We start from the raw sequence: 69,890 nt of genomic DNA, 5'->3' as shown, positions 1-69,890 counted from the left end.
TGACCGGACGCTGGGGTCCTATGTCCGGTCGATATGATCGGAGCGTCCGGTCACCCCGTGTTGTGCCCAGTCAAGGGGTACAACGGCTCTATTTCGTGGGGGCTTCTATTTAAGCCCCATGGCCGGCTCAAGCTCATTCTCTTAGCCATTTTGCATTGACATAGCAACCTTGTGAGCTTAGCCAAAGCCCTTCCACTCATCTCCATTATTGATTCATCATCTTTGTGAGATTGGGAGGGAATCCAACTGCATTGCTTGAGTGTTTGCATCTAGAGACACTTGGTGTTTGTGTTTCGCTATGGGATTCGCTTGTTACTCTTGGTGGTTGCCGCCACCTAGATGGCTTGGAGCAGCGAGGATCGTCAAGCGAAGGTTGGTGATTGTCTCCGGCTCCCTATCATGGTGATTGTGAGGGGTTCTTGACCTTTCCCCAGCGGAGAGCCAAAAGGTACTCTAGTGAATTGCTCGTGGCTTGTGTGATCCTCATCTTATGTTAGTTGTGCGGCACCCTATTGAGGGTTTGGCGTGTGATGCCAATTAGTGTGTGAACCTCTAAGTGAGTGAATCGCCACAACGAGGACTAGCTTGTCGGCAAGCAAGTGAACCTCGGTAAAAATCATTGTGTTCATCATTTGATTTCGAGGTGATTGGTATTCATTGGTATTCATTCTTGTGATTGATTGGTTCACTCCTTGACATGGCGGTATAAACATCTTGCTCACTCTCTTTACGTTACCGCAAACTAGTTATCAAGCTCTTTAGTGTAGCTAGTTGTGAGAGCTTGTTAGTTTGGTTAGTGTGGCTCTTTAGTTAGCCTTTGAGAGCACACTAACTTAGTATAGTGACATAGCTATTGTGTGGATAGAAACTATACAAACTAGAATTGTGGTAGGTGGCTTACAATTTTAGTAGGCTAGCGCAACACTTGCTTCGCCTCATAATTGTCTAACTAGTTTGCTAAGTGTTGTTGTAGAATTTTTTAATAGGCTATTCACCCCCCTCTAGCCATTAGGACCTTTCAGCCATGCTGGACCTACTGCTCCTCGACGCGCCAGAGCCATAGCACCCCGCCATCGTCCACGTCAGGCTACCCCTGCTGCTGATGCCACCATGGGGCTCCGCCTCCACGACCCACCCCGGCCGGAGGTCCGCCGGTGATGGCTTCCCCACTGCGCTTTGCCCGCTGTGATGTCCCTGGCCATGCGCTGTCACCGTGTGTTCTGCGCGGACCTCGCGCGTCTCTCCATCGTCCCTCATCGATCATCGCGAGCGCACCGGAGCCACCGATGCCCTCATGCGCCGCCTAAAAGGATCTAACAATGCCTAGAGGGGGTGAATAGGCGTATCTAAAAATTAACTACAAATGCTAAGTTCAAATTTGTCAGTTAATGTCGGAAGTCTCGGCGTTTGGGTCGGAACTCCCGATGTCGTCAGAAGTTCTGGCACAAACGTCAGCAGTCCCGACGCCTACGTGAACTACAAAAGCAGTGCCAAATTTAACTTTGCGGATAAATAATCTTACAACCCCACTTCCTTGTGGTTTGGTGAAGAGGTTGGGTCACTCCCTTGACGTCGTAATGCCTCCAAACCGTAGATCGAGTCCAAACCCTAAAATAAAGTTCAAGAGAGAGAGACAAACAAATACAAGTAATCTCTAGCAATCACAACAACAAGCACACAGGACACAAGGATTTATCCCGAGGTTCAGCAACCCCACAAAGAAGCTCCTACGTCCTTGTTGTTGAGGTGACCACAATGGTCGGAGTCTATTCCACCGCCTTGCCTCTCTCAAAGCGACCACAAAGGTCACCTGAGCTTTCCACTAAGAAATCAAAGGGTAATACAAACTTCCCAAGGCTCTTCCACAAGATGAAAGCTCTTGAGCAACGCCTAGCCAGCTAGGGGCAAAGCCCTAAGAGTAATTGATGAAAAACCAACCGGCTTGATGAAGAAATTAAGTGCTTAAGCTTGCCAAAGTGATTCTCTCATTTAATCCACTCTCCTTTCACTCAAAACCCTAAGGGAATCGAAGATTGGAGCAAAGGAGGGAGGAGAGGGGTGCCTTTGTTGCTTGGGAACTATTAGGATGAAGTTGGGTGAGCTGTGAATGAGTCCGTAACGGTTAGAAATGAAGAGAGTGCTATTTATACTCTTAGTAAAAATCTAACCATTTAGATCTACGTCGGAAGTTTCGACGCAGATCTCAGGACTTTCGATGTTAACACAAAACACTGTTCATACAGGGTCAGAAGTCCGCATGTGCAAGTCAATCTCAGAACTCCTAACAAACGTCGGGACTTCCGACGGTCGAGACTCCCGACGTACGTTGGGACTTCCGACATGCGCAGTTAGACAACCAGCATAGCCCCAGGTGTCGGGACTCCTAACATGGGTCGGGACTTCCGGCTGTCGGGAGTTTCGACGTACGTCGGGACTTCTGGCTTAGGTTAGGACTTCTGACTATCAAGAGTCCGACTCATGTTGGGACTTTTGACGTCCACAATCACCGTGCAGGCTATGTGACTGGGAGTCAGGACTTCCAGCATGAGTCGTGACTTCCGACGGTCGGGAGTTCCGACTTACGTCGGGACTTCCGACACCGACAGTCACTGAAAAATATTCTACGTGCTCATGGAGTGCTAGAGTGTCTCTCTTCTGATTTTATTTTTATGATTGAGCACTCTATCTTCCTCAGACCAACTAAGTTTGCATCCCTCTTTATAGTGCGGCGGATCCTAAACTCAAAAAACAAAAATAAAACCTTTGGAGAGCATTTTGAGTTCGTCCGCCTTTACAACTTCAAGATTTGAGGGATACCATTTCATCTTTATCAACTCTTTGAATCTTTCATAGGACTAATAGCTGCGACATATCTCATTAAGATCACATTAGTCCCTAATTTGGATGTCATCAATACACCAAAACCCACATAGGGGGCAAATGCACTTTCAATCTCTCCCTTTTTGGTAATTGATGACAACCAACTTAGGCTTTTATAAGAATGAAAGAATTTAAAGCTTTTGAAATCCAAAATTTATGAAGAGCTCCCCCTTGATGTACGCATGAATTTGAATTTCAATTAGAATCATCTATACATGATTTGCATATATCAAGACAAAAGCTCCCCTTAAATTTGGTAATCCGTGGGTTGCAACAAGTGTGTATGAACAAGTATATATACGTGAAAAGAAATGCAATATGACATGTTATTTCACATAACAAGTAAAAGAGAATATGATGGCCAAGATTTCAAAGTAAAAACTTGAAGCAACACATGGCCATCCAAAATACATCCACCATCACAAGTATAGACAAGTACAAGCGAATAAGGTAGATAAATAACCATTACATGTCCTACAATCATTCATCACAAACATATATATAAAGTTGTCCATCACATACTAGCCACCATACGGAATAGTTCACACAAGCTAAAGGTTTTTAAGTCTCGAAACATAATGACTAACTAACTTATTACAAGATATCAAAGCCTAACACTCCCCCTTTGTCAACAAGTGCCAAAAGGGGTAGGCCGCATGAAAAACTGACTACTCATCCTTGTAGTCATCATCCTCATCTTGGTCACCATCATCATCACCATCGTCGTCTTCATCATCCTCCGCCTCCATGTATTCCTCATCCTCTTCAGTAGCCTTGTCCTTGCCATTAGGGCGAAAAGCCGCATCATCTTCATATGTCACACAAGCCTCATCATATAAAAGCCAACGGATCACGGGGAGGCACAAATGGCAACGCAGGAGATGACACAATACCTGCGTGCTGTTCCAACCGATAGAGCCTCTCTTGCATATCGTGCTCATGTTGAGCACTAGCACAACACTGTCCAAACATGTATGTCATGAGGAACTTGAACTTGTTGGGCTTCTTACTAGAGGAGGAAGAAGAGAGGGGCTCGGCACTAGCAGCAGTAGCAGCAGGTGGTGAAGCACCACAACGAGAGCAAGAACCCAAAACACCTTTGCCTTTGCCTTTGGCTGCATCACCCTTCATCTTTAGTTCTTTTGCAGCAGTGATGGATGTCCTATTGGAGATCTTTAGGAGATTGTGCTGAGTGTCTATGGGGAACTGGATGTCAGACACTTGCTCAATCACATGCAAAATGTAGGGGGCATACGGAAGATGCTTCACCGGATCTTCAGTAGCATCATGTATCTTGTTCCAAATGTATCGGCTGATGGAAAATTTCTGAAAATCATCTCCAAAACGCTGAAGCACCTTCTGAGAATCATCATGAAGGAAGGTGGAGTCACCTCGCTTCGGATACAAGATCTGTCTCAGAATGTTATTGAGGACATAGTAATAGGGCTTCAGATATATTGTCTACCCATCAAGATACATATGTTGGTACTCCTCCAAAGCCACATCCTCATACTCAGTCAATTCAGGTGCAGTGCGGTCGACTTGACTTAAACCAAGAAGGCGAGAGAAAGTAATGAAGTCCACCTTATAGTGCTTACCTTTAGTGGTCCAATGAACAATGTCAATAGCACTGGTAGGGTCTCGGGCCACCCCTGGCCATGCCGCCAGCGCCCACGGGATCGGCAGGCACCCCACTGCCCCTACGCACCGCCTTCATCGTCGCCAGCCACCCACCGTGCTGAATTGGTTGCCGGTCAGTTTCCTCCACCGCGTGCTCTGTTCTAGAGGAGGTGAGGACGTAGAAATGTAAATACGAGGTTTTCCAAGGGGCTAGGTGTGAAAGTTGTGACTCAGATGAATAGTAGAAACGGTAGCATACTAAATAGATAGAAACATGGGGACATTTTTGCAAAATCGTCAGCGCACCCTAGGCCTGCCCAGCTGGGCTAGATGGCATTACGCCTGGGTCACCGGCCGCGCGCCCTATCTGGGTTGGCCTTGTGCCGCTGGGCCGCGCCTCGCCAGTAGGCCACGCGCGCCTGTGGGCCGTGCCGCGCTGCCAGGACTACCGCCGCGCGCTGGGCCGGTCTACTGCCGCCGTGCCTAGGCTGCGTGTGCGCGAGCTCCCACCTTAGGCCACGGGGCCGAATAGGTGGCCGCTGGCCCCTTTAGTTTTCGAAGCAATTGTTAATTTAGTTTCAGAAATAAAATTGTAAAATCAATATAAATTTGTGTAGTTGTCCAAAAATTATAAAACTAATTTTATTAAGTTTCTAAAATCATGATCTATCTAATAGTATATTTTGTTTGCATAGGTTCGGTATGTTTTTAGGATTTCTCTAATTATTTTAACATACTTAATATTATTAAAATGTGAACTTGTAGGAATTTTTGAGATAAATCGGTGATAGTGTTGACTCTAAAAATTTTATAGTAAATTACTAATATTATTAGCTGCTCACTGTAATTTTTGTAGCTCTAGAATAATTAGTTTGCTAGATAGATAATGATGTCCTATTTTGAATATAGTAAATCGAATAAATGAAATAAGAAAACATCTTAAAATTTTATAACTAAAACACTTGTTGGGAAATGACACCTTTCTTGATGATGTTGATACGTAGATTAGTACGCTAGTCATTAGAGTTAGCTTGTTAGTTCATAGTATGTACTCTGTTTTAAGCGTTATGATTGCCTTGTTAATTATCTGTTGCATCATCTACATCAATGCATATCATATAGGTACGATGATGGATCAATGGATCAATTGAAGGATGATTGGGAATCTGAAGATGGTGTAATGGTATTCTCTCCAGGAGATGATACAATGGGCTTTCTATTCAGTTGATGGTGGATGATCTGAAGATACATATACTAACTTTTTAGTATATATCTTACCTAGTCAAGCCCCGGTGCATAACACCTACTTTTCTGCACTTTAAATTATATTTGTGCATTAAGTTTTAAGGAGTTGAATGAAACCCACTTGCATATATATCTTTATCCTATGAGTCTTACTAGTATGATAGGATCATGTAGATTGCTATGCTACAGGACTCCGATAGAAGTTGAGTGATTGTCTGTCACTCGCGAGAGATAGGAAATATATTACTATATTATTATCACTTAGAAAATATATAAACGGTGAAAGGAAAAATAGAGACCGGGCAGGGATATGGTTTGGGTATTGGTGGGTGTAAGAGGTTGTGTCCTACGGCCAACGAGGCATAGCTTGGTTACACTGTTTCCCTGTCTATGTTGGTTAAGGACCGACCGTTGCATTGGGTTCTAGGCAGATCACAGACTTATTATCCCGAGCACATACTTGGGTATGGAAGTAGGGAAGACTTGTTACTCTCTTGTTATGGGTTCCGACTCTTTCCAGACCGACTGTCAGGGTGGTTTTTGGGTGGAGGTCCTTGCACTGCACTGAGTCTGGGACTCAGGGGGTGAGGGCTTGGAGTCCCAGTTTGGATGGGGACCTAGACCCCATGACAGGAGGGTAGTGGGTTGGTCCTGCTTGTGCCCGAGGTACAAGTGGGGCGTGTGTTTTAGGGTACCCAACTGGGCACATTGATTCATGAATCACCAGGCAATTCGGTATGACTTGTCTACAGTCTAGCAACGTAGTAAGAACTGGAAGATGAAAGATGGAAAAATAATTCTAATTGCTTACCACCTGCTTGAAAGTAGCATAGGTGCTTACATAGAATGGTTAATTAATGAACTAATAATGACTGCTAATAAAATCGAATATAAGGACGCACGTTTAGTAATGCTTCCTATAGATGCAATAAACCCACAAGCCAGATAGCCTTACATATCCTTGGAGTCTTTTCTTTCCTCCTGTCGGGTAAGTCTTGCTGAGTACAATTGAGTACTAAGGGTTTTATTTCCCTCTGTTGCAGGTGACAGGTGAATCCTAGAGCTGACCTTTATGTTTGGATTCCTCCTAGTGGGTTCAGAGAGGATTTTCTTTACGCTGCGCTCATAGTTTTTATATATAACTCTCCCTAAATGTTTTTATAAATGAAAGTTTTATAATCTGTTGTTATAGCTTATATACTAATGCTTCATTATGTCATGAATAGATATTTAATTCCATCGTAACTCTGATCACATGTTTATATTCCGCTGTTTAATTAAATTGTTCATAACTCTGATAACATGATTATATTCCGCTGTTACAACAGTAAATATTATACTCTGATGTTGCATAAAAAGTAATGTAAGAAATGGCTAAATGTTGTAAGCTTTATTCTCTTATTTGTGATCCTGATAGAAAAATATGGATTTTTGGGTTCTCCTTTGGGGTGTGCTCGATGAGACCGCGTAATTTGGTGTCCTCCATTAGGTACTTAGTGTCTAATGGAAGACAAGTACTCCTAGGAGGAATTAGATTAGACGGTTCTACCACAAGCACCCTCACGCCTGTGTGGCTTGTGTAGGAGTGCTTGGATGCCCTCTAACTCACTTGTGCTTGCAAGAGTGCGAATCGATTGCGAGTGAGCGTGATTCTAGTGCGTTGCAGTGTGAGATTGCATCGAGTGGCACTAGGTATTCAAGTTGCAAGCTGGTGGTGCTTGTTACTCTTGAAGGTTGTCACCTCCTAGACGGCTTGGTGGTGGTCTCTGTTGAAGTACGCAAAGAAGATTGTGCGGTGCTCCGGAGAAGTGATTGTGAGGGGGATTGTGCTCACCTCGCGGGAGCCGCGAAGAGCAGCTCTAGTAGAGCGAGACGCGAAGGGCAACAAGTGGTCCGGCCAGGTCTAGTGCTAGAGCTTGTGGTAAGCACTCCACATGGGAGAGTGTGACTTGTGGATCACCACTAGCAAGAGAACCGACGACAACCTTGAAGCTTGTCTCAACGGGGACTAGCGTGTTGCCAAGCACGTGAACCTTAGGATAAAAATCATCGTGTCATCCTTGTATTCCTGTTGTTTGTATCCTCCTTACACAAGCTTGGAATTACTTTCATATACATTGTGCTTGTGTAGTTGCTCTTGTAATTAGTTAGCTTGTGTAGCTCACTAGTTACCTTCTTGCTTGTGTAGCATAGAAGTAGCTCCCTTGCGTGGCTAATTTGGTTTGTGTAACCTTGTTAGTCACATTGCTTAGTTTGTGTAGCTAAGTATTTACGCTCTCTAATTTGGCATTGATTGCCTTGTTATTGAGCATTGCTAGTGAGCTTAGGAGCTTTGTGCTTTTGCTTACTAGAATTATGTAGGAGCTCCCCGGTGTGCAAAATACTAGTGGCATAGGTTTGTGTGACCTTGCTCCTAGAATTGGATAGGTGAGCTCTAGCTAGCTTGGCACCTTAGTTGCTTAATTATGATCTTTGCAAGGTGCTAGAGAACATAGATAGAGGGGTGTAGTCTTGGCTAGACCAATAGTTTTAATTCCACACTTGTTTCGGTTAGCCGGCGTGATTAAGTTTTAAAAAGGACTATTCACCCCCCTCTAGTCTGCCATCTCGACCCTACAACCGTGGCCAATGGCAGCCGAGTGGCCTGCCAGGGCTTCGCACATGACATTGCCATCTACCTTGGAGCGAAGCTGTTCTCCATCGACTGTTACTCGGTTCCACTCGACGCCTATGACATGGTCCTCGGTGCCACCTTCCTCCGCATGCTGGGGACAATTCTATGGGACTTTGATGATTCATGCATGGCCTTCTGGCATGGGGGCCGCTATGTTCTTTGGCAGGGCCTAGGGTCGCCATGCTCCAACATTCCTACGCCTGGCTACCTCCACGCAGTTCGTGGCGCCGCACTAGCAATACTAGATTGCCTCAACATGGGTGGGCTACGCGATCTCGCCACGTAGAAGATGGCTCGCACTACAACATGTTCCTAGGGACCCCTTCATGATCTTCGAGGTCCTCCATCGTGATAGCCTGAACACCGCCAACCTCCAAACCCTACGTGACCTATTCGTCACTAACAGTGGAGAGCCACCGAGCGTCATGGATGACCTCATCCGCCACGACGTCCATGTGTTTGGCCCTATCTCTTTAGTGGCATTGGCCACAACTAGCGAGGACGGCCTCTAGAAGGCACGATAGGGACTTCGCACGACTTACTTCCTCGACGATGATAGGCAACTCGCCCATGAGTTTGCTAGCTCTGGTGTTACATGTGAGCACAACAAGTCAAAGGCCCTCCACCCTAATGGACTCCTGCAACCGATCAATGTTCGATCTCAGCCGGCATAGTTCCCCACGCTTAGTCACCCCATGCCATTCATCGTGGACCATGACACACCACACATTGGTTTTGATGGGACGGTCATGGTTGAGTACCGGCTCAGCCACCTCCACACTATGGTGGAGGATCTATCTCACCGCAGCAACGATGAGCTATTGGCGGCCACTCATGGCGGGCCCATCTTCTGGATGTCCGCCGAGCTACACCTAGAGCTTGTAGCCACTACTAACCTCTGCATCCTCTACGACGACATCGGCGTCGGCCATCTTGGCACATCGTGGCTCGTCAGCAATGGCCTCATCCTCTCCAACAACCATGACTTTGTGCCAAACTCGTCGGCCCTTCTTCTCGAGGTCCTCAAGCTGGCACACATTGCAAACCATGAGGATGTCCGCAACACGCTCCAGCGACCCCGCGCTGACTTGGCCATCAACTAGGACCAGGACATGTTCCTTGCCAAGCGGTGCCCTCGTCTTCTCTAAGACCACGACGACGCCAGGCACCGCTCTGACGCACACCATGATGAATGGGTATTGGAGCAATGGTTGGCTTGCACGTGTAATCCATTTACTAAACCATCATTGACTAGTGCATGGCACTCGGAAAACTAGGAATAAAATCTAGACTTCTATTTCCTAGGACCAAACCCTAAAGGTTAAAGGTAACCCTTCTCTAACTAGTTGCTCTAGCGCTTCTTCTACGTCTAATGGAAAGTTGAGTACCAAAGAGAGTTTTTGGAGGAAAACAATAAAACATGACAACTTTGTGAACACTAACATGGGGCGGGGGTTATAGGATAACCTAAGTGAGGAGTTGTCTTTTGCAATCGCCCTATGCATAGTACGTTACAACGGTAGAATAGACAAAGGCGGTAGCTATCCTAATCTTTCGTTTCCGAAGATAGCCCTTATCCCTTATCTTGTCTGGAAATTTTGGCAGAGTCTCCCCTGTATCTTGGCCTTATCTCCCCATCACAGGACAAGCAGACAAGTATGTATATATGCCATAGACATGGTTTACCAATATGACATGAAAGTTTCATCAAGTTCTCTACAGTTCAACCACGACCATTGTAGCAACTAGGTCACCTCGATGGATGACCACACAACCGATCAAGTATTAAGAGTACCAAAACAAGTATCATGCCCGATGTGGCTGGGCGACAAGCAAACTTCAAATGACCGACATCAAAGTTCTGAACCATCATGAGAGGACAACTAGGACACCATGATGATGCTTCACTGTTGTGGTGGCGATGGCTGCTACTGCTACTGTGAGGAGTGTGGCGGCGGAGGCATTTGCTGATGTGCCTGAGGAAAGGTGGCAGTGGTAGGCATGGTCGGCGACACTCCTACAGCGACAAGGAAGCAAGTGTTAGGACTAAGTTCTCTTGGTTAGGAATAGGCAACTCAAAAAAATCTAGGAAGGCAAAGAAAAACCTAAGTCAATACCGGTCGGAGCTGAGCCTGATGTAGCGTACCCCTAAGAGTATGATGTTGGATAGGACGCCGAAGCTACACCTGCAAGAAAGGCGAGGTTTGAGTTAGAAAAGCGTAATAAGGAAATTTAAGGTGTGAAACGTGCAAGGGACACAACTTGAGCAATAAATAACAAAGGAATACCTGGAATAGCCAGCTGGAAGATCTGGTAGAGGTGTGCGGCAAGGCTGACTTGTGATTGCCTGATCTACTCAATGTTCCAAGCATTGGCCACCACGTCACTACGGACTCACTGCAATTCTTCCCTGGTGGCAAGCGAGCCCATCCTCTCGGTCAAGGTGCTCACTGAATTCTACAGCGAATTGATGATGCTCTCTTGCAAGAATCTCCGCTCATGCTTGAATCGCTGGTCAAAGTTTCCCACCAGTGATGCTATTGTCTCTTAGACCTGAGCACGGATGCCTTCGAAGAACAGCTCGAAGTAACCAACTGGAGGCGCCCAACCCTAAACAACAACATCTACATTTCTCCTATGATCGCGAGCACCACCTCGAGCTAAAGAATCATCTCCCTCGGCTGCCGAAGCCTAGGGTTGAGGCATGTCCTCAGTGGAGAAGTCTGGGTCGTTGGAGTGAGAACTGAAGGACTTGTGCCTGACTCCGTCAATACCCTCTAGAGCTACCAAGTGCTTAACCAACACCATGATGTAGGGCTGGTAACCCAAGGAACGCTTAACCTCATGCTTGCACCACATCAGCTCCCCAGCAAGGAAATCAACCCAGTTCACCTTGGTACCGTCCAAAATGCTTTTGATGGCCACGTAGTACTTCTCCCGGATAGCATCGGTGTTACCTATCTTGGGCAGCAAGGTACAGCGAAGCAAGCTGTTCAACACCCTTGGTTCTCATGCTAGATACTTGGACTTGCCATATGTTGGTATATTTAACGCACATAGATAAATCTGTAAGCACACAGATACCGATGTAGCTTTCACACAGAAGTATTCCAAGTATCGTATCCACAGGGAAACGTGTGAGAGTAACTACGTCTAACTTAACCCGAAGTAGCAACAAGACTTACGATAATAGGAGTATAGAGGAGATCACAAATGTCTTCTAGTTTTAACTTCGGTAAGCTATGTCTTCTATTGTTCAACTAGGGATATTACTAAGGGAAGCATATGCAGAGTATATTTTCTATAGTAACTAAATCCTGCTAGGTCTACAAACGGGAGGTGGACTACAGAGGATTTAACGAGGCTATAAGAGTCACCCTCGCGAGCTACCACCAATCCGGAATGTGGGGTACTTCCATAAGTAACCTGGTCTAAGCACCACGCTTACACCTACAATTACTACTTTAACCTAGAGCGTCCTATAGATTAAAGCGCTCAAAGAGTTATGACCCTGATTGTAACACCCCTGGTGTTAAATACCTGATTAGCAATAGGTTGAAGATAATAAAACTTGATTAGTAAGTTCATGGTGCCAGTCAACGCATTCCACGCGGCGCACCCTTCTCTTCAGCTCGAGGACGAGCTGTTCGTCGAGGAGGGGAGAAGTGTTATGGTCAGCAATGATTATCAACGGAGGAAGTGGAGCTGTGGCTGAGATACGGACCATGCAGCGACGCGCTAGAGCGCGGTCACCAGGAGTCCTCCGGGGCATGCATTTTCAGTTAGTGAGATCCGATTGATTAGGAGTTGTTAGTCCGTGAGAGTTATTCCTTTTAGTTAGCAAAAGTTGTTAGGATTTGGCTATAAGTACTCGACACTTTGGTTTAATGAAAGTCAGCTGGAGATTTTGATCAATCTCTCCCGCGCCCCTGCTCGTGGGCGACGCCGAGGACGGCGTCGCTGCCTCGCCGACGCTCCACCTCTCGCTCACCAGTCTCTCTCTCGAATCTCCTACCCAATACGCCTAGCCGCCACAACATGAACAGTGTACTTTTGCTGTGATCTAGATAAAGAGGATCTCTATCATCAAATTTGTGGCAGATTTCAGTTGGAGAATTGATTGAGATTAGGGATGGACCCAGCAGCAAACTTTTGGGTGGGGTGGGGGGGATCTGTCACTGAGATGTATTCTGATAATGCAATTGCTCACATGTAAAACACTTGTATCAGGGTAATACATTGGTCTGATATTTTTGTCATCATACTATATCATGCATCATTATCTGAAGGAATCATGTAACTATCCCTGATCATCTTTTTTTTTAAGAAAAAGATTATTCAATTAACAATTTGTATTAAGATATATGCTCAGAGTCTGGAGTGCAGCGAAATACGGCTAATACAGCCATGTAGTTTGTACAAAATCATGAAGTGTTTGGACCTCAGCACTCCATGAGGTTAAACAGTTTTTTTATATGATTAAGAGGTTAAACAGTTGGAATACACCCGTCATTTGTGCTTTCGATTTTCCTGTTCGATTCTCCTATAATTCGTACTTTTCAGTTTATTTTTTCAGCTGGAATAATATTTTTCTCTCATAACAAATCAGTCAGAACAGTGTTTCGGCTTGTTTTGTCAGCGAAGCGAACGGGGCCTTTGTGCTCCTTTTCAGGGTAGAGTATAGAAATACCTCGTGGCAGCCATGCTTGCATGTTTTAGTGATTGTTACCTCTAGATAGGATAGAGTTGGGAGACGACCGCACTGTATCTTGCTTAGTTTATCACTGTGCAAACAAAACACCTCCCTGTTTCAAAACAGTTTTGGATCTCATAATCAAATGTCGTAAAAGGCTCGTGCTTTGAGCCGAGTTTGTTGCATCCAGATTGAATTATAAGACCTGGAGCCGCAATGTGGTCCTCCTCTGCTGTGCTGCGTGGGATGTGTGTCTTGTCTTCACGGGGACCCGTTTTCACGTGCACGCCTCGGGCATTGGCCGTTGCACGGGGATCCGATTACGAAATCAGGAATCCGTAATCGGGTCAGAAAGGTTCTTGCTTTCTGCTCCTCCAACTCGGCGTGAACCGCACCAGAATCAGGAACAGAGCAATTTTGAGGCCTAGTACTCGTCTCCTGGTTTGTCAGATTGGATGTGCTCTTCAATCTTTTCGTGCAAAAATGTCTCTGTATCTTGTCGTATTGTTCGTTGGACTTATAAACCATACTTTTTCAGCCAACGTACAATACTTTTAACTATGGCTTATTAGCCAAACAAACAGAGCGATGTGTCGTGCAATTTGGATGCTTCGTTTAAAGAGGTCAAAAAAAGGTCTACGGATGAGATGAGGAGCTCACACAGTGTTTCTCATTAAACATGATACGAAGATTCCATGAGTTCAAATCCGCACTTGCATCACAGTTACTATCACACATTCATATGTGATTTACATACTAGTACCTGCTTGCGACTCCGCATGGACAAGAGCCAATATATTTTTCAGAAATTGGCACGGATGCTCGCTGTCCGCATTATACTGATTGCCACTCTGTTGTCTGTTCTTCGACTTACAAATATCATTACTAGGGGAATCCAAGTTTTTTTTTTCATTGCGTTGCATTCCAAGTATTGTGATGATTGATGCTGAATTTTGATTCCTCAGCGTACAGAACAGCATCACACTATTGGCCGTATGGACGAAATGCAGCCCTTTTCCCCTTCCCTTGATTCATTACCTACCATTTAAAACGTGCCAAAGGGCTGATCTAACTGATAATTTCCTTTGTGTACTGTTATACTTTTCTACTAAAAGAGAGGTATCATTGTTTTTTTCATGTGTCTAGTGGAGTCCTGATCTCGTCAGTCTTATCATCTTGCATTCCATTTTTCTGTTGGTAGAGGCAACAGCCATGGGAATCTGAAATTAACAATATGCCATCCACCAAAATAGCTGGTATAATAGCCAAACGTGATGGTCACATGTAACATGGTTAGCTCCATCGAACTTCTGTTAGTTTAAAAGCAATCTATTGTAATGGTAGGGAATAGGAGAATAAAAGCTGATTAGTTGCGTCGTAGACGGTTGTATTTTGGTGAGTGAATTCACATGTTAGCCACATAGCATGTGAATTCACTCACCAAAATAGTGGCATAGGCATACATAGGATGCGCTACTATGCATGAACTCATGCCGCTTCTAACCTACGCCACACCCAATCATCATCCAAAGGTAAATCAAGACATATAATCAAATTATAGACCAAACTTGGTAATTCTGAAAGTATCGTGTAATGTCTACACATTATGATGTTAGATTGATCTCCTGACCAATAAGCCCAACGGCCTATTGGGCCTTGGTCTCGCGCCCTGATCGGGGGCGCCCAACCCTACATGGTTGGTGGGCCCCCGTCGCACTGCGCTATATAAAGAGGTGGGGGCCGGCGGCTCAAAGGACGAGGTTCGCCGTGAGCCGCAAACCCACCGACAAAACCCTAGACCGATCTCGAGAGGGCGCGCAGCCAGCGACGGGAAGCTCCACTGATCCTCGCCGTCGCCACTGCTACGCCCGACCGCACTGCATCGACGTCCGTGCAACCTCTACTCCACCCGTCGCTGCCCGTGTGCTGCCTCCATCACCGAACCAGCGATGGCTGGCACAACCGTGACATCATCTGGAGGCTCAGGTTCATCACCAGCCCTCTCTCCCCTATCTCCCTCTCGGTGTAGTATTCTAGGTCTAAATGTGCATGTGTTTCATGGTTCTATGAGTTCATCCGTCTAGATCTACTCTAATCGATTCACAGAATTTCAACAATGGTACCAGAGCCTACTAGCACGTAGATCTAGAACGGGTACCGATTAGAAAAGAAAAAAGACGAAGAGATCCAGTGCGGATCTAAGCAGAAAAGGGTCACCCGACGTTCGGTTGAACCCTAACTCGATCCGTCGGATCTGAGAAAAGAAGAAGGGCTCGGTTTTCATGCAAAGAACGAACCCTAAAACCCGAAGGTGATTCGGGAAAAAGAAAACAGCGTCGTGACTAACCCTAACCCTAACCCTAATCGGGAAAATAGTGCAAAAATACGAATCAAAGAAACCGAAAGGGGAAGAGGGTAGCATACCTCGCGTTTGCGCGGTACTGCAGTCACGACGGGATCCGGCGCCCGCTCGGTGACTGACTGAGAAAGGAGAAGAACCGATTTCAAATCGGAAAAGCAAAACAAAACCCTAAAAGGAAGCCTACCTGGGCTCTTACCCACCGCCGGCGGCATCGCCACCGCGCGGATAGGAGACCGCGGCGTCGCTCCCGAACGGCGCGCGGGACAGGGCTGAGATCCGCGCTGCTCCCGGCCAAGCGGTCACGGCAACAGGGCACCACCATGCGGCCCCTCGACGGCGGCGTGCTCAGCCTCGGGCGAGCACGCACGCCGGCGAGAGGGCGCTGGACGGTGCCGCCTTTCTTCTCCCTCGGCCACTGAGGACGGCTGCTGCTGTGGGTTTCTCCGAGCTGCGCTGCGGGGTGAGAGAGAAGGAGAGGAAGAGAATGAACCTAGGGTTCAGGGAGAAGCGCCGGCCGGGGGGTTTTGTTCGGGCGAAACGGCCGGACAGCCGTCCGATCCGATCCAGCGATTAGGATTTGCCGGACCGGCTTTAGGCCCAGGCGGGAATGGATGCGCGGCCGAATTCCCGGCCCAGGCCCAGGTTGCGGCCTGGGCGCGGGGGAGCGCTGGAGCGCGCGGCTGGGCCGCAAGCCGCTGGGCCGCGCGTGTGCTGGCTGGGCCGAAATGGCCAAGTAAACAGTAAAGTAACAGTTTTTGTTTTCTTATTTTCCAGAAAACAGTTTGATCGATTTGAATTGATTTTTATGATAATTTTCTGTACAAAATTTATCCAACGATATTTTTTGTTCAGTAAACAGTAAATTTGCTTCTGGAAAATAGGAAAAAGATTATTAAATGCTAAAGTTTCCGCTGCGTATTTAAAGTTGTAATTTTCGTTATTAAATTCGAACCAACGGGAGAATTTAATTTTGAAAATGGATATGTTTTAAATAGATTATAATATTGTTGTTATTCTGACCAACGTTGATTAATGGCAATATTATAATGTTTTTGTTATACATTAATTCTATTTCTGCCCAACGGTGATGTAGAATTAGTGTAGAAAATAATTGTATGTTTTAATTTTGACCAACGTTAAACTAAGGCATGCAATTATTGTTGTCATTTCTGTTCTCACCCTATTTGAATTATGTTTTCAGGAGGATACAACTTAATGAGTTGTATCAAAGAGATCCCCACTCTAAAAGGTGATAACTATATTGAGTGGAAGAAAAAGATAGACCTGGCCTTTATCCTCGCTGAGGTGGACTGGGTTGTCACCACACCGTGCCCCAATGAACCTGTGGCACCGGTGAGGGAGACAGATGAGACTGATACTGCATGGCAGAACAGAGAGCGGGATTTTGCTCCCGTAAAGATGTCCTATGACCTTGAGCATAAGAAATGGGTCACTGCCAACAAGAAGTGTCTGACAGTGATAAAGAACACGATTGAGCCTGCTATTGTGGGCTCAATTCCAGACTGTGACACGGTCACAGAGTACCTGGATAGAATAAAGAGTCAGTTCACTGGCTCTTCAAAGACGTATGCAACCCAGCTGATCAAGCAGCTGGTGACAGAAAGGTACTCTGGTGGCGGCAGTGGCATTAGAGAGCACATACTGAGAATGAGCAATCTGGCATCTAAGCTCAAACCAATGGATTTGGCACTCAAGGATGAGTTCCTTATTCATTTGTTTTTTGCTTCTTTGCCCAAAGAATTTGACACATTTGTTGTTAATTACAACATACAGCCTGAAAAATGGGATTTAGAAAAGCTCATTGCCATGTGTGTGCAGGAGGAGGAAAGAATAAAAGTTTCACAAGGTGGTTCTGTCAACTACCTAAAAGATAAGAAAAAGAACTATAATAACAGCTCTTCCTCCAAATCATCTGGAAAAGGTCCCATGCAACAGTCTCAGAACCAGCAATTCCCAGTGGCTAAAGACCAGTGTCTCCACTGCAAGAAGACAGGGCATTATAAAAAGAATTGTCCTGATTTCTTAAAGATGATTATGAAGAATAAAGGTGAGAACATTATTACGTTCGTAAATGAATCCTTGTATGTAAAGTTTTCAAAATCTACTTGGTGGATTGATTTAGGTGCAACTATTCATGTTGCTAATTCATTACAGGGATTCCGTTCGATGAGAACTTTGCAAAGAAGCGAAAGTTTCATTAAAGTAGCAAATGGAGAACAAGCAGATGTTGAGGCCGTTGGTGATCTTCCGTTAGAGCTTGCTGATGGCTTCATAATTATTCTTAGAGATGTTCTTTATGTACCTTCTTTGCAAAGAAATTTGATTAGTGTTTCAAAGTTGGACCATGATGGTTATGATTGCCATTTTGGAAATGGCAAATGTCAGATATTGTTTAATAATAAATGTATTGGTCTTGCCTTCCGACAAGACGAGCTTTATTTGTTATCACTTCGTGAAAATGTTAATTCTGTATGTGATGTGAATGAAAATGTATCCTCATCGAACAATGGAAACAGAAAACGAAAGAGAGCTCAAGATGCGTTGTCGAAATTATGGCACTATCGTTTAGGCCATATTTCGAGGGGGAGAATAGAAAGACTAGTTAAGAATGACATTCTTCCTCCATTAGAGCTCTCAGAGTTAGAACAATGTAGAGATTGCATAAAAGGAAAGTATGTAAAGAAAATTAAGAAAGATGCCAAACGAAGCGCAGGAATTCTACAGATTATTCATACAGACATATGTGGTCCTTTTTCTGTGAAAAGTGTGGATGGTTATGATTCATTCATAACATTCACAGACGATTACTCTCGTTTTGGCTACATTTATCCAATTAAAGAAAGATCAGAAGCGTTGGATAAATTTAAAATTTTTAAAGCAGAAGTTGAAAATCAGCATGATTTAAAGATTAAGATAGTCAGGTCTGACCGTGGAGGAGAGTACTACGGTCGGCATACCCCATATGGACAAGTTCCTAGACCTTTTGCAAGGTTCTTACAGGAGAATGGTATAGTCGCCCAGTATTCAACACCGGGCGAACCTCAGTAGAATGGAGTAGCTGAAAGGCGTAACCGTACCCTGATGGATATGGTGCGTAGTATGATAAGTTGCTCCACTTTACCCATGAGTCTGTGGATGGAGGCGTTAAAAACCGCCATTCATATTCTCAATAGAGTACCAAGTAAGTCGGTGCCCAAAACACCATATGAGTTGTGGACAGGAAGAGTACCCTCACTTAATCACTTACGTGTGTGGGGGAGCCCTGCTGAGGCTAAAGTTTTTAACCTAAACATTGGGAAGCTAGATCCTAAAATAGTGAGTTGCCATTTCATTGGCTACCCAGAAAAGTCAAAAGGTTTTCGTTTCTACTGTCCTAACAGACATACAAAGTTTGTGGAAACGAGACATGCTGTCTTCCTAGAGGATGAAATGATTAGGGGGAGCATGGTAGCTCGAGAAATTGACCTTGAAGAGAAGCGGGTGTATGCACCCACTCCGATCATTCATGAGCCATTTTTCTCACTACCTGCTGTTGCTGCACCAACAGTACAAGACACTGTGGTGCCAGCACCTGTTGTTATCCCGCCTGTGGCAACAATGAATGATGATGAGGAACCTGTGGCTCAGGATCCTATAGAACCTATTGCCACACATGAGGGGGAGCAACAACAGCCTCAAACAGAAAATGTGCCAATTGAGGAGGCCCCTAGAAGGTCTCAAAGAGTTAGAAAATCAGCTATTCCTGCTGATTATGAAGTGTACAATACTGAAGAATTTCAAATGAAGGATGATCCCACCTCATTTGAAGAAGCCATGAAAAGTGACCATTCATCAAAGTGGCTTGAGGCCATGGAAGATGAGATGAGATCAATGAATGCAAATAAAGTTTGAGATTTGGAGATAATTCCTAAAGGAGCCAAAACAGTAGGCTGTAAATGGGTCTACAAAATAAAACTTGACTCTCAAGGGAATATAGAGAGATATAAAGCCCGACTTGTGGCAAAAGGCTTTACACAAAGAGAAGGGATTGATTACAATGAGACCTTTTCTCCAGTCTCATGTAAGGATTCCTTCAGAATCATAATGGCATTAGTGGCACATTACGATTTGGAATTACATCAGATGGATGTAAAGACGGCATTTCTCAACGGAGACTTAGAGGAAAATGTTTACATGGCACAACCGAAAGGTTTTGTCATGGAAGGAAAAGAACGTTTGGGATGCCGCCTAAAGAAATCTATTTATGGATTAAAACAAGCTTCAAGACAGTGGTACTTGAAGTTTGATCAGACAATAAAGAATTTTGGGTTTAAAGATAATGTTGAGGACAATTGTGTCTACGCAAAGTTTAAGAATGGGAAGTTTATCTTCCTTGTCCTGTATGTGGATGATATCTTACTTGCTAGTAGTGATGTCAGTCTACTACTGGAAACAAAGAAGTTTTTGTCCTCAAAGTTTGATATGAAAGATCTTGGTGAAGCTTCGTTCGTTCTAGGGATTGAGATTCACCGAGATAGAAGTAAAGAGGTATTAGGACTGTCACAAAAGGCATACATAGAAAAAGTCTTAAAGAAATTCAGTATGCACAAATGTAGTCCCTCACCTGCTCCTATAGTCAAGGGCGACAGATATGGGGATTTTCAATGCCCTAGGAACCAATATGAGATCGATCAAATGAAAGTGGTTCCATATGCTTCAGCTGTCGGAAGCTTGCAATATGCTCAAGTGTGTACGCGCCCTGACTTGGCATTTGTTACCGGGTTACTTGGCAGATTCCAGAGCAATCCTGGAATAGAACACTGGAAATTGGTAAAGAAAGTCTTGCGTTATTTGCAAGGAACGAAAGGCCTCATGATGACGTATAGAAGATCTGATTCACTCCATATAGTGGGATATTCAGATTCTGACTATGCGGGAGATAATAGAAAATCCACGTCTGGATATGTGTTTACTCTCGCAGGGGGAGCTATTTCATGGAAAAGCTCAAAGCAAACCGTCACTACATCGTCCACAATGTATGCCGAGTTTGTAGCATGTTATGAGGCAACGGGGCAGGTGAACTGGCTAAAGAAGTTCATACCCGATTTGAAGGTGGTTGACGACATCAATAGACCACTGAAATTATACTGCGATAATAATCCAGCAGTACAGTATGCTCACAACAATAGGTCAAGTGGTGCTGCCAAACACATTGACATAAAGTATTATGTTGTGAAGGATAAAGTCCGGGATCAAATGATAAGTCTTGAGCATATAAGTACCGAAAAGATGCTCGCGGATCCGCTTACAAAAGGCTTACCACCCAACGTGTTCAGAGAACATATAGCCGGCATGGGTTTAAGGGAAAGCCTATGATTCCTGAACTATAAAGGGCCCAAAAGTTAAAGTAACTATTTCAGATCAGAGACGTGCATTGTAGCTGTTAAATCTATCGGCGATTGACCGTGACGATGAGACATGCTCTATACATCATATGTGAAGAAATGAGTAAGGATAAAAGGATTGAAGTTTTAAAGTTTAAAGATAAAAGTAATAGTGAGATCAAGGGGGAGAATGTTAGATTGATCTCCTGACCAATAAGCCCAACGGCCTATTGGGCCTTGGTCTCGCGCCCTGATCGGGGGCGCCCAACCCTACATGGTTGGTGGACCCCCGTCGCACTGCGCTATATAAAGAGGTGGGGGCCGGCGGCTCAAAGGACGAGGTTCGCCGTGAGCCGCAAACCCACCAACAAAACCCTAGACCGATCTCGAGAGGGCGCGCAGCCAGCGACGGGAAGCTCCACTGATCCTCGCCGTCGCCACTGCTACGCCCGACCGCACTGCATCGACGTCCGTGCAACCTCTACTCCACCCGTCGCTGCCCGTGTGCTGTCTCCATCACCGAACCCGCGATGGCTGGCACAACCGTGACATCATCTGGAGGCTCAGGTTCATCACCAGCCCTCTCTCCCCTATCTCCCTCTCGTGTAGTGTTCTAGGTCTAAATGTGCATGTGTTTCATGGTTCTATGAGTTCATCCGTCTAGATCTACTCTAATCGATTCACAGAATTTCAACCCTACTCCTAGTAAAATAAAGCACTCATAAGCCAGAAACTAAACAATGTTCTCCTCTTTCTTATAGAAGCCCGGGGCCGGGGCAAGTAAAGCTGTTATCCTCTTGCTCGTAGAAGCCCTAGACCCGGGGCAAGTAAAACAATGTAGTAAAGTTCAATCGTGATTCAAGTCCTGAGACCACCATGAGTCTCTAGCGAAAATGGAACAATGTTGAAACGGTGAAAATTCATCTAAAACATATCCTGAAGTTTTAAAACATTAAAACATGGGACATATATAATTCATGTTATGTATTTTGTTGCAAATGTTGAGATTGAAGCTCGCTCTAGACTAATCCATGGTGTGTGTGTTTTATGTTTATGTCAAATCTAGTAGTAAGGTAGGCTTAAGCCAAATCTAGTACAGGATAGCGCCTCTGTTTCGTTAAAATTTGGCTTATGCGGATGCTTATTCTGATTCGTCGTGAGAGAAAAACACTGTTGGTTCGCTGAAAAGTACTCGTGAAGTTTAGCTGTCGACGCTGAAACTGTCGAAGGCACCACCGCCGTGTAGCCGCCGACGGGCGGCACGGCCTCCGACTTCCGGCAGAGCCCGTACAGGCGGTACTCGCGGAGCCGCCGACGGCCGGTCTCGTCGAGCTCATGTTAAGGGGGTGTTTGGTTCCTTAGTTCATATTTTAGTCCCTGTCCCATCGAATGTTTGGACACATGCATGGAGTATTAAATATAGATTAAAAAAATAACTAATTACACAGATTGCGACTAATTTGCGAGACGAATTTTTTAAGCTTATTTAGTCCATGATTTGATAATGTTGTGCTACAGTGAATATGTGCTAATAATGGCTTAATTAGGCTTAATAGATTCATCTCGTAAATTAGTCTACTCCTATGTAATTAGTTTTTTAATTAACTCATATTTAATTCTCCTAATTAGCATCAATGAAACCAAACAGCCCATGCCCCCCGCCCCAGGCGCGGAAAACGACCGTAGTAAAGCCAAGGAACAGTGGCGCGCGCGAAGTCGCGGACGGATACGGGGATCCTGACGCCCTGATCCCACGCGGGCCCCGGCCTCCACTGCACCCCTCCCTCACGCGGTCACGCCCCCACAGGCACGAGGCCGCGACCCAGGTCCTCCTCTGGCCCGCCCCCCGCCACATCACATATCATCCCGCGCCTGTGACTTTTGTGACGACGCATTCCGCTTTACCCGACGCATAACGAGAGGAAAACAAATCAGAGGAATTCGACGAGGGCACCACCCACCAGCACCACACCATGGCGGCCGCCGCCACCGCCACCGCCACCTCGCCCTCAGCCTCCTTCCCCGCGGCCTCCCTACGCCGCGACGCGCGCAGGCCCTCCTGCGTAGCCGCCGCCGCGGCGGCGACGACGGCCGCTGAGGCGGGGCTCGCGGCCGTCCCGGCGCCGCCGCCGACGCCGATGGTGCGGGTGGCGCCGGAGTCGCTGCAGCGGGAGAGCGGGTGCCTCGTGGCGGGCTTTCGGGAGCGCGGCGCGGGCGCGGTGGATGCGGAGGGGTTCGGGGACGCCGCGGGGGGAGGAGGAGGCCCTGGCGCGATGGAGTACCTCACCAGCGTGCTGTCGTCCAAGGTGTATGACGTCGCAATCGAGTCGCCGCTGCAGCTCGCCACCAAGCTCTCCGACCGTCTCGGGGTCAACCTCTGGATCAAGCGCGAGGACCTGCAGCCGGTAATCGACGACGATGCGCAGCCCTTCGTTTGCTTACCCCGCCACCTTTTTTTGGTTGGCTTGCGTTCATGGACGTGGATATTTGCGTACTTTTATTCCCAGAAAACAGCATCATTTCTTGGAAATGCTGGGGTTGGATGTTTCAGCTGCTACTTGTGTTTGTGGGATAGATTTGCACTCGCCTGTGACCTTGTTCGGTGTCATCTGTTGGGTATTTGGGGGTTTACCTTGGTACTGTCGTGTTATGCTGTTAATCGGGTTCCAACGGGATGCTTGGATTCACAGAATCACGGGGATAGGTACTCAGACATTCCCTTTAATTCTCCACTTTGGCTTTGATACGTTCTTGTCACGCTTTCTCCAAGGAGAATAGACGTTGCAGGATATTTTGCACTTTTGACTTGTTATTTATTATCGCTGATACTGGGAGTGCTGAAACCTTGAGGTGTACGTTTTTTTGGTAGCTTACAGAGTCTGTGAAACTTGATTCCACAAGTCTATAGGAGCTTTAGTTTCTTTAGGATCTCAAAGCTCAACAGGCTAGACTTGTGAACTGTGCAGCATGATTCAGGGTCTTGAGAATTTGTACCTATATATATATGTGCTATTCCAAATTCATTGAAAACTGCTATTCTAGTTTTATGTTTTCTTTACTTTCCTCATATTTTGTTTGCTTGTTGTACAGGTGTTCTCATTCAAATTGCGGGGAGCATACAACATGATGGCAAAGCTCCCCCGTGAGCAGTTAGAGAGGGGCGTCATATGCTCCTCTGCTGGAAACCATGCCCAGGGTGTTGCTCTTTCCGCTCAGAGACTGGGATGCGATGCTGTCATCGTCATGCCCGTGACAACACCAGAAATCAAGGTTTCTGATCTTTAGATGCTGAACTTAAGACACCCCTTTACATGATTCAGTTTACTTTAGTGCTCACTTTATAATGCAACACCTTAATTCCAGTGGAAATCAGTGGAGAGGTTGGGTGCAACGGTGGTCCTTGAGGGGGACTCTTATGATGAAGCTCAGTCATACGCAAAATTACGATGTCAGCAGGAAGGCCGCACATTCATACCTCCCTTTGATCATCCTGATGTCATCACTGGACAAGGAACTGTCGGCATGGAAATTGTTCGGCAGCTGCAAGGTCCACTGCATGCAATATTTGTACCTGTTGGAGGTGGTGGATTAATTGCTGGAATTGCTGCCTATGTAAAACGGGTTCGCCCAGAGGTTTGCTTTCCATCTTACCATTTCTTTTTTCTTTTAAAAATCCTATGCTGAAGACAACAAAGTTTCTTTACACGCCTTCATGGAGACTGGCGTGTCCCTGATATATTAAGTTCATTTTTAAGTTGAATCGTTTCATATTGGATCAATCTTGTTAATGTAATTTCTTTCTGGATCTTACATTGGTTTCTAGTCAGGCTGATATTTTTTGGAATGTTTTTGAAACATTTTTCTTTGTACAGGTGAAAATAATTGGGGTGGAACCCTCAGATGCAAATGCAATGGCATTATCCTTGTGTCATGGTAAGAGGGTCATGTTGGAGCATGTTGGTGGGTTTGCTGATGGTGTAGCTGTCAAAACTGTTGGGGAGGAAACATTTCGCCTGTGCAGAGAGCTAGTAGATGGCATTGTTATGGTCAGTCGAGATGCTATTTGTGCTTCGATAAAGGTGAGAACTATACATATGGGTGTTTTACTGAACACTGTTAAAAAATTTATAGTCTGAACTCACTTCGAGCTCAGTATACAATGTTCAAGAAAAGGAAGATAGTAATTTTGTTGCACCAGTATTCTCTGCTGCAGTGGTCTGTCAATATAAACCATCCAGTCATGAGTTTTTTTTTAAGTTACATGTTCAAAACACTATCTAGGTGGAATGTTGTATAATGTTATGTCATTAACTCTGTAATCTAGCATCAATTCCTGTGATTTGTAGAGTGTTGTATAATTTAGTGAGGTGTTTGGGGTTTTATGGATACACATATAGGAATATAGGATGCATAAATATTATGCAATGTCTATTGCATTCCAATCTTACATTCATACTCCTATCATCCTTCTTCACCAATGCTGCATCTGCATTGTACATGGCATTTTGATCCTTCTATATTCTTGGTGCTGAAATATGTCTTTTCATGTGTGCAGGATATGTTTGAGGAGAAAAGAAGTATCCTTGAACCTGCTGGTGCCCTTGCATTGGCTGGGGCTGAAGCCTACTGCAAATACTATAACTTGAAAGGAGAAAATGTGGTTGCAATAACTAGTGGGGCAAATATGAACTTTGATCGACTTAGACTAGTAACTGAGCTAGCTGATGTTGGCCGAAAACGGGAAGCATTGTTAGCTACATTTCTGCCAGAGGAGCAGGGAAGCTTCAAAAAATTCACAGAATTGGTATGCCTTATGAGGTAGTTCTGCCAACATATAAGTTTAAGATCCATTTCCTGTCTTATGATTTCTCATTCTGCAGGTTGGCAGAATGAATATTACTGAATTCAAATACAGATACGATTCTAATGCAAAAGATGCCCTTGTTCTTTACAGGTACATATCAAAGTTTGTCGTTTTTCTTTTTAATTATGTATCCATATCAAACTACCAAAATTCTTTACCTTGACAAAGATATATATTTTTAGTTTATTTATCTGAGATTTTTATTTATTAGTATGTACAGCAACGGTTAGCTTAGATGCTTACGTTATTATCTGTAACAGTGTTGGCATCTACACTGACGACGAGCTTGGAGCAATGGTGGATCACATGGAATCTGCGAAACTGAGGACTGTTAACCTTACTGACAATGATTTGGCAAAGGACCACCTTAGATACTTTGTAAGTTGCATCTTTCACACTCTGTTAGCAAATTATTTTGTCAAAGAGATCAATTGTAATTTTAGTTCATTTCAGTGTTAATATGACAATAGTTAACTGGATTTGCATTGTGTGACATAGGACCTATCAAAATTGTTTTACTTACCTTGCGTCCATTTTTGTGCAAATTTCTGCTATCTTGTTCGTGATTTCACATTATCAATTTTTCAGATTGGAGGCAGATCAGAAATAAAAGATGAACTGGTTTACAGGTTCATTTTTCCAGAAAGGCCTGGGGCCCTTATGAAATTTTTGGACACGTTCAGCCCTCGTTGGAACATCAGCCTTTTCCATTACCGTGCACAGGTACATGATGAGTTTTGTCTGTAGCCTTCTTATAATAGTGTCTATTATGCAATCTCATAATTTGAGACGATGATCGTTTTTCACTTCTTTGAAAGCCGGAACCTGAAGAGAAAAAACATCTCTGCTCTTCAAATGATCATATGCCCCTTTCCATTTCAAACATGAGAAAAAAAACGTATGCCTTGCTGAAGTTGTTCTGGGACGTGTATATTGCTTGTATTGATGATACTAAACAATGGAGAGAACCAACAAGGGTTGCAATTATATAATTTCATCATCTGATCTAATTCTCTTGTGCAGGGTGAAACTGGAGCAAATGTATTAGTTGGTATACAAGTGCCGCCAGCAGAGTTTGATGAATTCAAGAGTCATGCTGAGAATCTCGGGTACGAGTACATGTCAGAGCACAACAATGAGATATACCGGTTGCTGTTGCGTGACCCAAATGTCTAATGTCATATGGCTTTGCTCCCATAAGTTGGTGACACTTTTCAAGGAAGATTCTGCTGCAAGGTAGAAGGTGCAAGTTTCTTCTAAAGTTGAAATGAAGCCTGTCACCAAATGTAGCTTCAGTGTGCAATCTGTTTATCCAGATCATGTAGTGTATCAGTTGTGTATCTTTGTTGTTGTGCTTCGTGATCTCAATTTATCGGTTTGTGGCACCTAGAGTTTGTCAAATAATGATAACCAATATGTTATCTAAATATCTGATAATAATTATGTAATTGTGATTTGGACTGCATCACTGCTGTAAAGTGTAAACCCTTGTCTCTTTGCAATATTGAGTTATCAACAAATTTGAGTAAGATCTGAATGTTCTTTCTTTTTTGTGTATGACAAGAATTGTAACTGAAGCATAGATGAAGGCATATTAAACCTCCTTTGTGCCATGTAAAGTAAACTGTGTCCGTGAAAGTGCCAAGCTTTATTTTACAGAATGCGTATCATGTGACAAGAAATTGAGAATTTGTGTGGTGTAATGTTCTGTTACATTGGTGCTGTTTGTTTTCGTGGTGGTAACGGAATGGAAAGGAAGCAAGGCATCGGCTTCCGTCTTGGAGCATGCGCCATAAAAAATGCGGAGCGGAGGATGCCTCGTGTGCAGAAGATGCGAATCGGCGAAGAGAACACACAGGTGACGATTCACGCTCTTGTGAAAGGGGTAACAAATTTCTACGGGCGGGAATCAAATTGCGGCGTGATCGAATCACCCATGGACTGAAACAAACAGGATCACACGTTATCTGTTACCGGCATAGTAGCCGAATTACAGTTGGACTGACACAAACAAACAGGATCACACGTTATCTGTTATCGGATTACGTTACAACTACGGGAACCAAACAGTGGTGTCAATGTCATGGTGAGAGCGCGATACCGTGTCAGTCGTATGGTCGATTTGATGCTGTGTACTTGTGTTGCCATTACTCAGAGTTGCAGCGAGGAAACGGTGGGGCGACTGTTAGTTGTAACGTCGATTGGTGGTTAAGATCGACTACTGGAGTCACTTGTCACGGACAGTAACATTTCTTGGAATGTATCAATAACCTAGACCTGGAGGACTTATTTTCCTTTATCTTACATATTGACATGCTGTCCCTGCTTAGACAATGTCAGCATCCCGTCCTGGTGTCCTAAATTAGCATAAATCACGAAATAAAATTACAATTTCACTGCAAATCAAGCTTTGTCACCACCGCATCACCGCTCCAGCCTAGCTGTTGCTGAAGCGTCAGTTTCAGCCTTTCAGGCTCACGAACCATGGCACCACTGCACCAGCAACCATGAGGGTCCACGCCAAGTGTCATGTTCGCTTGGCTGATAAGACATGACTGAAAATACTGTTGACTGCTTTGTAGTGAGAGAAAAATATTATTCGTTGGTCGAAAAAGTACTGCTTATGAACGAGTAAAGGCTGCTGATATCCGACAGTTCCCGATCCATAGCCCCGCTCCATTCGAGGCCACCCCCCGCACGTCCTCTACGCGTTCAAATGTCCATACGATCCATACCAACTGGACGGCCGGCCCCACCTCGGAGTCTTTCAAACAAATTCTCTCACTGCTGTCACGGCCCACAGTTTTATTGTCCCCATCTGCAGAGACTCAGCTTACCAGCACCGGCGCTCGAACGCCGCGTCCAGGCAACCCATCCTTCCGATCCCGACCGTCGGCACCTTGCAAGCAAAACTACAAGCTCGCTTTTAAAATCTGTCGCTGCAATTCTCTCATCTGTTTCCCACTAGTTAGATCCCACCGCCGCCCGCCGCTCGCCGCCGACGAGCACCGCAGCCTTACACAGAGCCGCGGGCGAACCTTCGCGTGCGGCCTCGCCCGGGATGGCGACTATGGGGAGCCTGATCGGGCTGGTGAACCGGATCCAGCGCGCGTGCACCGTCCTCGGCGACCACGGCGGCGGCGGCGGCGAGGGCTCCCTCTGGGAGGCGCTCCCCTCCGTCGCTGTCGTTGGCGGGCAGGTACGCTCCGCCCACCACCTTCAGATCCGCCGTGCTCAGGAGCCAGGCCCCAGATCTGGCCAGCGCGCTAACCGCTATCGTTTGGCTGCGTGTTTCTCTTCTGATGATGCTTCCAGAGTTCCGGGAAGTCGTCGGTGCTCGAGAGCATAGTGGGGAGGGACTTCCTGCCCCGTGGATCTGGTAATGCTGCCGCTAGATCATGCGCGTGCCGTTCGATTTGGGTCCGCTCGGGTGCTTAAGGATTCAGTTTGCGTTTGATTAGGTATTGTCACGAGGCGGCCTCTAGTGCTGCAGCTCCACAAGACAGATGGTGGGCACGAGTATGCTGAGTTCCTCCACGCCCCGCGGAAGCGGCTCACCGACTTTGGTAAGACGAACGTTTTGCATTATTCATCTCAGCAATTTACTTGTTGTCTTCAATTCTGTTAGGGCAGTCTACTAAGATTACGGTCTGCTTGTTGGGAAGCTTATGGTTGGACTTAAATAAAACAGATACACATGGAACATTGTGCATCATCCGTCTTCCCAAAGATTGGATGAAATCTATGTACTTAAATGACTTCGTATTCTATGAGTTATGATATTAATGTATGGTGCTATTACTATTACATGCTTCCAGTAATAGCTAGCATGGCATAATATTTAAGAGCAACAGGGCATATTAGGAGTTGCCCTTCAAATTGCACTTACAACCAGTGAGATGTAAAAAATATCGCACAACACATTCAAGAAATATTTGCACTGCATATAGCCTTACTCTACCTTAGTTGCTTTGTTTTTTCATAAATGGACGAAATGCAGTGGTTTTATCTTATTGTGCGCTGTAGATCAGATGCCACAAAAAAAAAAACTATTCACTGTATTTAAAAAAGAATGAGAAATGTCATGTGAGATAGCTGGTAGGAACTAATTGTGACTAGTTCATGAAAGAAATATCTGTGTACTAGTTCATTGATGGAGCTTTGATAGTTATTTACGTTTCCATTTATGTCTATGTTTTACTAATGAGATGCCAGAGTATTTGTTAATTGTTATTGAATTCCTCTTTCCATTTTTGTATATTTGCTGGATATGTTTAGTTAAACTATTGTTATATCCATATAATTGCAGCTGCTGTGAGGAAAGAGATTGCCGATGAGACAGATCGCATAACTGGGAAAACTAAAGCTATTTCAAATGTTCCCATCCATTTGAGTATATATTCGCCACATGGTAAGTGTTGATTCTTGTTCTGAATTTCTGATTTCTGAAGTGTGCTTGGTTGATTTATTCCAAGCTTCAACGAATATGAGATTAGGCATTAGGATTTAGGACACCTTATTTGATGTGACCAAAGATAATACAAGTAATGCATGAAGGGATCAAAGATAATATCAAATAATGTATGGTAGGTGTGGTGGACCTAGAGTTTCCAACATTAGTTTTAGAATCAACAGATTTCTTATTTGAAGATTTCATTGATTTTGCTCCTCCAGTAAAACCTATAGATATTGTAGGTGTTCATGGAATTGGCATAGGCAATGCTCTGAAATAGTTTAGTTTGTGTTTGTTGATTTTCTGGGTACACAGAGGTCTGGTCAGAATAATGGTGTGAGATAGTACCAGTCATCTGTGCACTAAAACTTTTAAGATTAACTTTACTCAGGATTGAGTGATGGCAAAACCTCTTATATCTTCTATGCATTATGATATCGAATTGAACGATTCTGGTTTGGTGGGTCTAGATTGTCCAAAAATATTGTGTCCTGTTTTCTATTCAAGGTGTATGTATGCCTCAAAGTAATAGCCACATATGTAGACTCATGGTTCTTTCTGATTCCTGTTCCTGAAGCACAATTACCAAAAAGAAAAAAGAACTATAGCTTGTTATGTTAGCTTTATTATGTCACTTGAAGTTTTATATGCAGTGAGTACATTTATGTTCCGTATCCCTTGAACTGTCTGTAGATTAATGTCACATTTCTGTTTGCAGTTGTTAACTTGACACTTATTGACCTTCCTGGACTGACAAAGGTCGCTGTAGGTAATGACTCAGTTGATGAATTAGTTGCTTTGGTTTTGGTAACCATACCTTCTATTATTTAACTTTTGGTACCTGCACCATTTTACTACAGAGGGGCAACCAGAATCTATTGTTCAAGATATTGAAAACATGGTTCGATCTTACGTTGACAAGGTAAAGGAAATCATCTCTGTTGGTTGCTATTAGTTATAGTGTGATGCATTGTTTTTGAGGCGCCGCGGCGAGGCGCCGCGCCCGACCCCCTTCACAACGCCTAGGCGTTTGTGGCGGACGCCTAGGCGACGCCATACACACATTGTAAGGCGTTGTAAGCTAGAATTTTATATACTAGTGCAGCACATACATACCTCGTTTGTTGCCAATTCTTGAGCCCATGTTCCTTTCTTTCCTTTCCAAAAGCTCTTCTCCCATGTAGCATCCATCCCCCTTGAAGGAAACTGCATGACAATTACAGAATTCAGCAATCAAACAGGTTATCAGTTGCTGAGAATTAAATAGGAAACAATACACAAGAGGCAAGATAACAAATTAGCAAGCATTAGTGCATGCATGAGCATGACAAATGACATCATAGTCTGTCTCAAATAGTCCACAAAAGAATTGCCATTGCTAGGTCTTGAAGCCTTGAATTGATAGGTAGCATGCCTTCTCTTGGCGGCTGTCCCAGAACTTGGTTTTTTCGCAGCCGGTTTTGGTGTTGCACCCCCATCTGCTCCTGCTTGTACATTTGCTGCTGCCACATCCACAACTTCATGTTCCCCATCTTCCTCAATACCATCCAAGAACAAAGGCCTTCTTCTCTTCTTTTGCAAGTAAGCTTCCATCTCTTTCCTGATTTCAGTGGTAACTTTTGGACAAAGGACAATATCTCCATATCCACCAGCCAAATGTTGCTTGAACCTCTTTATGCCTCCTGGAGCCTCATTTCCACACAGGATACATGTCACCCAGTCTCTCCTAGCAGGGTCCTGCCAGTAGGCATATTTCCAGCCTGGATCATTGGACTTCGCTTTCCTTGCTGGACCAGTCTTGGGATCATAATCAGGTGCTTCACTTGAGCTTGCCATGTTGCTGGATGCTACATAAAAGAAAGCAAGAGCATTACTAATAAGTAACTAATCAAAGCAAGAGCCTTATGTTTTTTTGTTCTGTACAACAGTAAACTAAAGAAAGAACACAAGTGAATGGAACTATGGCAGTGGCAGACATTATACTAATCAAAGAAAGATCCTTGTGCTTTGTGTTGTAGCAGGGTGTGTGACAGCCCAAGCACAAGCAGCCATTTGTATATGTGAGTGACAACCCATATAATATAAAAAGCAGGCATAAGCAGTTCATCTTACAATATTCAGAGGCTCAGAGCAGAGTACATACAGGCACACACCATGAGCAAAAGCAGAGCAGAGTGCAGAATAAATATTCAGAGCAAGGGAGGAGGCAGGGACAGGCATGCAGCATGGGCATACAATATTCAGATCAATAGCAGAGTACGAGGCATACAATATTCAGATCAAAAGCAGAGCAGCAGAGCACGAGGCATACTATATTCAGAGCAAAAGCAGAGCACGAAGAGCAGATAACACTACAAGAGTACACGCCTGGGAGTTGGCCTTTGGGAGACCAGAGACAGAGAGGAGGCAGGGGACATACCAGGCGGAGGCGCAGACACGAGGCGGACGGACAAGTGCGGTGCGGATGGACCTGCGGACGGCGACTCGAAGCGGATGGACAGGTGAGGTGCGGATGGACCTGCGGATGGCGATGGCGACTCGAAGCAGAGAGGAGGCAGGGAGCGACCAGGCCTAGGCTGACGACAGACGGTCGACGGAGGCGGGCGAGCAGGTGCGGACCGCTAGTGGACTTGCGCAGCTAGGCGGAGATGCAGGGGCGGCCTCGTGGGAGATGCGGGCAGCCGCTGGACTCGAGCAGACGAGCAGCAAGCGGAGATGCAGGGCCGCCGCCGCTGCCGCCAAGAGTTCCCGCCCTCGGCCTTCTCTTTTCCTCTCCCTCTCTCCCTGTGAAGCTGCCCGCACCCGCAGTAAATGCCACCGAGCGGGAAATTTCCCGCGCAAGAGCATATATGCGCTCACTTCCCGCCGCGGGTCTTCTGGCGTAGACGCGCGCTCGATTTCCCGGCCACCCGTGGTCGATTTCCCATCCATTCCCTGCAAAATCGCATTCGGCGTCCCCTGCGGCGCTGTAGGCGTCCGCTCGACGCCATTCGCGCCTAGGCGACGCCTAATCCTATGAGGCGGACGCCATACCCGCGGAGGTCGTGGCGACCCCGACACCCAGCACCTCTACCACGCCTTGTCGCCTAGGCGACGCCTCATAAACCATGGTGTGAAGCTTACTTGAGTTACTTGTACTCCTTGAATTTTCTGTGGCATATGTAGCCCATTTCCGGTATTATCCTTTTTTTAGCTTACATTGACTTGTGAGCACTATTTTCCCTGATCTGGGCACTATGAATTTACAGATAGACTTGTGTATTTCACTCTAGTCACATAACTAGATCAGAAAATCATGAGCTGTATATTATGTTTCGCCACATATTTTTAAAACCTAATATTTTCTTTTACTTCTGTTCTTTTTTTCTGGAAACTTCAGCCAAATTGCATCATCTTGGCTATCTCCCCAGCTAACCAAGATATAGCAACATCAGACGCTATCAAGCTTGCTAGGGATGTTGATCCTTCAGGTGCAGTTTTGATTTTTTTTTTCTCCCTACAGAATTTGAAATCACACTTTCCATTAGACAGGATTACCGATAAACCATTTTGTTGGCGTACCTAATAGTCAGTGCAGTCCCAATCATATATATTAACATTTTTTTCTCTTAACATCTTAAGGTGACAGGACTTTTGGAGTCTTAACAAAGCTTGATTTGATGGACAAGGGTACCAATGCCGTTGATGTATGGCACTTTTCAATTCTTGTTTCCTCATCCTCCATGTATGTAGTACTAAAAGTTTCTCTCTCCATGGAATCCTAGGTACTTGAAGGGAGGCAATATCGCTTACAACACCCCTGGGTTGGAATTGTCAATCGCTCACAAGCTGATATCAACAAGAATGTTGATATGCTCTCAGCAAGACGCAAAGAGAAAGAGTACTTTGAGAGTAGTCCGGAATATGGTCACTTGGCACATAAAATGGGTGCAGAGTATCTTGCCAAGCTTCTGTCACAGGTGAGGGCATTTTGCTGCTGTGGCATGCTTCTAACCATAAACTTTTGAATTTCTTATGCTGACTGCTGATGTGTTTCCATTTATTTATCCAGCATTTAGAGGCTGTTATCAGGGCCAAAATTCCAAGTATTATAGCCATGATTAACAAAACAATTGATGAAATAGAAGCCGAGTTGGATCGACTTGGTAGGCCAATCGGAGGTGATGCTGGGGTAAGAATTACTGTATTTTTTAATGATCTCTGTTACGTTGTGGCGAGAATTATTCATATGCATTGTCGGTGGTTTGTGCCACAAGCTGCATTATTTATTTGCAGGGATGATGCCACTGTGCATTATACATTTCTATAAATCTTGTTTATGGTGTATGTCTCTCATATTGTTCCCATAATCTGCAGGCTCAGTTGTACACAATCTTGGATATGTGTCGTGCATTTGACCGTGTCTTTAAAGAGCACTTAGATGGCGGGTAAGATATTCAATTGGCCTTTTCCATAATGTTCTTGTGCCTTCCATGATTATTGCCGATGTATGTTGACAAGTTATCATACTTATATGTATTGTTAAGATAGAGCATTTTTAAGGAATGATGTTGATAATTAACTTACACTTAACCATTACTACCTTATTTCTCAGGCGGCCAGGTGGAGATCGGATTTATGGCGTCTTTGACAACCAGTTACCTGTAGCACTGAAAAAGCTTCCATTTGACCGACATCTTTCAATGCAAAATGTTCGTAAAGTTATTTCAGAGGCTGATGGTTACCAGCCCCACTTGATTGCCCCTGAGCAAGGATACAGAAGGCTTATAGATAGTTCTCTAAGCTACTTTAAGGGTCCAGCTGAAGCGTCTGTTGATGCGGTATGACTTCTATGTTGATGCATATCTCCTTGTAGTGTTCTAGTTCATGTTTGAATAGTTGATGCATAAGTGTGTGTATACATTTAGTAATTTCGTATCCAAATATCCGATATTATATATTCTTGTATTATCCACCCATTACATTCATAACTGTTCCCCCCAAGTAGGCCTCGACGAGAGTGCTAAGAGACAGTTCTGGGAAGACTTAGATGGCCTGATTAGAGCTGTACCCAGTAGTGAGAAGCTTTTTATAGGAGGAGATCTTAATGGGCATGTAGGTACTACAAGCGCAGGTTTCGAGGCAGTTCATGGAGGTTTTGGGTATGGTAGTAGGAATCAGGAGGGGGAGGAAGTTCTAGACTTCGCGGTATCTTTTGACCTGATGATAGCCAACACTTTCTTTAGAAAGAGAGAATCTCATCTAGTGACCTTCAGTAGCGGACAACACTCTAGCCAGATTGACTTTGTGCTCACAAGAAGAAAGGACAAACGAGCATGCTTGGGTTGCAAGGTGATACCAGGGGAGTGTTGTTTCTCAACATAAGCTTTTGGTGGTAGACTTTCGTTTTCAGGTGCGTGCCCGTAGGGATAAACAAGCTAAGATTGAAAGAACAAAGTGGTGGAAACTGAAAGGGGAGACGTCAGAGGTATTCAGGGAAAGGGTTATCAAAGAGGGCTCTTGGAAGGAAGAAGAGGACATAAACAACATGTGGGAGAAGATGGCAACCAACATTCGGAAGGTGGCCTCAGAGGTGTGTGGAGTAACCAAAGGAAGTGGAGGCGAGGCTAAAGATACTTGTTGGTGGAACGAGGAAGTCCAAAGGGCTATTAAGGAGAAGAAAGAGTGCTATAGACGCTTGTACCATGATAGGAGTGTGGACAACATAGAGAAGTACAAGGTGGCAAAGAAGACTGCAAAGCGAGCTGTAAGTGTGGCAAAGGGTAGAGCGTACGAGGATCTTTACCAACGTTTGAGTACGAAGGAAGGAGAGAAGGACATTTATAGGATGGCTAGGGTTCGTGAGAGAAAGACAAGGGACTTCAACCAAGTTAAGTGCATTAAGGATGAAAGGGAGCATCTCTTGGTGAAGGAGGATGAGATCCGACATCGATGGCAAGAGTATTTTGACAAATTGTTCAATGATGAGAATACGGACACAACCTTTCAGTTGGATGACTCTTTTGATGACACCAATAGGCGCTTTGTGCGGAGAATCCAAGAATTTGAGGTTAGAGAGGCGTTGAAAAGGATGAAAGGAGGTAAGGCGATGGGACCGGATGGTATCCCAATCGAGGTGTGGAGATGTCTCGGGGACATAGCTATAGTATGGCTAACCAAGCTGTTCAACCATATTTTTTGATCGAACAAGATGCCTGATGAGTGGAGAAGTATATTGGTACCGATCTACAAGAATAAAGGGGGTATTCAAAGTTGTACTAATTACCGGGGAATTAAGTTGATGAGTCATACTATGAAGCTATGGGAGAGAGTTATCGAACATCGCTTGAGAGCAATAACGCGGGTCTCTATGAATCAATTTGGTTTCATGTCCGGAAGGTCAACCATGGAAGCCATTTTCTTAATAAGACAAGTTATGGAGCGATATAGGGAGAAGAAGGACCTACACATGGTTTTTATTGACTTGGAGAAGGCTTATGATAAAATACCAAGGAATGTTATGTGGTGGGCTTTGGACAAACATAAAGTCCCAACGAAGTACGTCGGGCTCATTAAGGACATGTACAACAATGTTGTGACTAGAGTTCGAACAAGTGATGAAGACACGGATGACTTCCCGATTAGGATAGGACTACATCAAGGGTCAGCTTTGAGCCCTTATTTGTTTGCCTTAGTGATGGATGAGGTCACAAGGGACATACAAGGGGACATCCCTTGGTGTATGCTTTTCGCGGACGATGTGGTGCTAGTTGATGAAAGCCGAACAGGAGTGAATCAGGAATTGGAGTTATGACGGGAGACTTTGGAGTCCAAAGGTTTTAGACACAGTAGAACTAAAACTGAGTATATGAGATGTGACTTCGGCACTACTATTCGAGAGGAGGAAGATATTAGTTTGGAAGGTCAAGTAGTGCCTAGGAAGGATACCTTTCGATATTTAGGATCAATGCTACAAAGAGACGGGGATATTGATGAAGATGTTAGCCATAGAATCAAAGCAGGATGGATGAAGTGGCGGCAAGCATCTGGTGTCCTATGTGACAAAAGGGTACCACAGAAGCTAAAAGGCAAGTTTTATAGGACGGCGATTAGACTTGCTATGTTGTATGGTGCAGAATGTTGGCTTACGAAAAGACGACATGTTCAACAGATAAGTGTCGCGGAAATGCGTATGTTGCGTTGGATTTGTGGTCATACAAGAAGGGATCGAGTTCGGAACGTTGATATACGTGATAGATTAGGGGTAGCACCAATTGAAGAAAAGCTTGTCCAACACCGGTTGACATGGTTTGGACATGTCCAACGGAGATCTCCAGAGGCACCGGTGCGTAGTGGAATCCTAAGCCAGGATAGTAACGTGAAGAGAGGCAGAGGAAGACCGAAGTTGACTTGGGTAGAGGCAATAAAAGGAGACGAAAGGATGGAATATACCCAAAGACTTAGCCTTAGATAGGAGTGCTTGGAAGACAGCTATTCACGTGCCTGAACCTTGATTGCTTCTGCTGGGTTTCAACTCTAGCCTACCTCAACTTGTTTGGGACTTAAAGGCTTTGTTGTTGTTGTTGTTGTACATTCATAACTGTTGGTGTACATGTACTCCTGCTGGTAAAAACTTTGGCAATGTTACTGCTATTAGATAGGCACATGAGAAAAAATAGGGAATCGCTTGGGGTCTTGGAATCATAAAAAAAGAGCTGAAATTAAAGGCTCATTGGCCTTGCTGCCAAAATCATATGATGTGCACACTATTACCATGACGGCATGACCCTAGTCTAGGGATGTCCCAATGACTGAATGAAGTCACGTTCAAGTGATGCAGTTTGACAGTGATGTTCTGAAATGTGATGGAAGCGAAGTACAAGCTGTTGGTTTGATGCTAAATTGAAATGTTTATGTTGTTGCTTGATGAAGAAAAATGTCAATATCCATGTTTTCTTGGTCATTTGAATTTTATTTAAAGCTATATTTCACAGGATCTTGGTCACTATATGCAGTTAAGGGCATTGGTGGTGGTTGCATCGGTTCATTGCCACCATGTGTACTGCCCTGGTATAAAAAAAATTGCTCGTGAACAATCACTCCGCAAGCAGACCCCCACAATAAGATTAAGGGAAGAAAACAGTGCTATGATGTCTTGGAAGTAGTCCTGTGGTCAAAACTTTTGGCAGCCAAAATAATTTCTAATGCACTTACATTACATCAACTCATAAATAAGTGTTGATTCTGCTCTCACCTGCTCATGCATTGAATATTCCAGTGATTTGATTTGATATGGTTTGCCCCCTCGCCAGCTCAGGGTTTGCTTTTCTTTGCCACTGGAGGAGAAGCCCTAATGATATTCTCATATTACAGGTCCATTTGGTCTTAAAGGAGCTTGTTCGGAGATCGATTGCAGCAACAGAGGTTGCCTTCTTTGTACCTTCCTTTGTTTCTTGGTGTCTTACTGGTTAATCCCATATTGTCTTTGGTATCATAGGAATTGAAGCGATTCCCAACACTTCAATCGGATATAGCTGCTGCTGCAAACGATAGCCTGGAAAGATTCCGTGAGGACGGACGAAAGACTGTTCTTCGTCTAGTAGAGATGGAAGCCAGCTACCTAACAGTAGAGTTTTTCCGTAAACTTCCTACTGAACCAGAGAAAGCAGCTGATAAGAACACTCCAGTGAGTGATAGATATCAGGACAATCATCTGAGAAGAATTGGTAAATTCACCTTCCTTTCTCTCTTTGTAGATTTGTAGAAAAAGGACATCTGGTTTAGCAGAAATGTGCAACCACTTCTTAATTTCTTATCCATCAGTAGAAACACAAGATTAAATAATAGGAAGTACTTTATCAGCCCTGTTGGTTTCCCAACAGTTGGTTGTAACTACCCTTCTATATCTTCAGTGCATTGTGGAATATGATATTGACATTAACCTAGGGAGCAATCAGGGTGGCGTTTTGCTTTTTTTCTCTACGTAAACACATGATTGTAGTACCATGGTCCTTTGTATTAGCTCATCTTGGAGTTTAGTTTCTGCATTAGTTGCATTCATTATGATGTACCACTAGTTATGGCTTGATTGTTGTTTTATTTTCTTTTCCTTGTCAGGATCGAATGTGTCATCTTATATTAACATGGTCTGTGAGACTCTGAGGAACACAATTCCGAAAGCCATCGTACATTGTCAAGTGAAAGAGGCAAAAAGAAATTTGCTTAACCGTTTCTATGCTCATGTGGGAAGCAAGGAGGTATGTTTACCCTGATTCCTTGACTAGTTACATTGTTTTGTACACAATTTGAAGACAGGTGTTTGCGTTTGTAGTTAAATCTTGGTTTAGTGACTACTGTTTTTTCACATGATTTAATTGTTTTGTAAGGCCGCACTGGTTGGGCATGCACAACAAATTTTATTAAACATCAATTTTGTTGAATTTGATATGTAGACAGCCCTGGTTTCTTGTAGTTTGTGTACTTGTTCTCACTGTTGCTTGTTCTTGCTACCAGCTGATCACAGGGTTCAGAGAACCTGGGTGTAGTGTTCAGTTTCCCCTTATTTTTAATTAATCCGGTTTAGATCGTTTCATTTTAGCAAATGGTTCTTGAAAGATTTTTACATATTCCTGATTACTCCAATTTATGCAATACTACTTGGAAACAGCTGAGCGCGATATTGGACATTGAATGAAGTTATCTTTCCCTCATTTGCTTTGCTTTCATAATCCAGAAGAAACAGCTGAGCGCGATGTTGGATGAGGACCCTGCTTTGATGGAGAAGAGGGATGCCTTGGTCAAGAGGCTAGAGCTGTACAAATCTGCAAGGAATGAGATCGACTCGGTCGCATGGAAATGATTGGCTTGTGAATTGTGACAGCTACAGCTGAAATGTAGAATGTACAACCACAGCAGCACACGTGTGATTGCAGTTGAATGTTCAATTCTTTTTTACATTTGAATTTAACCTGGAGGCCTTGTACGCAGTTTTCACTCGAGTATTTTTTCCAAACATGCTTATTTGGCCGCCTTGGCCTTAAACACGATTGTGTTGTGCGTGGATGATCTGGTCTCCGGTTGATATAAGATTATAGATGTATTCTTTTGTTGATTTTACTGCCTTGATGATCTCAATAGTTTTGCCCCAGTGAGAATAATGTTTTTTTTTTACTTTATTGGGTGGGATGAGGGAGTGTTGTTAGGTGCTTGCTTGATTGTACTGAATCAGTTGCAACAAATGAAATTGTGGAACAAGGATGACCAACTGACCATGGTATGGATAAATACTGCTGCGTCAGTACGTGAATCTCCGTGTTTTCGATGGTTAACGGTTTACATGAGAAATACTAGTGCACTAATTTACTGGAAGTACTTGAAAAGGTGCAACTTAGCTACCAGTAATGAGGCAATAACATGTGACTAGCTGACTACAGGAGGTCCCTGAGAGTTGTAGTTGGCCTGGCAGTCTTCTTTTTGCCCTGGAAAACAAAACAAGTTTGATTTTTAGGACGTCTGAAGATTCATGTGTTATTCAACTCTGAGTTTTCAGCTATGTATCCATCACCTTGGACTCGTATTTGCTTACTCTGCTCATCAGGTAGTCTGTTCTGTTCTGGGAGGTGCTCTGCAGGGGCCGGCCGTGCTCGTCGTATAGTATGACCCCGCTGAACCGTGGAAGCTCGCACCGCGTCCCCATCAGTATCCTCCGCTGCCACACCGGCGTCCTCCTCGGCGTCATCGGCGTCCTGCACCCCTCTGCTGCCGCTGCCACTGCCTTCTTCCCGTCCGCCGTGGCGCCCCTGGACACCGTCGCCCTCATCCCGGCCGTTACCACCGGCTCCACCGCGACGCTTCTGGTGCTCCCGCACGGGAGCCTGGGCGGCGGCGCGCGGAGCCTCCTGCCCAGCACGTCCATGCAGTCGTAGTACTCGTACCCGCGCTTCTCAGGCTTCCTGCTGCCGGCCTTCTGTAACTGTAACCCCGAACGGCCAGAGCTGTGTGGTGGGTGGAACACGACCGCCTCGGGCTTGGACGGCCGGCCGTCGTCGTTCCTGACGACGAAGAGTGCCATCGGCGTGCCGCGCCTTGGCTCGGGCTGCTGCCGCCGCCGGTTGACCTTCCATCGCAACATGGACGCGCCGAGCCCCATGGGATAGTCGCTGGAGATAGCAGGAGGCGAGCTTTGGAGCCCTGGACTTGGAATGAGTTTAGTTCAGAAGAAAACTGTGCTCGTTGGCTGGTAGCTTCGCGTTGGTTTTTTTGTTTTATGGAGCAAGCAACCAACCAAAGCAAGATGATGACGACTAATCGGAGTGATCTAGCTGGCGAAGTAAAGGTAGATTCAGCTGCTTGGGCTTTCTTTTCCTTCCGTGCTTAGGAGTATGTATCCCAAGCCTTGCTAAAGAATATGTAAATTTGGGTGTTGATCGGAGCAAAGCCATGCTGAAGAATATGTAAAAATTTGGGGGAGGGGTGGACCGGAGCGAATAGCTTCGCTGCCATTTCTTCGAATTGCGGCGCAGGTTGCCGCTTCTGCGAGGGCTCCACTGCCGCCTTGTTCGATCGAAGTGCTTGACTTGCGTGGGACGTTTGTATTCCCGATCCTGGTAGCATTTGCACTGCACGGGGTTCAGATGGGTACTTCTTTCCAAAAAAATATTTTCTCATAGGTGGGCTCATAACATTTGCCCATTTGGGTTTGGACGACTATAGATGGCCATGCAGCCTGCGGGCTCGCGGCCCGGCCCACGGCCCGGCGTTTTGGCCCGGCCCAAGAACGGAACGGCACGGTGGCCACTGGGCCCGGGCCGGCCCGGGCCGAGCGACCAAGACGGGCTTGGGCCGCCACCCTGGCCCGTGGCACGGCATGGGCACAGCCCGGTCCAAAGAGGCGGCCCGGTGCCCCCACGGCCCATTGGCTGGCCCAACAAGCCCCCTCCCCGGCTCTCCCTCTTGATATAAAAGGCAGGCGCCGCTGCGGGCCGCCCCTAACCCTAACCCTAGCTTCACATTCCAAATTTCCAATCGCCTCGCCGCTGAGTCGCTGACCGCTCTCCGCTCTTGCCTCGCGTCTGGTGCCTCGACGCCTTGACCTCGATCTGTCGCCGCCGTTCGCCTGGTGCTCGCCGGCCCTGCTCCGGTGACCTCGCCGCCGGTCCTACACCTCGCCTCCCTCCCTCCTTTCCCTCTTCTTCTCCTCCCTCCTTTCCCTTCTCTCCTCCTCCGGTGTACCATACTACCATGTGAGTGGCTTGTGCCTGTCAGTCGTTCTGCTGCCTCTCGCCGTCGTTCTAACCGGTGTCTCTCTCCTCTGGTTTGGTCTTGGGCTCTTGGCTCCCTGGCCTCTTCTCCGGCACTGGGCTCTGGTGGCATAGGTGAGTCGAAACCCTAACCCTAGATCTGTCTCTCTCTTTCACTCACTGTCACTCTCTTGTCTCTGTTCTTGTAAGTTCTAAATTTGTAATCTTTTTCTTCATCTTCTTCGTAGGTTGGTGCCTGACGCCGTGTCGTCCTCCTCTGGAGGCGCCATGGCAAGCCCACCAGTGTCAAAGCGCCCCTATCCACCATCGAGGGGCGGTGCTGGAGCTGGAGCTAGGGGCCGGGGCTGGGCCGGCCGGCCGTCCCCCTCCCCCCCTCCCTCGGCCTCGGATTGGGAGGAGCTGGAAGTGGAGAACGACGACGACATCCGTGAGGATGCAGCCGAGCTATTCAGCATTGATCTCGGTGATGGTGATGGCACCCATCCGATTGATCTCGATGCCGGCGACGACGACGGTGGGGTGGCAGCCTCCACTGACACTCATGGTACCTCATCGACTGGTGGTGGTGGTAAGCTCATATCTGCTGTTTGGGAAGATTTCACTGAGATTAAGGAAAATAACATACAAGTAGCTGCTATCTGTAAAATGTGTGGCAAGAGGTATACTGCTAGATCTGCTGCTGGCACTGGTCATTTGAAAAGGCACCAGAAATCTTGCAAGGCTAAATATGATAATGATAAGAGGGTCCAGTCTAGGCTTGCTCTAAATGCTGATGGTTTGCATAACTGGGTGTATGACCCTGCTATTGCTCGTATTGAGTTGTGCCAGTTGATTGCTAGGCTGGACCTTCCATTAGGCATAGGTGAGACACAGGCCTGGGAGAATTACATTAAGCGTGCTCATAACCCTAGATTTGAGAAGGTTTCCAGACATGCCACTACTAGAGATATGGGTAAATTGTTTGCTGAGCAACGTTCTATGCTTATGAATTCTTTATTTCCTGCTTGCTCATCTGTGTCTTTGACATCTGACATTTGGTCTGGTAATGCTAAGGAGGACTATATTTCTGTTGTTGCTCATTATGTTAGTGCTGATTGGGAGTTGCAGAAAAAGGTTATAGGTTTTAGGCTAATTGAGGTGTCACATTCTGGTGAAAACATTGCTGAGAAGATATCTGTTGTGGTTGAGGAGTTTGGGTTGATTGACAAGATCTTTGCTGTCACTTTAGACAATGCTTCAGCTAATTCTAAGGCTTATGATATCTTGCAACCTGTCTTGTTTGGTTACTTGGGTTCTTATCCTGCACCTACACGTGATGATCCTCACAACCTGGAGGAGGCATTCAAGAACCTCTTCCTTGATGGTGAAGGCGAAGCCAGCGGCAGCGACGGTGCTGCTGGTGCTGGATAGAAGAAGTGAAGAACCTCTCCTCTCGCTCTCAGGTACTCAACTCAAATCTATAACTATAAGTACCAGCCTGTTTACATTAATGGCAAAACAATAACATGAATTATGTACAATTTTGCAGGTACTTTTGGACTTCTTTTGCTGTGCTAGATACAACAAGTGAAGAAGAACTGGAGAGAGGAGAGCCCGAGAGGTACTGACTGTCTATCTCAACTAAATACTATGACTCAATCAACTCAATACTTTTGGACTGATTGGATTCTTCTATTTTTGCAGGTACTTTTGGAGTTTTGGTCTTTTGCTGGTGGCTGGTGCTGTGCTGGACTGCTGGTCTGCTGTGCTGTGCTGTGAAGCTGTGTGTGTGACTGTGAGTTTGTGTGTCCGTGACAGTAAGAAGAGTGAGTGACTGAGTGTGGACTCTGATTCTGTCATTCTGTTTCTGTGAACTTTGCCACAGTCATTCTGTGAACTTTGCCACAGCTGTTGGCTTTTGTAATAACACATTAAGACTAAGACTTTGAGCTAGCTGCACTTTTTTTTTCTTTTTAGGGCTTCTCACAAGGATGAGTTTTACCTAGAAAAGTTTTTAATGAGGCGGCATTGCACAAAACAGCTCCTTTTGATCATCATTTTCATATAATCTAGTCTCATTTTGTCTTTGTGCTGTGATCTGTGATGTGAACTGTCAGTCTGTCACTGTGAATGAAAATGGTAACTTGATCAGTTGATCAGTTAACAGTTGTGTGAATGTGAATGTGAATGTTGAATGTTGATCAGATCAGTTCATAACTGTGTATGAATGTGAATGTTGATAATTGTGTGTGAATGTGAATGAAAATGTGATCTTTTGTTTGTTGAAATTTGAAAATGAAGTGTTTCAGCACGTGGTTTTTTGAGGTGTTTTTTTTTGCCTGTCGGGCTGTAGGGCGGTCCGGCACGGTGAAAATGGCTGTGCCCAACGGGCGGCACGGCACGGCCAAACGGCCCACGGGCCGTGCCTTGGGCCGAAGGCCAGGCACGAGCACGGTGCAGGCACGGCCCGACAGGCACGGCGGCCCGTTGAGGCACGACACCGTTCCGGGCCGGCACGGCCCGATGGCCATGTATATGGACGACCATTCCGTGACCTGATCAGTCTGAAGATTAAATGGTCTTAAAGAACAACAGAAGAATGCTTGCAGTGCATTTCTTTCCTGCTATGGTAGCTAGTGCTATCACAGGCGGCTCTTGAAGTCGTCCCATTCCACTCCCTTCTCCAGGTACTCGATGTTGTTGGGGTCAAACGGCCCCCTCACCACGTCGATCGACTGTATGATCGCCCTCTCCGGCAGGACGCTCCTCGACGGATCCGCGGCCGTTCCCCCGCTCAAGTTCGACGAGAAACCCTGCGACGGAGCGAGATCACGCGTCAGCGACAGAATCCATGGGTCTTGTCTTGACGAGAGCCACAGCCTGCGCAGCTGCGCCGACCCACTAGGCAGCCTCCCGCAATGCGTCCACCATTGTGGCATCGTGGCAGCTCAGGAAAAACTGAAATGCACCAGTGCCCCCATAACGTTGTACAGTGATAAATAAGGTCAGTGTCCGGGTACCCTGAAGACGAGCACGACTTCGACCTCGTCGTCAACCCGGGCCTTCGCCAGGAGCGCCTGGTCGCGGGCGTCCTCGGTGTACCGCTCCATCCTCGCGACGTCCTCGTTGTGGCCCCACTCCTCTTCGTCCTCCTCCTCGTCGTACCGCACCTGCCGCCTCACGTGGCAGACCGCTCCGTCCGCGCGCGCGTCCTTGACGCTGACGAGGAGGAGGCAGGGAAGGTGCCCGAGGCCGCGCGCTGGGTGCGGGAGCGCTCCGCTGGCGCCGTGGAGGTGGAGGTGGCAGGGGCGGGCGGCAGGCGGAGAGATGGTCGGTGTGGCGCAGTGGAGCTGGAGCACCATGCTGGGTGAGGGCTGAGGGAGCGAGGTGTCAGGTGGATAAGGCGCGGCCTGACCGCCTGAGCGCTGTCAGCCTGTCACTAATGGTCGTCGTTTCTGCAGCCTGGCAGTGAAGGGACGAGGACTCGAGTGGCGCCTAAATACAGTGGGTGCGGGCCTGCGGGTTTCCAGCAATTTAGTATAGCAAGAGCAACCTTGAGTTCGTCTAAAAGTAATAGTCAATATTTTGCCTCTTGTATATTTAAAAACATGCTATTTCTAGATAACGACAATAGAAATTCACGCGGGGAGGGGAGCGCCGAACAGAAATTCACCCAGGAAGAGGAATAGCGAGCAGCCACGGCGTGTTATTTCTAGATAGCCAGAAGTACAGGATACATGGCTTCTTATTTTGGATTACTGGATATAATACCTGTTGGAGACCTGTTTTCCCTAGAAAAAAAATCTAAATTTAGACTCCAAGACAAATATACACCATCTGTTGGAGTTGCTCACTGGCAAGTTCGAGACGAAGAAATTAGCTATAATTTGCGAGTGGTCTCGGTCTGCGCTGGCAAACACTCGTTAAGAAAAATTTAGTTCTCAAAGACAGTTCAGATGTTGCAACAAGGTAAGAAACTAAGAACTGAGTTTTTGTTAGGAAACACAAAACATCTTTCAGTTATCGTCAAATGCTAACACAAAATGTGATCGTGGAACAAGCCAATAGTCTTGCAAGGCTGTTCTTAAAAAAATCTTTAAGGCCTTGGTTCGATGTAATCAGATTTGTATCAATTCATATGAGTTAAGGTGGATTGGAGTTAAACTTGAACTAAATTTTCATTCAATCCACCGACTGAGGTGAATCTGATAACATCCAAGCAGAGGGGGCAAATATTTAAAAAGGCAAAATCATTTGCTTGTGGCACTTGTATGATGATTCAATGGAGGCAACAAGCTTATTGAGTATGCTCTTCTCATACACAACACGGAAATGTACTGATCAGGTTTTGCTGCTCTGAAAATCTAGAGGCAGTCCAAATTATACACCAACCTCCCAAGAAAACAAGCAACGGGTGGTGAAACTCGTAGCAAGGAAAAAGGGGGACTAAGAAGTTGTTTGCTGAAGATTAGCTTGGAGGTGTGCAATTCTCACTTCTTCAGCAAGGTTGCACTGCATTGGGCCATTATCTTTGAAGCTCGAGTGATTGCATCAGTCATGTAGAAGTTCTCAACAACAGTTTTGAATGGTGTCGAGCTGACTTGTTGCTTTACAGGCGGCTTAACCTCAGCAGAGATTGTGGACGGCACACTCTCGTCTACATGTACTAGATTTGGCGCAACCGTACTAATCCGGTCCCTCACAGCTGAGAGACTGTCGTAAGGCAGCTGAGCCCCAGCAACCTCAGAAAGAGCGCGGATGATCTTCCAGTCATCCCTAGCATCACCAACCGTAGGAACAGCTGGGATGGTCCACTGGGTGCATCCTTCAGTATTCTCATAGGTGCCTTCCTTCTCACTGAATGCTGAAGATGGCAGAATAACATTGGCCCTGTAGACAGCCTTGTCACCATGGTGTCCTTGATAAACAACAAATGCATCGTCCGGAAGCTTGTCAAGGCTTATATCATCGGCTCCCATCAGATACAAGAACTTTGCTGACTTGATGCTCTCAGCAGGATTAGCAACAAGCCCAAGATCAAGAGCTGCAGCCTGTGCAGCATGCAGCAACAGGACATTAAGGCCATTCCAGTCTGGTCTCGTCACATTGAACTTCTTGGCTACAGTTTCAATTGTTGAGAACAGGGCATCTTGGTCTTCCCGTTCAAATAATCCAGCTCCAGCAATGATAACAGGATTCTTGGCGGACTGCAGTACTGAGCAGAAGGGATGACGACCCTCAGCAATCTCAACAAGGGTCTGTGGTCCTGTGCCAAGATGATCATGGTCATAGTTGAAGTCAGCTGGAGGACCAATGTAGCCCACCTTTGCTTGTGTTGCTTTAACAGTCTTCCGAATCCTGGCATTAACCATAGCAGCTTCCACCCTTGGCTGTTCCATGGCACAAAACAAATATGTCATCATAATATTACATTCCCAGTAAAACTTCAAATCAGCATGACGTGACTAAAAGGCAGCATATGGAGACAAAAAGTTCAATAGTAGCACTTATAAACATGATACGCCAAACTAACCAGTTCAGTTTATAACTTTTCCTGATAAATTAGTACAATAATGGTGTCTCCATATGCTAGAAAATTTGAGTCAACAATAACTTTTGTTTCAAGAACATCAGCCCCATTTTAATTCCTAAGCACCACATAGCTATTGCAAAAGCATGCCAACAGCACAAGATCCAGTGATTATACAACATAATGGTGGTATATTTCAGAGAATGCAAGTAGCAATCAAGAAAATGGCACTAAGCACTGAGGAGAATTTTACCTGAGTGCCAACCAAAAGGAATACATCAGCCTTTTCAAGCCCAGCAATGCTCGTATTCATTAGGTAGTTAGATCGCAGATCTGCTGGAGGATTGGGACCATTTCCCTCACATAGCACCTTATCTGAACCCATTCTGTTAACAAAATCTTTCAGTGCCATCATGGATTCTGCATCAGAAAGTTTTCCAGCAACTCCAGTTATTTCTTCTGGCTTAACTTGATGCAAAACCTCAGCAACAACTGCAAGAGCATCACGCCACGTCACGGCCTTAAACCTGCCATCAGGACCACGGATCATAGGGTCATTTAGTCTTTGCCTCTTCAGACCATCATAACAAAACCGTGTTTTGTCCGATATCCATTCCTCATTAATGTCCTGCAAGGAACAGAAAAAATGATGTTCACTAAACATATTAACATAATAACCTCTATCTTCTCCAAGATATAGAATAGTAAATTAAATGGAATCAACGATACACCACGAAGCATTAGGTCACATGAACAACCGTAAACAAAACAAACAAAAGAATCAAAATTGTACGAGAAATGGAGCAAAACAAACCTCATTGAGTCGTGGAACAATGCGCATAACTTCAGGTCCTCTGCTGTCAACTCTTATGTTGGATCCCACTGCATCAGTAACATCAATAGTCTCGGTGCCCTTCAGTTCCCAGTTCCGAGCTTTAAATGCAAATGGCTTGGATGTAAGAGCCCCAACAGGGCAGATATCAATAACATTTCCAGATAGTTCACTTGTCATAAGTTTCTCAACATATGTTCCAATTTCTTCACCACTGCCACGACCTAACATACCAAGGTCTTGAACTCCAGCAACCTCAGTAGCAAACCTGACACACCTGCAATTTTGAAGAAAATAGCATCACATATCAGCCAAGGTACAAAGCTTGCACAAGTAGCAAAACAATTTTTCTACAGCACACGATGACAGTGCAAATTAAGAAACCAGTAGAATGAAGCATGAATAGATTAGTAGGGTGCTTGAAGAATGAAGCCCTTACAGAATACACATAGAAACAGGATAGGCCTGAAAAGACACCTGAAACTATAACAATAGATATTTATCAACAAGCAAAAAAGCATCACCTTGTACATTGGATGCAACGAGTCATCACTGTCTTAACCAAGGGACCCAAATTCTTGTCCACAACTGACCGCTTCATCTCAGTGAACCGACCGCGATCAGCACCAAATGCCATAGACTGATCCTGGAGGTCGCACTCCCCACCCTGATCACAGATTGGGCAGTCCAGTGGATGGTTCATCAGCAAGAACTCCATGACACCCTCCCTCGCCTTCTTCGCCACTGGGGTGTTTGTCTTAATCTTCATCCCTAATCCAGCAAGAATGACCATTCAGTACTCCAAAATTCACTAATCCAAGGTACAGCGATTTGAGGTATCTAGTTTCAACAACCATTTCGAATGGTATGGGAATCAAACAAGTAAATCTACACAGAACCCTAAGTTGCTGAGGCAGTGAGGTACCAAGGAAATTAATGGATCTGAGCATTTCAGGCACACAACGCTAGCTAATAAACAAGCGCAGCAGACCAACATTACCCAGTTTTAATATCAGAACAGCACGCAAGAACATGAAAACCGCCGACGAAATGAAAGGGGGCGCATGAGTGACCGCGGCTGACCTGGGAGCGCGGGCATAGCACAGGATGCGACGGGCTTAGGCGACTTCTCGACCTCGACGAGGCACATACGGCAGTTCCCGGCGATGGAGAGGCGGCTATGGTAGCAGAAACGCGGGATGTCGACGCCGGCGACCTCGCAGGCCTGGAGCACGGTGAACCCCTTCGGGATCCGCACCGCGTGGCCGTCCACGAACACCTCGAGCGCGTCCTCCGGATTGGGCGGAAGCTCCACTCGGGCGCCGCCAACGGGCTCCCGCGGCGGAGGCAGCTCCGGGTCGGCCGGCGCCACCGCCGCGCCGGCCTCCGGCGATCCCGCGGCGGCGGTCGGGGAGATCCAGCGGCAGGACGCAGCCACGGCGGGGCAGCGCGACGACAGGCGCGAGTTGGACTGGCGGAGAGCCCGCGCGAGGAACGCCATGGCGGCGGCGGCGAGGCGATGGGATCGAGCGGGGACGGTAGAGAGAGAGGAGCCCTCGGCCTTGGGAGAGTGGCGAGAGGGATGGGTTGTCTCCGGAGAGAGGTGGCCCTGCTACGTGTACATGTGAGAGGATGCCATAGGGACCGGGTCTGCAGGCCCCAATAGCAGTGGGAAGTCGGTTTTGCGGTGGCGGAAGGGGCTCGTGGGCGCTGTATTTCGCTGCGGTGTTGAATCTCAACTAAAGATGGCAACGGGGACCCGATCCCCGATTCCCCGCGGGGAATTCTTCCATTAGGGGATGTGGATGGTGGAGAATTGATCCCCACGGGGATGGAATTGGTAGAATTGTTGTCCCCGTCGGGGATGGCGGGGACGGGGATGGTACCCTGGTCCCCGACCCCGATCCCCGCATCCCCGCCCCGTGAAGCAGCACCATCAAATGATCAAATCGCAGTAGCCAGGGGCGCAAGGCCCATGTAAGAAAAGGCCCATTAGCCCCGAAGTATATATACGCGCTAACCCTAATTCTCACCCGGTCACCCACTCCACCAGTCCACCCCGTCCCCTGAGTCCCTGACCCCTATCCATCCAGTCCCGACTCCCGAGCGGCGCGAGCGGCGAGCCGGCGACGCGAGAGGCGAGACCGCGAGACGTGACCGCACGCGGCACGCCCGCACGAGCGCGAGGCGGCCACCAGCAGCTCGGTGGATCTTCACTCCGTCCAGGACTCCAGGCAACTCCAGTCTCCATCCTCCATCGTCGGTCTCCCGTCGGCCTCGGAGATTCTGCTGTACGTCCACACGCAGCCATCGCAGGTCAGCCTCGTTGGAGGCTTGGAACTCAGATTCTCGCCGCCGCAACTCGCAGGGACATGGTCACATGGATACACCTGGATCTGAATCTCCCATGAGCTCCGATGGAGAAGGAAGGTCAGAAACTCAGAAATCAAATCTCAGAACAATGTAAATTCGTAGTTTTGTTCATACATGTATTGCTATTGCTAGTTCTGGTTCCGTGATACATGTATTGCTAGTTCTGTTCATACGTATGCATAGCTAGTTCTATTCTTACGATACATGTACATTCGTAGCACTGCTGTATTGCTAGTTTAGTTCAGTGTTTACATTTGTTCATGTCTGCGTTTTCGAATATTGACTAACCCACGTCCGGCGGTCCTCAAAGGGACGCCGCCTCGGTCTTGGACCGGCCACCAAACGCCATGAGCGCTGGCGGCGTTGCGCCTGCTACTGCAGCCGCACCTGCTAATGCATCCGCTATCATGCCGAGCGTTGCGCTTATGCCGGCATCTGGTGCCGCAAACCGAAAGGCAGTCTGTCAGGCCCCAACGCCACGGCCGAAAAGGATGTTCACCAAGACTAAAAGTCGTCTTGCGGTTGAAGGAGCTGCGCCTGCTCCGCCTACTGCAGAAGCTTCATCCTCCGGCAGCGGTCTCCAACTGTTGAAATCACTAGGGTTCGATTTCATGCATGCTACCCATTTTATGCCTTTTATTTCATAATTTCTAATTGTTCAGCATGTGTAAATTGTTTCTCGTGATTTATGAATGATTGACTTCCTTGTATTTTTTTATTGTGAGCATGTACTACAAGTTGCTCTTTGTAACTCTGTTTCATACAGTTCAGCAAGAAAAAAAGTAGGTGTTTGGCTACGCATGTAAATTTAAGTGATTTATACATTTACTGATTTAAATATGTACGCATTTATTTATGTATTGATTTAAGTATGTACGCCGTAGATTAACAATTATTGTTTACATATTTTATATAGTATTGATTTATATATGTTCCTTTGAAAAAAACTGATTTATATAATTCCTGATTATTGATATGCCAATTGCCTTTTAGGTTCACCGTAAATTCAAATCCTGGTACTGGGAGTAGCAGCCCTCAAGAATCACAGGCTCGACCTGAGTCTGTCAATGATTCTGAGCCAATACAAATTGATGATGATGATCCTGAACCTGAAGATACTGACTTTGGCACAAAAAGGAAATTGACTTCAGCTGTTTGGAATGATTTCAAGAAAGTCAAGGTACCTAGGTGTTGTGAAGGCTCAGTGCCTTCACTGCCACAAGCAGCTAGGGGGGGAGTAGCAGGAACGGGACAACCCATCTCCATGACCATTTAAAAATCTGCACATTGAAGAAGATCAAGCTGATGGGACAGAACAAGAGTCTTGCACAGTCTGCTTTGAGGTTCAGGTCTGAGGAGGGAGGAAAAGTATCTGTGGGGAATTACACATTTGATCCAGAAGTTGCTAGGAGAGAGCTTGCTGCCATGATTATACTACATGAGTATCCCTTGTCTATGGTTGATCATACTGGTTTTCGAAAGTTTGTGAGTGCACTTCAGCCATTATTCAAGATGGTGACACGCAACACTATTAGGTAATTTTAATATCTGTTTTTGTGGTTTTACATGGTAATATTTCAGCCGACTAACATTCACATGGTTTTAGGAAGGACATAATGGTTGCATATAAGGAAGAAAGGAAGAAGGCCATAGAATACATGGCTGGATCTAAGTCAAGGGTGGCTATTACTACAGATATGTGGACATCTGACAACCAAAGGAGGGGGTACATGGCAATCACAGCACATTTCATTGATGATTCCTGGACACTTCGAAACATAATCATGAGGTACCTTGCTACTGTCATTTAAAATTGATTATTGCTGCTGTCATTTACATTTTCATCACATGCTGTTACGTGTATGTAGACCTTGTTGCTATCATTTAAATTTGATTGTTGCTGCTGCTATGTAGGTTCATATATGTGCCCGCTCCACACACGGCTGAAGTTATATGTGAAGAGCTCTACGAAGCATTGGTGGAGTGGAATTTGGATGAAAAGATCTCAACTTTGACTTTGGATAATTGCAGCTCAAATGACAAGGTAATCCCTGAACTTGTCAAGAAGATAGGCAAATCAAAGTTGATGTTGGAGGGGAAACTATTGCATATGCGCTGTGCTGCCCATATTCTCAATTTGATTGTCAAGGATGGCTTAGAGGTTATAAAGAATTCAATTGCAAAAATTCGTGAAAGTGTTGCCTTTTGGACAGCCACACCTAAAAGAGTAGAGAAATTTGAAGAGATTGCTAAGCATGTCAAGGTCAAAACTGAACACAAATTAGGTCTTGACTGTAAAACTAGGTGGAATTCTACATACAAGATGCTTAGTATTGCCTTACCTTACAAGGCAGTTTTTAACCGTGCAACACGTGTTGAGAAACTATTTGATTGTGCTCCTAGTGAAGAAGAATGGGAATTTGCTAGGGAAGTGGCTGGTAGGCTCAAGTTGTTTAATGACATCACTGAAGTATTTTCTGGAACAAATTATGTGACTGCAAATATTCAACTCCTAAAAATTTGTGAGGCTAAAGAGCAGATTAGACAGTGGGCTGTTTGTGGCAATCCTATTATAGAGCAAATGTCATTTGAAATGATAGAGAAGTTTGATAAGTATTGGAAGGAGATTCAAGGACCTATGGGCTTGGCCACTATTCTTGATCCTCGGTTTAAGACTGATTTCTTGGTTGGGTTTCGTGAGACCCTTACTGGTGAGTCACATATAGAGTGTCTAGAGAAAGTTAGTGAGGTGAAAAACTCCCTGTATGAATTAATGAAGGATTATGAAGTGGAAGAGGATGAAGATAACACAGAATCAACAGCTCCTTCACTTGTAAATTCAGGTGTTCTATCTACAATTAGTGCACGAGTTGCTAGTAGGAGGCCAACAGCAGTCAGATTCAAATCTGAGCTAGATAGGTACTTGGATGATGAGTTGGTCCCAATCAACTCTGAAAATTTTAAGATTCTTGATTGGTGGAAGGTGGCTGGGACACGTTATCCTACACTGAGAAAGATTGCAAGAGATATTTATGCTATTCCAGTTACTACAGTTGCATCTGAATCTGCCTTTAGTACAAGTGGAAGGGTCCTTAGTGAGCATCGTAGCCGGCTCACTCCAGAGATATTGGAGGCCTTAATGTGTTCACAAGATTGGCTTCGAAACAAATACAAAGGTTTATAAGTTGTTCTAATTATAAATCATCATCACTACATCTTTTTATTATCATAATTGCTAATTCATGTACTACAATTGTTTGTTTGCAGGTGACAATGAAGAAACAGCCACCTTTTGGACTTGTCTTCAAGAGATACAAGATGGAATGGAGGTATTATTTGAAAATTGTTAATTGACAATGCATTGTAGCTATCTTTGTTGCCAGAAAATTGAGGACTTATTTGTCCATTGACTATTGTTGCTTGCTGTATGCAGGGACTTGCACTCCTGTGAGTTTGGAGCTAGAGCTGTTCTTTTGGCAAGGCTGAACTTCATGATGGCCAACTAGAGGTGGACTATTGTGTTCTCTTTTGTGCTGCCGTGCAGCCTGTGCTTATCTTTTGTGCTGGACACCTGGACACGTATGTTGTCATGTGTATGTGCCTGTGTGTATGCTTATGTGCTGGACACCTGGAGTCCTAGACATCTATGTTGCTGGTAGATCTTTAGTTGCTGGTATGTATCAATGTATGTGACTATGTGGCTGGAGCTTGAGTGCTTGACCTGGACGCCTTGACACCTGTGTTGGCGTGTGTCTTGCTATTAAACTATGTTGCTAGATTGATTAGACTAATGAGTATCACAAGATTTATGAATCTGTGATCTTTTATGAATCTATGAACCTTGCTGCTAGATTTATGCATGTGTGAATCTGTCAACCTTGCAAGATTTATGTCTGTGTATGTTGTTGTATCGGGGACGGGGATCCCCGCAGGGACGAAATCCCCGCCGGGGATCGGGGATGGGGAAGGAAGGCTCCCCGTGGTTGTTCATGGGGACGGGGCCGGGGAAAATTCCCCCCCGCGGGGACGGGGATGGTGGCTTATCCTCCGACGGGGAATTCCCCGTTGCCATCTTTAATCTCAACCTTGGATGGACACGGTGTACGGTCGGCGGCCACGAAATGGCTCGGTGGGAGAAAGAGTGTAGTTTACCTTATTTAGACCATATTTGGTTGGACTCTTAGATGTTACTTTTCTCCCTAAAAGTCAAAAGCTTAACCAAATGGTCTAAAAGCTACGGCTGCTCTCGTTCAAAAACAGCTTTCACTGCAGTACAAATCCAAAAGTATCTCTCTTCCTGCTTTTACTAGCTTTTGAATAAAAAATTACCCACCAACCACTAGTTACGAAAACGAACCGGGCTAGTGGCGCCTCCCTCCCTGCTGCACCTGCTCCGGCGGCGCCTCCCTCTCTCGCTGGCTCCGGCAGCGCCTCCCTCCCTCTCTCCCTCCCTGGCTTCGGCGGGGCATCCCTCCCTCCCTGCTCGGCAGTCCCTAGGGCCGGCGACATCTCCCTCCCTCCCTGCTCCGGCGGCGCCTCCCTCCCTCCCTCCCTAGCTCCGGCGGGCACGGGCGCGGCCTTGCTCTAGCGTGGCCCTGCTCATGCGCAGCGCGAGCTCCTCTCTCATTCTCCATGGCTGGCCATGGACGCGACCTGCCCTGCCCCGGCGAGGGATCCGGCGGCGGCCTCAGTGGCGCGCGGCCCCTCGGCCAGTGGTCGTAGCCCCAACCCCGATGCAACTGTAGCCCTGCCTGTGGACGCCTGCAAGAGCTCTGCCTACAGTTGCTTGCGAGAGGTTGAAGAAACTCCATGTGAGGCTGACGAGCGGGGTCCACATGTAGGTGAGAGAGTATGGTAACAGTTCGTATAGAAAGCCACAGCTGCTTAACCAAAGAGCTTTTGACTTTTTCTCACGACCCACATCCCACAACTGTTTTTTTCCAAAAGTCATAACCCACAACTACTTTTTCAAAAGCCACAGTTCAACCAAACAGGGCCTTACCCCATATATGTTGCTTCATTCCTGAGAGAAAAAATGGGTATTCTAAGCATAGTTTTTAAAAATATATTATATTATTAGAAGAAGAAACATATTGGCACGAAAGATCAAAGACCACTTGGTTCTTAAAGGCAATAACAATTCTGATTTTTTCATAGGATTGCTAACAGCATGAAAGGATGGAGATGTCGTTTATAGAGCGTGAATAGACACTTTTTGAAATTCACTTTTTGAAATTTATTAAAATTTTTGAACGGAAGTCAATCAATATTGGAGCGCCCGGTATGAACACCGGAGCTTCCCACATTTTTGGAAAACTCATATGAGATTATTATTGTCCCTTGTAAAGTACATATCGTATAAAAAGATTCGTCATGTTCGCTTGGCTTATAAACTGTATTTTTTCAATCAATAAACAATATTTTTCTCTTACATCAAATCAGACAATAGTACTTTCAGTTATAGCTTATCAGTCAAGCGAACATGGCAATTGTTGATGAGGTTTATGTATTGTTTATCTACAAAACAAACTGAATGCATGACATACCTGCATGTAACATTCCGGAAATTCAATTCTTAAAATCACTCACTCAAAAATATTTTCAAAATCTATTTTGAAAAACTAAAACCATTTGAGCTCTATTTAAATTCATTTCCTACTTATTCCACCTCATGTATATCCCTTCGTTCCGGTTCAAATACATTGTCGGGTTCATAAACCCGGGATCCCTCGGGGACCGGCTTCCACGCCAGGGCTCGGCCTAAGAAAACAGCATATAGTTCATGGGCCGACCCATGAACTATATGTTGTTTTCTTGGGCCGAGCCCTGGCGTGGAAGCCGGCCCCCGAGGGACCCTGGGTTTACGAACCCGATAGGAGCCCTTGAGTCCCAAGGCGATTTGAGCAGAATCGTCCGGGGGGTTTTGTCTTGTCGGAGGGTGCGCGCGAGCGCACCCGCTGGTGTAGCCCCCGGGCAGTTCGGGCAGAACTGGCTGGGGGGTTTTCTGTGTTGTCAGCGAGAGAGGTTTTTGGCGTCGTGTCGGCAGGTGCGCGCGAGCGCACTCGCGAGTGTAGCCCCCGAGCCCCCGGGTGGTTCGGGTAGAACCGTCCGGGGGTGTTTGTTTCAGTGGGCGTGCGTGTGTTTTTGTTTTTTTTAGTTTGAGGCGGAACTTTGTTTAACCACGGTGTCATTGCGCAGCCAAGGCGGTGAGGTGCGGGGATTAGGTAAAAAAGCAGAACTCACTGATCTTAGGTGTCGATGCGCGCCGTGGGATCGGGTGAGTTAGAGTCACGAACGGACCCTGGCGTCGGTGCACGCCGTGGGTGGAGATAGCTCGGTCCGGTTGTGTCAGAGCCTACTGATCTTTGGCGTCGATACGTGCCGTGGGATCGGGCGAGGCAGAGTTGCGAATGGACCCAGGTATCAGTGCGTGCCGTGGATCGAGAGAGTTAGTTTAGTTAGTTTTAGGAATCGGACGAGCCAGAGCTCGTGGATCCTAAGTGAAGCCGTTATGCGAGTTAAGGAGTTGTGGTCCTAGGAGCCGTAGCCAGATGTCATAGATCCTATCGACGCGAGTTTAGGAGTCGCGGTCCCAAGAGCCGTAGCCGGATGTCGTAGATCCTGTCGACTCGAGATTAGGAGTCGTGGTCCTAAGAGCCATAGCCAGATGTCGTAGATCATGTCGACGTGAGTTTAGGAGTCGCAGTCCCAAGAGCCGTAGCCGGATATCGTAGATCCTATCGACGCGAGTTTGGAGTCGTGGTCCCAAGGTTTTTTTGGAGCGCAATCGGAAGTGAAGCCGTTTTGAAGCTAAAGCATAGTTAGTTTGGTTAAAGATCAGATGGGGCAATGCTCGCGGATCCTGGCGTCGATGCACGCCGCGGGACCGGGCGAGTCAAAGTCATGGATCTGGCGAGTTCAAGGTCGCTGTTCTTGGTGTTTGTCTTGATCCCCCGAGCCTTATCGGGCCTTCGTGGGGGTCGATGTGAGTATTGTGCATTACCCCATCCTCAATTCCTCACAACCGAAGGGGCTAAGTTTCGTCGCCTGTCCTGATCGCTCGGGCTCGAAGACTAGCTTGGTAAGCTCGCTAATGGGTGTGATCGAGTGGAATCTGGATCTATCATTCGTGATGGGGTCGGCATAGCCCTCTTGTGACATTCTACTACTCCTTTACCTGCAACCCGATAGATGCCTAGGTCATTCCGGAGACTAACCCGGGTGGCCTAACGGCCTCCCCTTCGATGGAGATCCTGTGGGCTTGGCGAGAGATTCAGGATCGAATGAGAAGGTTGAGATGACCCGGTCTATCGGACCGAGTGAGGGCCGCACGGTGCTCATCTACAGTTTTCTCCCCTAGCTCTATTGGTTGCCCATGTCGAATGAGGCAACCACCGCTTCGTGACGCAACACGGAGCGTTCTGGTGCATTTCGCTGCATGTGTGATGCTTAGTTCCCAAGCCCCTAGGCGGTTTAGGGCCCGAATCGTCTGGGAGGCGCGGGCATATGAAATGAATGCGTGTATTGATGTATGAATGATTTATAAAGAAATAGAGGGGGTTTTGGTAATGTTTACCTTGACGACTGGAGTGACGGGGCTCAGAGAGCTTCAGTCGGAAAAACGTCCGACCGGGACCCGTGCTCGTTGTTCGTGACGGAGTCAGCATGGCCTACATGGGGTGTCCCTTCGCTTCCTATCTATGTCTTAGAGTTTATCCTGAGTGATTTGATCGGCTCAGGGGATCGGTTGGTCTCCCAGCGGAGATTTCATTTTTGGTCTCCCTAGGCCTAGCCTGGGGAAGCAAGGAGCCACCCGCGTGCGGTGGCGCTTCGGTTCCTATGCTTATCGTGTGGTAGTGGTTGATCGTGTGGTAGTGGTGGGCCATGACCAGGCCACGTCCTGTCCGATCATGAGCCGTTCCATTGAGCGAGGTGCGTCTCATCGGTTCAGGGCACATCTCATCTGCATTAAATGGAAAATAGAGAAATTCTCACTCTGCCGTTCTACCTCCCCCGATTGGCGCATCCTTCCTTAACCACTGTTCCCTTTCCTTTAAGTAGGAGCAGGGAGAGGGCTTTTGTTTTGCTCTTTTGCCTGTTCTTCATCTGTCATCGCCTTCTTTCTTCCTTTTTTCCCATGAGCGTTCCTGAGAGCCGCGGAGGTTTCTAGGAAAGAAGGGGGAGAGAGTGAGGGAGAAGAGAGGAACTCACCGACCTTTTTTTGATCCAGAGCGAAATGTCGGACTAGCGGACGTCCAACGTGAGAAAGTCGGTGCTAGAGGCTTTCGTCGCGAAGGGGTTTCTGCCGCCGTAGGAGGTGGCACACTGGAGGGTCCCTAGAGGGGAGGAGTTCCCACAACCTCGTCCCGATGAGGTGGTTTCTTTCCTTACCTTCCATGAGCGCAGATTAGGATACCCTGCACACTGGTTCTTGCGTGGGCTCCTCAACGAGTGGGGTCTGGAGCTGCAGCATCTCAATCCGATTGGGGTGCTGCACATTGCTTGTTTCGTCACTGTCTGCGAGGCTTTCCTCGGGATGGAGCCACACACGGATCTCTTCCGACTTTTCTTCTCCAGGAGAGCTATGGCGGACTGGAGTTCAGCCGAGATCGCACCAGTTGGAGGCTTCACCCTACAGAGGAAGCCGCGTGCGGGAGGCTCGTATCCCGCATACATCCCATGTGACTCCAACCAGGGATGGCATGGGGAGTGGTTTTATATTAGGAATCCGGTGGGGGCGCTGTTTCCAGCGTTTACCGGTGGGAGGCCAGTGAAGCAGAAGAGTTGGTCGTGGGGCTGCGCCCACATGGAGAAGCACAAGGTGGAGGCCATCGAGGAGGAGCTCCAAAAGCTTGTAAGGGGTGGCCTCGATGGGGTGCGGGTGTTCCACACCCTTTACCGCCGCTGGGTTGCACCGTTGGCGGAGAGGACGCACCTGATGTGGACGTACGGCGGTCGGTCAGACCCAGACCGTGTGTCGCCGGAGGAGCTGCCGAACGACGAGATCTGGAGTCGCATCGGCCGAGTGCTGCAGCTAAGGCCTGGAGAGACAGTGGTGGGAAAACCCATACCGTTCAATGCCTCGATCGTGCCCACGCTGGTATGCTCCCTTATTTTGTTCATGGTTTTTCTCTGTCCCCCTTTTTTTGATTTCGGTTCATTCGTTCCGTAGGGGCTTGGGGGGTATAAGTCCCAGCCGCACCTTCCCAAGAGACCGGTGGGCTGAGCCCGGTAGGCCGCCTAGGAGGCGGCAGACACCCGGAAGAAGAAGAGAACCAAGGAGGTTCAGCGAAAAGAAGAGAAGAAGAAGGAGGTCACCCGGCGCGTGAAGGCCGGGGAACGTAGGAGCGACGTCGAGTCGGAACTCGCGTCGGATGATCCAGCGGATTTGGACGACATGGTCTTCTCTGACGAGGAGGAGAGTTGGGAGGTCGTTGTGACCTCGGCGGTGTGTCGTGACCCTGCGGCGACGTCTACTGGTGAGGAGCAGGAGGCCGCGTGGCGTGCGGAGGTTCCTGCGTCAAGGAAGCGTGCGGCGAGCGTGGATGCCGTTGTCGCCTCTGGCAAACGTGGCTGAGGGAGCCGGGCGGTCTGAGGAGCGGACCGGAGCTCGTGCGGCGACGGGGCCGGTGACAACGCCGGACTCACAGCTGGAGGAGGCCCTGCCCGCTGTGGGTGCGGTCGAGCAGTCCAAGCAGTCCGAGGGGTAGACTGGTGCCTGGTCGACACGTGACTCGCAGTCGGGGGACGCCCCGCCCGCTGCTCCGGTCGGGGAACCCCGAGCCGGAGGTTGTAGCAACCCGTAGGTCGGGCAGGAGCCGGTCGGGATGACTCTGACCCCGTCTGAAGTGAGGGGGCGTGGGTCGCAGCCTGGGAGCAGTCCTCATCCTGTGGGCTCGTCGTCGTCGGGGCCTGCCTTTAGAGTCGTGTCGCTCGCCACCCGGTATGTTTCCTTTTGTTGCTTCTTCGACTTTTGGTGGTTGAGTCTTTTTTGGAGTGTAGCTTACCCGTGATTTTTGTTAGCGGCCGGGGGATGCCGGGGTTGAGCATCGCCCCGACCCCCGTGCGGGAGGTTTGGAGGCCCACTCTGCAGCGTGTTGCGGCGAGCGAAGGGGGCAGTAGGGTGACGGCGATGAAGCCTTCCCTCCCGGGGGTGGTGCCCCCGGGGCGGCTGCTGATAACGTGACAACGACGGCGACGTTGTTGGCGGTGATCTCAGTGCCGATGGCGGAGGTTGCGTCGGAGGTAACTCTCGCGGCCCCTCGTCTGCCGGTCGCGGTGGAGGAGACGAGGGGGGGCGAGCTCCCTACCTCGCCAGGTGGAGGGCTGCACGACCTATCCTTGTCGTCGGAGCCGAAGGCGCCGGAGGGAAGCGTGGCCGGGACGGAGTTGGGACGCCCGGCGACGTCCCATGCGAACGAGGTGGTGGAGATCCCATCTGACGACGAGGCGGATACCGTGGTGGAACCGCCGGTGTCGCCACGGGAGCTGGCGGTGGTGCCGCGGGAGCTAGTGGTGTCGCCGCGGGAGCTGGCGGTGGTCCGGTCGGAGGCTGGGCCCTCTGGCGGTTCATCGGAGGGTGACCTGGAGTGGCCCTTCCCTGAGGACCCGTCGAAGGTGAGGTTCGTCCTCCGAGATTGTTTCGGTCATAACTTATCAGCCAAGCGAACAGGGCAATTGTTGATGAGGTTTATGTATTGTTTCTCTACAAAACAAACTGAATGCATGACATACCTGCATTTAACATTCCGAAAATTCAATTCTTAAAATCACTCACTCAAAAATATTTTCAAAATCTATTTTGAAATACTAAAACCATTTGAGCTCTATTTAAATTCATTTCCTACTTATTTCACCTCATGTATATCCCTTCGTTCCCCGTTCAAATATATATTCTTCGTGTTGCAGCCGAGGCATTGAAACGCCCACGGCTCGACCAAGGCCCTATTCACTTGGCTTATAAGCTGTACTTTTTAAATCAACAAACATTATTTTTCTTTCACAACAAATCAATCAACGGTACTTTCAGCCATGACTTATCAGCTAAGCGAATAGGGCACAAGCTCGCCAGCCGCTCTCCGCCTCAGCCGCCTATAAAAGGAGGCCTCGCCGTGGTGCCCTTCACCACCTAGAGCTCGCTCAGCCACCCTAAGCTCCACGCTGCTCTGCTTAGCAAGCACACTGCCCTCGCCAATCTCTTGTCTCAAGTAGCCAGCGACCGAGATGGTTAGCCTACAGAAATCCTCTCATCCTCCTCTCCCTCCCCTGCTCTTGATTCATGAATGGTGGCCGGAATCGTCAGACGACGAAGCTGACTAGTCTGCGAGCAGGACGACCATGCCTCCATCCCCCCTTTTCTCTCTGTTATTTTATTTCCTTTCCCACTAGCAAGTGACGGCAGCCACATATCCATCCATGTCTGGGCCCACACATGCACACACGTACACAACACCAAAAGCCGTATATTGCTGCTCCACCACACTCACGTGATCACGTGATTAGCACCTAAGCTTCCTGCATTAATGCCTTTCCATTTTTCGAAATTATTTAATAAGCTAAATTTGAAAAATCAATATCTCCACCATCCGACCTTCGATTCCATCGATTCTTCTTCCTAAATTCATCTAAAATCAAACTATATCTCCCATAAAAGTTTCATAATTTTTGGAGCTCATTTGAATTTATGTTATTATTTAATTGTGTTTGTTTGCCTGTCCGGTCGTTTGTGCGCTTCTAGATGACGGAGTGAACGAGGAGGACAACGAGGACGTCGGAGGCGAGTGCCACGAGTTCAACGTTGAGGACCCGAACTACCAGCAGGAGTTTGCCGAGGACGCTGATGGAGACAAGTCCAATCTAATCCCCTTTGATGCATGTTGATCCTATTTCTAAATACAACCCATAGAAGTTGTTTTAAATATTGCATGCACGATTATACGTACTAAGTATTTTCACTGCTTAGCTAACGCGGTTTGAATAGCCATCCTTGGATTGATGTGACCTAATGATCGTCTTGCTCAAACTTAGGAATAAATACTATGCTACGACGAAATATCGTTATTTTAGTATACTTAGGACTTGATACTCCTCATGGATACTAAACACTATGATTTCTCAAAAACAATGATTTTAAATGAAAACTGTGTGAGTTGTGAGGATAAGTTGTGGGTATTGTGAAGGGGTTAATGAACAAGTTATAAATGATGATTATCCTAGAGATGGGTCGAATGGGATTCCTTTTGTGGGATACCGTGGTGTTGTGGCTTGTACCTTTTGTGGTTAAGCATGAAGATGTCTGCCTTGTATCGATTAAGGACTGAGTTATGATTCATCTCATCTAACCCTTTTTATCGTAAAACCACTCGATCTTGTATGTGGCAAGGCTTAGTCTAAACCCCCCTAATTGGTATGGCAATCACTTGGAGGTAGGTGTGCAACGGGACACTAAGAGATATATGTGGAAACTGAGGAATTGTATGAAATGTAATGAGCTCTGTAAATGATTGTATTATGATATTGTTGCCTTAGTGTGCCCGTGGTGAGTGCTAGTATTCAGCTATGGAGGGTAATGGCTCTGATGGATCTGTGCATGCACGACGGTGTTAAGTTATGGTATCTTACTTGTGGTGAGAGTGTACAACATCTACAGAGTATAAAATCTATCTAGATAGCCGTGTCCATGGTCTTAGACGGGTTATGGTTTGGTTTCAACAACTAGATGGGTTGGGATGAGTGGAAACATGAGCGTGTGTGTGATTTTAGAAATGAATGGTTAACAGCCATGTGTTGTGGGAATGAAGGGTTCAGCAACACTTAAAATTATGATAAATCCCTTTTCAGAATTACTCTTATATATGGAGAACATATGTCTTTTGCAAAAGTATTTATGAAATGAAACCCTGCATGTGTCTAAAGATAGCTTTTTGCAAATAAAATCAAGCATTATCCTTGATATATCCATATGCATGTATTGTTATCCCCTTCCGTAGGGTAAGGTTGGACTTGTTGAGTACTTTGTACTCACCCTTGCTTTGTTGAATAGAGGAAGATCTGGACTTTAATCCTGAAGCTACGTTCGAGTAAGGTCGTGTCTGCACCCAACTAAGCCCATGGCATTGGGACCCGTTAGATGTTTGACTACGATTCCTTTTGTTTCTAGGTCTATTGTACCTATATTATATTCTGGTTACTTGTAATCGTGGCATATCTTCATTGCCCACGCTTGTCGAGACTACTGGACTGAGACTTATCTGATGTAATAAATGTGTTACTAGCCTCCTAGGACTAGTATTGTATCACATTTGAGTTCATGGATGATCAGGGATCCTTCACAGCACAACATAAAACACTAGATTTTCTAAAGGTTGAACTACACAACATCAATCTACTTGTGCTTCACACTTTTTTTTTGCAAAGTGTGGTAGAACCACCCGAAATAATGCACTTACGGAGACACTTGTCTACCACTAGACACTAAGCACCCCGAGAACGAGCTACATCGGGGGTTCCATCAAGCACACCCTGAGGGAGAGCCTGAATAAACCATATTTTCCCCATAGGATCCAATAATGAGACGAGTTTACATTACTTAGTCCATTTCATACATCCAGAGTTCTCAGAAATATATTATTACAGTACCAAATTCAGAGTGCGAAAATTTAACAGCGGAATGAAAAGAAACATTTATCGATAATATACAAGGATCCATCTGTGTCCACCAGAAGAATCCTTCACACAACGGCTACTCCTCAAGCAGTACCTACAATAGGGGTAAATAAACCCTGAGTACACAATGTACTCGTAAGACTTATCCGACTAGGGGGAATATTTTTTTGACTCCAAGGGATATGATAAGCTTTATGGTTTGCTGGTTTTCCTTTTTGTAGAAAGCAATACTAATAGTGAATCCTTATTTATGTTATTATTAGTAGTCATGATTAATTCATTATCTAGCCATTCTATGTAAGCACCTGTTCTACTTTCAAGCAAGGGTTGAGCAAACAGTTTCATTTCATCATCTTTCATTTTTTAGTTCTTACTACGGTGCTAGACTATAGACAAGCCATACCGGAACGCCGATGTGGGGGTATGGCCCCTGGTATCCACAAGACAAGACATGTGCTGCGTCATCAGAGGTGGCCCAGCCCACAAGATCAGGGCATTTACGGTGTTGCTCGGTGTGCACCGCAAGCTATTGTATAGTACCAAATAGGATACTTTCCTTGTAACCTTGCCCCTCCAGAGTATATAAGGAGAGGCAGGGGTCCCCTAGTGGACAGATCAATACATCTCATACTCAATACAATACACCAAAGACACGGTTAATAGGGTATTACGTCGATCAGACGACCCGAACCTGTCTAAATTGTTGTCTCTACGCCTTGTGTCACCATCTGGTTCCTGATTACACGCACCCCCACCGACAAATCTACCATCATGGGATACCTCTCGGTGGACTATCGAGCATCTTTTGTCGACAGTTGGCGCGCCAGGTAGGGGTGTGCGCTTGATCCATGGCGAGCCAGATGGACCTCAAATCAACAGCGCATTCTCATCATCAATCTCGTGGAGATCCATGCCGGTCCACGATGATGATTCATCGCTGGCTACATCAGCCCCTGTGACAGTAGATCTGATCTTGGAACCACCTTTGAGGTCGCCTTCATCAACAACTCACCGCCCGCCAGGTGCTCGCCGTTAACACCAACCAGATAACGCCATCCGTCGCTAACCAGACTTTCTATCTAAAGCTAAGTCACGCTTTAATATTCTTCTAAATATTCTCCAATCTCTGTATATTGCCATGATGTTTCTCCGAGCTGTTTTCTCCATATTTCCTCTCCAAACTATTTTCTGAACCCTTGAACAGTCATGTTGATGCTCGGACACCTCCAGAGACGGCTCTATCTTCAGCTCCTCCCTACACGTGCACGAGCGTCTGCCCTCTGTGTTATGGGTGGTTAGCAGCGGCTCCTTAGCGACGCCTATTCCTCCTACACATGTACGGGCTCCGCATTTGATGTAATGGACTATGGGCTAGCTAGGGCTGGAGACTCAACTACACACTAACTGGTCGGGCAGTTTATATTAAATATAAATATATCTTCGCTCCAACTAATCGCCAAGCTACATACGCTATTTTTTTCTCTGGAGTTCATATATTTTTACATCATGTACTACCCGTTCTACATATTTGTATTGCAGGATCATCATCTAGGTGATCAGACCACCTAGTGCTCGGACTTCTCCACTGATCAACTGGTTGAACCGCTAGGTTCATGGACTTCGTCGCCGACCAGTTGATCGGACTGTTCGCCTATCGTTTCTACTCAATGCTCACTTTGCCACTGACCAGTTGACTAGACTGTTCGTCGCTCGTACTTCATCGCCAGATACGCCGGGGACTCCTCGATGCTCGACATCGCTAGCTACATCCGTTACTCCTCGATGCTCAGATTCTTCATGTTCGAAGACTAAGTGGGCACACTTCACCTTGTGGACGTCGCCGACAACACCGGAGACTCCTCGCTCTTCGGTGCTTGGACATCGCTAGCGATGCCGGGGACTCCTCGCTCTTCGGTGCTCAGACATCGCCAGCGACACTGGGGAATCCTTACTCCTTGGTGCTCGGACATCACCAGCGATGCTAGGGACCCCTCACTCCTCGGTGCTCGAACATTGCCAGCGACGTCGGGGACTCCTCGATACTCGAACTTCGCCAGCGACGCCGGAGACTCCTCGGTACTCAGACTCTGCTAGTGACACCAGGGACTCCTCGCTCATCGGTGCTCGGACATCGCCAACGACGTCGGGGACTCCTCGCTCTTCGGTGCTTGGACATTGCCAGCGATGTTAGGGACTCCTCGCTCTTCGGTGCTTGGACATCACCAGCGATGTCGGGGACTCCTCGCCTTTCGATGCTCGGACATCACCAGCGACGCCGAGGACTCCTCGCTCCTTGGTGCTCTGACATCGCTAGTGACGCCGAGGACTCCTTGCTCTTCAGTGCTCGAACATCGCCAGCGACGCCGGGGACTCCTCGGTGCTCGGACGTCACTAGCTACATCGGGGGCTCCTCGGCGCTCGGACATCGCCAGCTATGCCAGGAACTCCTTAGTGCTCGGACATCACCCTTGGTGGTCGAATCTTGCTACGTCTCGTCAATGTGCTATCAAGCTGCTCCACGCTATTTGGATTAGGGTACTAATCTTAGGCAGCATGTCTAGAGTCTTGATATGCGCATGTCGGATGACATCGACAAAGCTTTTAGATTTCTTTGACCCTGCTACAAGATTCATTCTTCATCTTCCAGCAGTCTCGAGGATTAAGTGGGCACACTTCACCTTGCGGTGAATGTGTGCTTTTCTCATATCGAGGCTACGCCTGGGGACTGGCTACCTGCTCGGCTGGTCTTCTAATTTCTGACCCTAGCACTATGTGACTACGTCACCTACTAGCTACTGTCAGGCTCGAGGACTAGCTGTGGGGTACGACCCCTGATATTCATAAGACAAGACATGGGCTGCACCATCAGAGGTGGCCTAGCCCACAAGATTAGGATGTGCACAGCGCTGCTCGGTGTGCACCGTAAGCTATTGTATAGTATCAAATAGGATACTTTCTTTGTAACCCTACCCCTCTAGAGTATATAAGGAGAGGTAGGGGACCCTTACTCGACATCTCAATGCAATACATCCGAACACAGGATGTAAGTATTACGTCATACTAATGGCTAAACTGTCTAAATCTTGTATCTTGGTGCTTATATTACCATCTCGCTTCTGATCTCGCTCACCTCTACGATAAATCTACCATCACGGGATACCCTTCGGTAGACTGCCGAGCATCTTTTGTCGATAGCCGGTGATTCACGAATCAACGTGTCTAGCTGTGTACCCCAAAACACACGCCCCGCTCGTACCCTAGGCACAAGCAGGGCCAACCCGTCACTCTCCTATTACGGGGTCCAAGTCCCTGTCCAAACTTGGACTCCAAGCCCCTGCTCCTAAGTCCCAGACTCAGTGCAATGCTTAGACTTGCAGCATCCCTGCCTTTAATCAGTCGGTCCAGAAAGAGCCGGAACCCACGACAAGAGAGCAACAAGCTGTAACACCTCTAGTGTTACGAGCTTGCTTAGCACCTAGATTAGACCTAACAGAAATCAGTCAATATTTTTTGGGTTTTAAAACACACATGGAATGACGAGTGAGTCTTATGTGGTTCGCGTTGATGGACTAAACTATATGTCTGAGTTAATTCACTTAGTGCGTAAAAGTATTTAAAAATGATCAATAACGATTCTAGCAAGTAAATAATGAATGACTTGTTTATTTGATTGAGCGTGAAAACATTTTTTTAAACAGAGTAAAATATAACTTGTATTTGGAACTTAAATAAAAAATAAAGTACAAGTTAGTAGTGAGAATGCAATTTTTGTTTTGGAGAGTAAAGGTTGTTCAATGGTATATTGGTAGCTTAGAAATCGAATTCAAAAAGTTAAACTAGAATTTTCGTGAATTGGCAAGAAGTTGAGTAATAGTTAGGATGTCATTTTTTGGTGAATTATATTGAGCAAAATAATCAAATAGTGCTTAAATGTTTTTGCCTATATGAGTTAGTATGAAGTATGGATCATTACATGGTATATTGTTAAGTTGAGATTAACAAGGTTTAGACCTTCTATTAATTAAGACATAAGTGCTAATGACTGTTAGTTATAACCTAAACCTTGAAATTTCCAAGATGACGATAGACGATGACGTGTTAGCATTTAAATTCTAGCTAAATTTTTTAAACACTAGCTTTATATTCTTGTACCGTTATTTGCATCATGGTGAGTACTTTGGCGTGGAGTGGTTTGTAGGATGGTCTAACATGGCGGGGTTACCCCAAGAATTACTCGAAACTCCTTAGAACACACGAAGATCCATGTTTGGTGCTCTGTTCGTGAACCAGCGTGCTACGCGATGAACTCATCATGGCCTTCTCATATCTTTTTCTCTAGTTACTCTTTGAGCATAACGAGTGTTTTGTTAGGAACCAGGTAGCAAGAACTATCGACAGATTCGAGTGGTCGCGCTTTAGGCAAAGTAATTAGCTGTTTTCGCTTAGCTTTAAAATCTGTGCTCATCATATTTTTGTGCTGGCTCAGCCATGGGCGCGATCACTGCACCCGCGTGCATCGCTGTCGTGGTGTGAGACCATGGGTCGGCACGCGTAGGCCACGCCATGGGCTATCATGATGCTGCCGTCGCCTTGCGGTGCTGTGCCATGCCGTGCCTGTGCCATGCGTGTCGGGTCATGCTGCTGTGATGTTGTGCTGCTGCACGCGCGCTGCCACACACGAGGCCACTGTCAGGGTGACGTGGCTTCTTCCCCACCATGCGAACTACCTAACCATCGAGTAGCCACCGTATCCATTATCCCATAGCATAGCCACCTTGTCTCCCTCATGCCACAGTGAGTCGAATGGCCCTATGTCGTGTGCTACAGCCCGCTATGCCCTGTCGTGCCCTCGTGCTGCTGTCGGTGGGTGCCATTCAAATTCACGACGCATGGGCCATCTCAGGTCAATTTTTTACGTTAGTAGCTAGGTCACAGAGCTAGCCAACTGCCAGACCCACATTTAGCCACAGCCGTGCTTTAGCAATGGCCAATTTTGACGTTCCGTCGCCACCGGTTAGCTCACCATCTCCATAGCGGTGTTCGTGGTGAGTCACTGTTCCTTCACTGACTCCCCGTTTAACCTCTGCCGTAGCCATC

General features: G+C 46.5%; 5 protein-coding genes and 1 long non-coding RNA gene across 7 annotated transcripts; 3 read left to right on the top strand and 3 right to left on the bottom strand.

The window, feature by feature from the left end:
• The first annotated feature begins 17,316 nt into the window (after positions 1 to 17,316).
• On the top strand, positions 17,317 to 17,922 carry LOC136538194 (uncharacterized). Its single transcript, XR_010779228.1, has 2 exons — positions 17,317 to 17,542; positions 17,650 to 17,922. It is a non-coding gene; the product is annotated as an uncharacterized lncRNA (long non-coding RNA).
• Positions 17,923 to 22,746: 4,824 nt separating this feature from the next.
• On the top strand, positions 22,747 to 27,251 carry LOC136538193 (threonine dehydratase 1 biosynthetic, chloroplastic-like). The gene is made up of 9 exons (XM_066530176.1): positions 22,747 to 23,263; positions 23,949 to 24,128; positions 24,222 to 24,491; positions 24,731 to 24,937; positions 25,414 to 25,662; positions 25,739 to 25,812; positions 25,983 to 26,100; positions 26,311 to 26,445; positions 26,746 to 27,251. The coding sequence occupies exons 1-9, from the start codon at positions 22,832 to 22,834 to the stop codon at positions 26,896 to 26,898; spliced, it is 1,818 nt and encodes a 605-aa protein (XP_066386273.1). The 5' UTR covers positions 22,747 to 22,831; the 3' UTR covers positions 26,899 to 27,251.
• A 1,328-nt stretch (positions 27,252 to 28,579) lies between these two features.
• LOC136519803 (phragmoplastin DRP1C-like) lies at positions 28,580 to 40,288 on the top strand. Its single transcript, XM_066513173.1, has 16 exons — positions 28,580 to 28,921; positions 29,038 to 29,101; positions 29,184 to 29,288; positions 30,032 to 30,133; positions 30,894 to 30,944; positions 31,036 to 31,097; positions 33,555 to 33,645; positions 33,797 to 33,861; positions 33,940 to 34,134; positions 34,227 to 34,346; positions 34,532 to 34,602; positions 34,770 to 34,995; positions 38,528 to 38,578; positions 38,652 to 38,880; positions 39,272 to 39,411; positions 39,888 to 40,288. Exons 1-16 carry the CDS (start codon positions 28,784 to 28,786, stop codon positions 40,011 to 40,013), a joined length of 1,836 nt encoding a protein of 611 aa, XP_066369270.1. The 5' UTR covers positions 28,580 to 28,783; the 3' UTR covers positions 40,014 to 40,288.
• A 128-nt stretch (positions 40,289 to 40,416) lies between these two features.
• Positions 40,417 to 41,858, bottom strand: LOC136519809 (uncharacterized). 2 transcript variants are annotated; one of them, XM_066513183.1, is made up of 2 exons: positions 40,719 to 41,858; positions 40,417 to 40,632 (listed from the first exon to the last, which is right to left on the bottom strand). In XM_066513183.1, the coding sequence occupies exons 1-2, from the start codon at positions 41,301 to 41,303 to the stop codon at positions 40,582 to 40,584; spliced, it is 636 nt and encodes a 211-aa protein (XP_066369280.1). In that variant the 5' UTR covers positions 41,304 to 41,858; the 3' UTR covers positions 40,417 to 40,581. The 2 variants fall into 2 exon arrangements, with proteins under 2 accessions (XP_066369280.1, XP_066369287.1); XM_066513190.1 differs by having other exon boundaries at positions 40,740 to 41,858.
• A 2,723-nt stretch (positions 41,859 to 44,581) lies between these two features.
• Positions 44,582 to 45,915, bottom strand: LOC136538192 (uncharacterized). Its single transcript, XM_066530175.1, has 2 exons — positions 45,414 to 45,915; positions 44,582 to 45,206 (listed from the first exon to the last, which is right to left on the bottom strand). Exons 1-2 carry the CDS (start codon positions 45,753 to 45,755, stop codon positions 45,036 to 45,038), a joined length of 513 nt encoding a protein of 170 aa, XP_066386272.1. The 5' UTR covers positions 45,756 to 45,915; the 3' UTR covers positions 44,582 to 45,035.
• A 753-nt stretch (positions 45,916 to 46,668) lies between these two features.
• On the bottom strand, positions 46,669 to 50,400 carry LOC136519794 (NADH dehydrogenase [ubiquinone] iron-sulfur protein 1, mitochondrial-like). The gene is made up of 5 exons (XM_066513163.1): positions 49,839 to 50,400; positions 49,280 to 49,526; positions 48,738 to 49,032; positions 48,177 to 48,551; positions 46,669 to 47,783 (listed from the first exon to the last, which is right to left on the bottom strand). The coding sequence occupies exons 1-5, from the start codon at positions 50,254 to 50,256 to the stop codon at positions 46,884 to 46,886; spliced, it is 2,235 nt and encodes a 744-aa protein (XP_066369260.1). The 5' UTR covers positions 50,257 to 50,400; the 3' UTR covers positions 46,669 to 46,883.
• Between the last annotated feature and the right edge of the window lie 19,490 nt (positions 50,401 to 69,890).

This window comes from Miscanthus floridulus, chromosome 2, assembly GCF_019320115.1.
Source record: "Miscanthus floridulus cultivar M001 chromosome 2, ASM1932011v1, whole genome shotgun sequence".
NCBI classification, from domain to species: domain Eukaryota; kingdom Viridiplantae; phylum Streptophyta; class Magnoliopsida; order Poales; family Poaceae; genus Miscanthus; species Miscanthus floridulus.
This window is presented reverse-complemented; position numbering and strand designations above follow the sequence as displayed.

Excerpts from the sequence above, each read along its gene's own strand:
- LOC136538193 (XM_066530176.1), top strand. The coding sequence starts at position 22,832 with ATGGCGGCCGCCGCCACCGCCACCGCCACCTCGCCCTCAGCCTCCTTC. Across the intron at positions 25,813-25,982 it reads GATGCCCTTGTTCTTTACAG|TGTTGGCATCTACACTGACG; the intron begins GTACATATCAAA and ends TATCTGTAACAG. Across the intron at positions 26,101-26,310 it reads AGGACCACCTTAGATACTTT|ATTGGAGGCAGATCAGAAAT; the intron begins GTAAGTTGCATC and ends TCAATTTTTCAG.
- LOC136519803 (XM_066513173.1), top strand. The coding sequence starts at position 28,784 with ATGGCGACTATGGGGAGCCTGATCGGGCTGGTGAACCGGATCCAGCGC. Across the intron at positions 38,579-38,651 it reads GATCGATTGCAGCAACAGAG|GAATTGAAGCGATTCCCAAC; the intron begins GTTGCCTTCTTT and ends TTGGTATCATAG. Across the intron at positions 39,412-39,887 it reads CTCATGTGGGAAGCAAGGAG|AAGAAACAGCTGAGCGCGAT; the intron begins GTATGTTTACCC and ends TTCATAATCCAG.
- LOC136519809 (XM_066513183.1), bottom strand. The coding sequence starts at position 41,303 with ATGGGGCTCGGCGCGTCCATGTTGCGATGGAAGGTCAACCGGCGGCGG. Across the intron at positions 40,633-40,718 it reads TAAGCAAATACGAGTCCAAG|GGCAAAAAGAAGACTGCCAG; the intron begins GTGATGGATACA and ends TTTGTTTTCCAG.
- LOC136538192 (XM_066530175.1), bottom strand. The coding sequence starts at position 45,755 with ATGGTGCTCCAGCTCCACTGCGCCACACCGACCATCTCTCCGCCTGCC. Across the intron at positions 45,207-45,413 it reads AAGTCGTGCTCGTCTTCAGG|GGTTTCTCGTCGAACTTGAG; the intron begins GTACCCGGACAC and ends GCTCCGTCGCAG.
- LOC136519794 (XM_066513163.1), bottom strand. The coding sequence starts at position 50,256 with ATGGCGTTCCTCGCGCGGGCTCTCCGCCAGTCCAACTCGCGCCTGTCG. Across the intron at positions 49,527-49,838 it reads TGCTATGCCCGCGCTCCCAG|GGATGAAGATTAAGACAAAC; the intron begins GTCAGCCGCGGT and ends TTGCTGGATTAG. Across the intron at positions 48,552-48,737 it reads TTGTTCCACGACTCAATGAG|GACATTAATGAGGAATGGAT; the intron begins GTTTGTTTTGCT and ends TGTTCCTTGCAG.